This window comes from Amblyraja radiata, chromosome 20, assembly GCF_010909765.2.
Source record: "Amblyraja radiata isolate CabotCenter1 chromosome 20, sAmbRad1.1.pri, whole genome shotgun sequence".
In the NCBI taxonomy this organism is placed as follows: Eukaryota; Metazoa; Chordata; class Chondrichthyes; order Rajiformes; family Rajidae; genus Amblyraja; species Amblyraja radiata.
The window spans coordinates 44026058-44098146 of record NC_045975.1 but is presented as its reverse complement, the minus strand read 5'-3'; the positions used below and the strand labels follow the sequence as shown (position 1 = coordinate 44098146).

Genomic DNA, 72089 nt, shown 5'->3' with positions numbered 1-72089 from the left:
AAAAGCAATATTGGTGCAAAATGTCCCTGATGCAACAGGATGGTTCATAGTCTGTAGTTTGGTTGGTGTTTGTTTCAGATGCCTGAAGAATGTGCAAAGTGGTCCACTCCTGGTCATGCAGCCCAACCACAGTCTGAAGAAGGGTCCTGATCTCAAACATCACCCACCCATGTTCTCCAGAGATACTGCCTGACCCGCTGAGCTTAGTTTAGTTTGGTTTGGAGATATAGCAAGGGAACAGGCCCTTCGGCCCATCGAGTCCGCATCGACCAGCGATCCCTGCACACTAACACTATCCTACACACATTAGGGACAATTTACATTCATACCAAGCCAATCAACCTACAAACCTGTACATCTCTGGAGTGTGGGAGGAAACCGAAGATCTCGGAGAAAACCCACGTAGGTCACAGGGAGAATGTACTATTCCAGCACTTTGTGTCCTTTTATTGGTAAACCGGCATCTGCAGTTGCTTGTATCTGTACCGCTTGCTGGAGTTATGTGGAGACATTTCCAGCCCAGTATTCTGCAAGCGATACCCTGCATGGTGATAGATGATTGCCGTTCTAGGTGCCACGCCATGGAAAATAAAAGATTTCTTGCTGATGAACTTTGTAAGATGTGAAGAAGTGGCACAAAACTGCTGGTGTTTACAGCAAGCATATGTGTTCAACTCAGGAGCAACAACTGCCCATCTGCGCACGTCTTTGTGCCTGAGTCCAGAATCACTGCTGGTACCCGTGGCAAATCTTCTCACCAACATTGAAAGTAAAAGGAGATCTCTGAACGTATGCTGAACCGACAATGAACCATTATTTCATCCATGGGAAATTGATCACTTATTCTGTTGGTGAATTTGTGTGGTATCATTCATATTTCTGTAATCCCAACAACTGCTGGCTTCATGTTATTCAGACAGTCGGCCACAGCACTCTGCTCTGGCAGCAAGTATTCTTAATGTGGATGTTTGAGAGGTAGAGAATATTTTAGAGTTTGTGTCGGATTTGTTTTTTTTGCTGAATGTTCATGGTTTAGATTATTTCAAGTATTTCAATTATGTCAAGAATCTGGTAGTTGCACCTTTAGTTTAGTTTAGAGATACAACGCAGAAACAGGCCCTTTGGCCCACCGGGAACCCCCTATACTGGCACTATCCTACACACCAGAGACAATATTTACATTTTACCTCCTGACCGGGACGTCTTTGGAGTGTGGGAGGAAACCAGAGCACCCGAGGAAAGCCCACACAGCCATGGGCAGGACGTATAAACTCCATAAAATCAAAGTCAAAGTCAAATTTATTCGTCACACAGACAGCACCCGGAGTCAGGATCGAACCCGGGTTTCTGGCGCTGTAAAGACTCAATTCTACCGCTGGGCCACTGTGCCGCCATTGTAGAAACATAGAAACATAGAAATTAGGTGCAGGAGTAGGCCATTCGGCCCTTCGAGCCTGCACCGCCATTCAATATGATCATGGCTGATCATCCAACTCAGTATCCCGTACCTGCCTTCTCTCCATACCCTCTGATCCCCTTAGCCACAAGGGCCACATCTAACTCCCTCTTAAATATAGCCAATGAACTGGCCTCGACTACCCTCTGTGGCAGGGAGTTCCAGAGATTCACCACTCTCTGTGTGAAAAAAGTTCTTCTCATCTCGGTTTTAAAGGATTGTTGTACCTGCCTTCCACTTTGACGTTTGCAAGAGTGGTGATGTCTCCACTGATCTGTCCTCCTCTTGTGACCCGTCCTTCCTCATGTTGCTCCCCAGGTCTCCTGCGTGTTTGGTTCCAGCCAGATTCAGCCTGGTTTTGTACTTTGATTGATGTGCCCATATGCTGCCATCCTGCCCCTCATTTATCTCTGTAACTTTTAGATGCTGGAAGGGGTTTCACACCGATGAATCTATATCTTTTGTTTTTCATAGTCCATATTCTCTCATGGAGTTTTCATCTGTTCCTCGTCGATTGTCCATACTCTTTGCAGAAGTTAACGTGGAATATTCCACGGTAGGGCACGGCATTTGAAAAGATTCATATCTCAGTGAGTTCTCTGCCTGAAGAAGTGTTGCTGAAAGACTCCATTGGTGAAAACCCTTGCTCGTCACCACTCAGTAGTCGTGAACCACATCATACTGCGGCTTATTACTGCGTGACCCTGACCTTCTCCCTGTCATTGCCTCACTATCTCTAAGATACCCTCCACTACAACAGCATTCCATTATTAAATAAGATGTCACAGTGTCTGGACAGTGTTCCTTACATTGGCTCTGTCTCTAAGCTCCAGAACACTGAGCACAACTGCAATAGTACTGACACCTTAAAATTGTCCACCCTTTAAAAACTCTGATTCTTCCCAACCACTGTACATACAGCACATGTTATCCAAATAGTGAAAGGCTTGGACAGAGTGGATGTGGAAAGGATGTTTCCACTAGTGGGAGAGTCTAGGACTAGAGGTTGTAGCCTCAGAATTAAAGGACGTTCCTTTACGAAGGAGATGAGGAGGAATTTCTTTCGTCAGAGGGTGGTGAATCTGTGGAATTCTTCACCACAGAATCTGTGGAGGCAGAGACAGATAGATTCATGATTAGTACCGGTGTCAGGGGTTATGGGGAGAAGGCAGGAGAATGGGGTTAGGAGGGAATGATAGATCAGCCATGATTGAATTCTGCTCCTATCACTTATGACCTTATATAGCTCCTTTAATTAATGTAAACAAAACACTAAAATAACTCTATACCTTGACACAAAGTGTTCCAGGAACTTGGGTCAATTGCTGTCCCTGGGCCAGCTGTGATATCGTCACTCTGTGGCCTTGTGGTCTTCCTTGTTCCTCCCTAAGTGCTGCCCCTTTCCTTCATGACCTGTCTGATTTGGGGTTTGGTGTGGATCCAGCTTCTCTGCCCCCGGGGTCAAGGTGAAAGGTCACAGGTTGTCAATGCAGCAACACCTTGGTGTAGGTGAAACCAATATTACATATTACACCTGGATATGCTGTTGTCTGCTGCTGTTGCTTTGAGCGTTTATTCCAGCCACAAATCTGATGGGTATCTACTGAAAATACACACGCAATGCTGGAGTGACTCAGCAGGTCAGGCAGGATCTCTAGAGAAAAAGGATGGGTGACATTTTGGTTCGAGTTCCTTCTTCAGACGAATAAACCCGGCAATGATCATGCAGGGATGGTTCGCTAGTCCTGGAGTCTGAAGGCAAACCAATTAACCTACAAACCTGCATGTCCTTGGAGTGTGGGAGGAAACCAGAGCACCCAGAGAAAACCCACATGGTCACAGGGAGAACTCCGTACAAACAGCACCCGTAGTCTGGATCGAACCGGGCCTCTGGCGCTCTGAGGCAGCAACATAATTCCTCAGCTTTGTTATTCATGATTGTCACTGAAATGCATGTGTTCCTTCTCTTTATTTCTTCCACACTGGGCGGTTTCTGTGAACTTCCCATCTGGCACTGTGATGAATGGTCGGTGATTCTCTTGCAAATACCTCTGCTTCTCCATCCTGCTCCTGGTGTGGCAAGGTTCATAATCCCTGTCATCTTTCTGCTTTGCTGCAAAAATGATTTTTGTAATGTTTTGTCCAGCTGGCCAGGCAATATTAATACTATTGACCTTTTCCTCCCTGTGAGAGATTGCATGGTATTTACCTGTCACTTTCTAAGTGTTTCTGGGGGGGGTTTTGAGTTAGTAATAGAAAGGCTTCCTTTCTCAGGTCTTGCTTAAACTGTACTTCTTGGTGATCTCAGTCACCTATCTCATTGATCCTTTGAGCATTGTCTGACGGTGAGATCAGTATTCTGCACCTTGAATTCTTTCTGTTACCTCTCAACTTCCGCTCTCCCAGCTGATCCAATAATATTACATTCTCCCTCTGCTGCTGTTTACTACCTTTTCAGTTCTTATTTCTATCCAAAGATGCTTCAAATACTCTATTGTCTGAAGAAGGGTCTCGACCCGAAACGTCACCTATTCCTTCGCTCCATAGATGCTGCCTCACCCGCTGAGTTTCTCCAGCATTTTTATCTACCTTCGATTTTTCCAGCATCTGCAGTTCCTTCTTTAACTATTATCAACCTGGTGTCTTTATGTGTTGGAGATTAAACCATGCATTGTTGTGTGAGGTTCACCTGAACACTGATGTTTTGTTCTCAGAGTGCTTGTTATTTTTCTCCTGTATTGAGTTCACATACGATGTGACAATCTGGTACTGGACATTTTATTCTATGTTACTAGATTAGGACATGGGTGGAGTTTGACTTGCATTTAACATTCAGCTCATATCTAGGAACAGGGATTTTTGTGTGAAAATTTGGATTATACTGTATTTAACAGTCGGCAGGTTCACACACAACCAATTGTGCAAAGTTAGTTGAGTTTTACAGACCAGGTAGATTTCAGTATAAAGTCGCTAAGATCACCCATGTTCAAGTGAGTCCCATTTAGTTTCACTGGGAACTGATGATGAGCACAGCGCTGAGTGAAAAACCTTTGAGAGTCCAAAACATGACCACACTCATAGAACATTAACTCTGCAAAATTTGACATACATCTGCATATGTACAGGCATGTGTATTCATTCAACTAGATTTATCTTTGCAAACATGCACATTTCCCATCTTTCTGTAAGTGCAGATTAGCAAGAGGTTCCAAGCAAAGATATACACTTGTGCTTTTATAAATCTTTAGGGTTGAGATTTTTGATTGGAGAAAGGCTAACTTTGATGAGATGCGAAATGATTTAAAAGGAGTGAACTGGGACATTTTGTTTTATGGGAAGGATGTAGAAGAGAAATGGACGACATTTAAAGGGGAAATTTTAAGAGTACAGAATCTTTATGTTCCTGTTCGGTTGAAAGGAAACAGTAATAATTGGAAAGAGCCCTGATTTTCAAGGGAAATTGGACATCTTGTTCGGAAAAAGAGGGAGATCTACAATAATTATAGGCAGCATGAAGTAAATGAGGTGCTTGAGGAGTATAAGGAATGTATAAAGAATCTTAAGAAAGAAATTAGAAAAGCTAAAAGAAGACATGAGGTTGCTTTGGCAAGTAAGGTGAAAGTAAATCCAAAGGGTTTCTACAGCTATATTAATAGCAAAAGGATAACGAGGGATAAAATTGGTCCATTGGAGAGACAGAGTGGACAGCTATCTGCAGAGCCAAAAGACATGGGGGAGATATTGAACAATTTCTTTTCTTCGGTATTCACCAAGGAGAAGGATATTGAATTATGTGAGGTAAGGGAAACTAGTAGAGTAGCTTTGGATACTATGAGTTTCAAAGTAAAAGAAGTACTGACACTTTTGAAAAATATAAAAGTGGATAAGTCTCCAGGTCCTGACAGGATATTCCCTAGGACATTGAGGGAAGTTAGTGTAGAAATAGCCGGGGCTATGACAGAAATATTTCAAATGTCATTAGAAACGGGAATAGTCCCCGAGGATTGGCGTACTGCGCATGTTGTTCCATTGTTTAAAAAGGGTTCTAAGAGTAAACCTAGCAATTAAAGGCCTGTTAGTTTGACTTCAGTGCTGGGCAAATTAATGGAAAGGATACTTAGAGATAATATATATAAGCATCTGGATAAACAGGGTATGATTAGGAACAGTCAGCATGGATTTGTGCCTGGAAGGTCATGTTTGACTAATCTTCTTGAATTTTTTGAAGAGTTTACCAGGGAAATTGACGAGGGTAAAGCAGTGGATGTTGTCTATATGGACTTTAGTAAGGCCTTTGACAAGGTTCCTCATGGAAGGTTGGTTAAGAAGGTTCAACTGTTGGGTATAAATGCAGGAGTAGCAAGATGGATTCAACAGTGGCTGAATGGGAGAAGCCAGAGGGTAATGGTGGATGGTTGTTTGTCGGGTTGGAGGCAGGTGACTAGTGGGGTGCCTCAGGGTTCAGTGTTGGGTCCTTTGTTGTTTGTCATGTACATCAATGATCTGGATGAAGGTGTGGTAAATTGGATTAGTAAGTATGCAGATGATACCAAGATGGGGATGATGAAGAGGATTTCCAAAGTCTACAGAGTGATTTAGGCCATTTGGAAGAATGGGCTGAAAGATGGCAGATGGAGTTTAATGCTGATAAATGTGAGGTGCTACACCTTGGCAGGACAAATCAAAATAGGACGTACATGGTTAATGGTAGGGAATTGAAGAATACAGTTGAACAGAGGGATCTGGGAATAACCGTGCATAGTTCTTTGAAGGTGGAATCTCATATAGATAGGGTGGTAAAGAAAGCTTTTGGTATGCTAGCCTTTATAAATCAGAGCATTGAGTATAGAAGCTGGGATGTAATGTTAAAATTGTACAAGGCATTGGTGAGACCAAATCTGGAGTATGGTGTACAATTTTGGTCGCCCAATTATAGGAAGGATGTCAACAAAATAGAGAGAGTACAGAGGAGATTTACTAGAATGTTGCCTGGGTTTCAACAACTAAGTTACAGAGAAAGGTTGAATAAGTTAGGTCTTTATTCTCTGGAGCGCAGAAGGTTAAGGGGGGACTTGATAGAGGTCTTTAAAATGATGAGAGGGATAGACAGAGTTGATGTGGATCAGCTTTTCCCTTTGAGAATAGGGAAGATTCAAACAAGAGGACATGACTTCAGAATTAAGGGACAGAAGTTTAGGGGTAACATGAGGGGGAACTTCTTTACTCAGAGAGTGGTAGCGGTGTGGAATGAGCTTCCAGTGGAAGTGGTGGCGGCAGGTTCGTTGGTATCATTTAAAAATAAATTGGATAGGCATATAGATGAGAAGGGAATGGAGGGTTATGGTATGAGTGCAGGCAGGTGGGACTAAGGGAAAAAAGTTGTTCGGCACGGACTTGTAGGGCCGAGATGGCCTGTTTCCGTGCTGTAATTGTTATATGGTTATTATATGGTTATTTAATCTGATTTATTTTGGAACGCTCAATGCAGTTCCTGAGACGAGTCACTACCTGCCGTGGCCATCTGATGACTAGGAGGGAGAAGGAATGTCACACTTTCTCACTGAGTGTTGTCCTGAATGGACAGTTCAGATTCCCGCTTACATCACTAATCATATAACAGTGCCTATAACTCAATTCTGCAAATGTTCACTGGGGACTCACACTTAAAGAAAGATTTGCAACTAATCCCTAAAGATCAGGTAATCCCTGATCAAGAAAAATTCCCTTTTAGTGCATGGTTAATCAATTAAATATCTGAAGTCTGGGTTGGAATATTACAATAATAAAATTGCAAACCTGATAACAAATTGACAATGTATCCTTGAAATTGGTCAGTGAACAGTTACAGCAATAACATGGATCTTTTATTTATCTTTTAGACACTGAATCTGATTGTAATTCTGTAAAGATCGCCTGGGGATAAAATCCTCTTGCAAGGAAGATACGCACATTAAAGATAGCTAGTTCAATGGAGGAGCTCTGACCGCCGGCCCTGCGGTCTGCGGTGCTTCTGGCTGCAGCGCGGCGGGAACTTTAAATCTTCGACCGCGGGCCTGCGGCCTACACCAACCTGAAGCCGCGGTCTCCGGTGGGGAAGCAACGATTCAGGACTTACCTTGTCTGTACATCTGGACGCCCGCAGCGGCGGCTGCGGAGGGTTGTGGTCCCGACCACGGGGGGGAAATGGAGGAGGACTGGCCAAATGATGTGCCTTCCACCACAGTGATGAATGCTGTGGTGGATGTTTGTGTTACATTTTTATTGTGTTTTTGTGTGTTCTTTTTTCATTGTACCGCTGCTGACAAATTCATTTCACTTGCACTTTATGTGCAATGTGACGAATAAAACTGATATTGATATTGATATTGACAGTTTAGTTTATTGTCACGTGTGAACAATAGGTAGAATGAAAAGCTTTTAGTTCCCCACCATTCCCATGATTATTCCCATCAAGGTTTCCTTTTGATGTTGGGGTTTATTTGGAAACATTGCTAATTTGTAGCTGCAACAGGGGTGTCATTAGCCTGACTTTAAGGGCAGTGGGAGTTGCTTCATGTCAGTGTAGAGTTAATGTTTTCAATGTCAAGGAGAGGCAACTGCAGAATCGAGTTCTCCCTCTGATCATCTGGCTCCAAAGATCAAGGTTCACTGGAAAAGGCCGGCTCTTATCCATGAGAATGCAGCTTACGTAGTTTTATTTTGAAAGCCACCCAAGAGGAGATTAATCATGAGTGGGGGAAAAAAACGCAACTTCCCCCTTTGGCTGCAGGTGGCAATTTTGATTTTTATGGAATTAGCTTTTGGAACCCACAAGAGAGCCCGAGGGCAGAGACCTGATATGAGAACAATCTGAGAACAGAGGCAGAGCAGATTGATTAGCCCACTTCATATCCCACACTCCATAAGCACAATCCAACTGTAATATACTGTAACACACTGCTGGGCTGAACAGACAAGAAAAATTGGATTTGTTCCTAATATTTAACCTTCAAGTCAGCTCCAACAGCTGTTGATGTGGTGCGATGTTTTCCCAGGTAGTCGATAGTTAGCTTTTTGAAATGATTATTTTGGACCTAAACATAGTTAGAAAGCACATTAAAATTATATCATCCTGCAAGCTAAAAATAGCCAATTAAATGTAACTATCATTAAATGCTTTCGAGATCCTTCATTGTTCCTTTGGAATCAAGTGCTTCTTTCAAGCAATTTGCTTTCTTTAATTGCAATTTGCTGTCTAGTTTGACATTTACAATGTAATCTGGAGGGGAGTATTTCTGATTTATTATTCTTTGTTATGTCAGGATGTCAGACGACATAAATGAGTTTTTTTTAAATAACAGCACAAATGATGATAGCCTTTGACCATGGTTGCTGGCTGGGAACCTTTAGATTTGTGAAGATTAAGAATTTTGACAACCAATCCAGTGGAACTATAGGAGGCATATGGGAAATATATTTTGTGTTTATCAATTTATGAAATCAAAATCTAGATGTATACACACTTTTCATATTTCCAATTGCTGCATCTGAATCTAATAATACATTCACAATGCATTTAAGATCAGGAAATAAATCTACATTTTAATGTCAACTTTCCATTGAATTAGGAACCTTGAAAATGTCATGCATTCAGAATGCCATGTGGGCCTTGAGTTGCATATAGATATGCCTCATTGGTGTGTGTTTGTGGGTTTCAGTAACGATTAAAATATCACAAGTATTATAACATTATCACCATTCTAACAACTGAACACTGAGAACGTGTCATTGCCACAATGCTGAATTGCTTTCTCATACAGGTGAACACACAAAATTCATCTGGAATTAGACTACAAAGTTAGAGCAATATCAACCCAAGGTATTTCATTTCCCCTACAAATGTTCTCCTGCACAAACTATCAGTGGACGTAATAGTACAAGATTTCTGCTACAACACATAGCAATAACAGGCCGAGACAAAATCACTACAACCACACAATATCAATCCATCTTCAGAGTTAAAACTCACTGCAAGTGCGATGAATGGAAGATGCGATGCCAACATGACAAGTCTCGATATAGTTGCAGTTTCACAGCTTTTCAATCATTTCCCGGTCGTCCCTGCTTGTGAATCAGTGACAATACTCTGCAATGATGCTGTCACGTTAACCTCATCGTCTTCACAATAACCTCATAGTATTCAATCAATGTCATTTCAGAGATGTTTCCAAATGTCATTGCTACTCCTTGCATTTTATTCAGACTCTATTATTTAACCTCATACAGCACAGAAACAGGCGCTGTGGACCAACTTGTCTATGCTGACCAAGATGCCCCACCAAGGCAAGTCCCATTTGTACTAAGTTTGGCCCTTATCCCTCTAAAGCTTTCCTATCCATATACCTGTCCAAACCTCTTTTAAGTGTACTTATTGTACCAACCTCAACTACCTCCTCTGGCAGCTCGTTCCATATACCATCACCCTCTGAGTGAAAATGTTGCCCCTCCGGTTCCTTTGAAATATTTCCCCACTCACCTTAAACCTATGTCCTCTCGTTCTTGATTCCTATATCCTGGGTAAAAGACTCTGTGTATTCACCCTATCTATCCCCCTCTTGATTTTATCTGCCTCTATTACATCACCCCTCAGCCTCTGGCACTCCAAGGAATAAACTCCCCGCCTGCCCTATAGCTCAGGCTCTCGGGGTTCTTGTAACATCCTCGTAAATCTTCTTTGCACTCTTTCCAGCTTAATGGCATCTTTCCTATAAGAGTGTGACCAAAACTGAATTAAATACTCCAAATGCAGCCTCACAAGCGTCTTGTAAAATAACGTCCTGAAACATAACCTCCCTATCCCCTATGCTCAGTACCCTGACTATTGAAACCTAGCCTGCCAAATTCCTTCTTCGCCACCCTATCACCCTGCAACAGTACTTTAAGGGAACAGTGTACCTGCACTCCTAGATCCCTCTGTTCTACAACACTCCCCAGATTCCTGCCATTCATTGTTAAGGGCCTGTCCCACGAGCATGCGACTGCATGTGGCAAGCGCGACCAAACCGGAACCAGCTCCGCACAACTCCATACGGCTCCGGCGATCGAAGTGGGACGGGTCCCGCGAGGCCGAACGGCTCAAGCGAGCACGTAAGCTCACGCTTGCCGCATGCAGTTGCATGCTCGTGGGACAGGCCCTGGTCTGACCTCCCCAAATGCAATCCCTTACACTTATCTGAATTAAACCCCATTACCCATTCCTTGACCCACTTGCCCAGCTGATCAAGGTTGCATTATTTATTGTAGATATTGTGGCATGTAAAGGTATGATTTCATATCATGGGTTCAGATGAGATTTGTAAACTATCCAATCTTCCTTTGTAGTGTATATGGTCATCTAAACTCCCCGTACAAATCATAGATTCAATCTTCATTTCCAAGCACCTGTAACGCTATCTGAAGATATTTTTTGCATGGATTTAGTTTACTTTCAGTTAAGAACATTTGTGATGTCTACATTTGCTTGCCATTTACACTAGTTTGTCTGTTTTCCAGATACCACAGTCTGTAAAATGGGGGCTGGCTTCTATACGGAAATATGTGGCTATTGAAATTCAAGTTCTAGTTTTGTGAACATGTTTATTTTTAGAGATACAGTGCGGAATCAGGCCCTTCTGTCCATCGAATCCACGCACATTAACCGATCCCAGCACATTAACACAATCCTACACACACTAGGGACAACTTACACATGCACCAAGCCAATTAAACTACAAACCTGTACGTCTTTGGAGTTTGGGAGGAAACCGAAGATCTTGGAGAAAACCTACGCGGTCACGGGGAGAACGTGCAAACTCCGTACAGACAGCACCCATAGTCGTGATCGAACCCAGGTCTCTGGTGCTGCAAGCGCTGTAAGGCAGCAACTCTACCGCTGCGCCTCCGTGCCTCTCCAGTTAAGTTGAGAACCTCAAATACACGGACATTTTGTTTCAACAATGTCTTTGTTTAATTATGACATCAGTTCACAGCGCAGGTAAAAGTAAATGGGAGTTGAAAGGTGCAAGAACTGTGTTCACAGTGTCCATAGAAACATAGAAAATAGGTGCAGGAGGAGGCCATTCGGCCCTTCGAGCCAGCACCGCCATTCATTGTGATCATGGCTGATCGTCCCCTATAGGCCCAGTGTCCGATCACTTGATTGTGGCTTCTTCTGATGAATAATCCAATGAAGAGGCTTCACCCCAGGGTTGAGGAGTGAATCTGATGGTGGTGGAAGAGGGGGAGATGCCACAACGAAACACCACTCCTTACCGCAACCTCAAGAGGCACTGACCATAATTGCGACACTATTAATGGTGTGACACCATTAGCTTCCGGGAGACACGGAGACAATACTGAGATGTAAGTAAAAATTACGAGGAAAATATATTTCGTGAGATTACTTTTGAAACTGGCATAGGCTCTGCTGAATCAGGTGAAATTGCTAAAGTCATAATATTATTTCAATTTCCACAGTAATATATGAAGAATTCTATTGCAATTTTGCCACTAAAGTCTCTTCCTCAGGTGCCCCTTTTGCACAAGATGCCCATGGAGTTTAATAACATGTAATTTTAAAAAGTATGATTAATTTTATAACATAGATGAAAGATTCTGAAATGCACACAGGACCACTGCAGGGAGGCCACTGGATTGAACAAGGATACCATAAAGATTTGTTTTCACTGGTAGGATGACCGATACTAAAGATAATTATAAACGTAATGTTGTTAGATATAACCTTCAGGGTGAGGCAAGCGCACTTTAATCCCCAGGCTTTACTTTTTTTTTGTTTCCAAAAACCTTACTTCTATTGTAAAGTTTCATAGGTTGGCAAGAAATAAATTATACTTCCACAGCTTTCTGTTCAAAGTGAAATGCCATCTCTCGGTGATTAGGGTTGAAGTTGTCTACCTGACCAGGTGAGCAAGCATTTAATTCTCTAACCTGAGGCCAGGTTACTGATCTCGGAACAAATCTCTCAGTATCCCTGGAACAAGAATTTATCAGCCAAGATTGCCACTTGCCAAAGACAGTTCACTCCTTCCACAGGAAGTGTGTGTAGATACTGCGTGGATCCACAATGGTGAATAGCACAAAATGCTGGAGTAACTCAGCGGCTCAGGCAGCATCTCTGGATAGAAGGAATGGGTGACGTTTCGGGTCGAGACACTTCTTCAATGGTTGACAGGCTCCAGTTCTCTGAGGTTCAATGGCGTTTGCTGTTCAATCATAATCCAGGAAGTCACCCTAAAATCCAGGTTTCCCTGGAAGCAGTGGGAAATAGTATCTCTGAAGTAAACTAAAATTGGTGTTGACAACTATAGTGTTAACTCATAGGTCAACAATGCTACCGTTGTTTCTCTCTACATCGTTATTCCGAGCTTTGCTGAGTATTTTAAGTAATTTAGCGTTTTTATTGGAGAGCGGTGGAGTAGGAGGGAGGTGAATGATCTTGGGGGAGAGTTGGGCAATGATGGAGGAGAGTGGGGCACTGAGTGACCAGAGAGAGTGGAGCGATTCAGATTGGGAGAGTGGGGCAGTGAGCGACTTCCCGTGTGCTATTGCGGTGGGTGAATGGTGAAGTTGTTAGCAACGTACAAGGAGACAACAGAAATCACACTCTTACTGCTGCCAATTCACAGCGGGCACAGGAATGGCATTCCATCAGCATCACATCAGAAAAGATGAGGCATGGAAGGTCATCAGAAACCATACAGTAAGTGGCCAACCTTCTCTGGGCACCTCCCCCCCCCCCCCCCCCCCCCCCCCCCCCACCACCCTCTGTTAAAAGCTGAGGGCAGTGGGGACAGAGATTATGATTGGATTTTAACTTCAAACTCCAACAATTTATTTGCTCTAAAATGTATTAAGATAATTCAGAGGCTGTCTGAAACACTGTGCTACTCCAGCACTCTATGGCCTCCTTTGTTAACCAACGTCTGCAGGTTCCCTGTTTCTAGATCTCTGTGTTTGTATTCTGCTGTTTGAGGAAAGGTCTTATTGTTATAAAGTTACGGAGGGATCCAGCACATAAACAGGCCCATTGACTCACCGAGGCTGCACCAACTGTTAATAGTAAGATTAAACGAGAACTTACCAGTTTGAAGTTTGATCTGTATTTTATGAGGAGTTACGATGAGGGATTACGTGAAAAACCCGTCCAGCACGCATGCGCGCCATACTTCAAAGCAGCGGTGTGGAATCACAGAAAGATACAATAATTGAAATAAATATAGTAAAGAAAAGGAGAGCTTAGATACCAGTTGATCTCTATTATTGAGGGTGGGAGCGGAGGGCACGTAATCCCTCATCGTAACTCCTCATAAAATACAGATCAAACTTCAAACTGGTATGTTCTCGTTTAATCTTACTATTATATCGTGGCATGGGTGGCTTATGCCAGATACTGGGTGAGTTAGCAATTCTGGGCTACTGGGGAAAGTCATTGGGGTCTCGACGACCATGTTGAGGAGCACTGGGAACCATGGCTGTGTAGGCCAGTCGAGTACTATCAAAATACCTGAAGCAGAGTCCATTTGTATTTTGCGTAGTACCCGACTGATGAGGCAGAAGGGAGGAAATGCATAAAAGAAGAAATTTACCCAGTCCAGCGCGAACGCATCTACCGCTGCTGCCTCAGGGTCTGGTACCAAGCGACATACATAGGAACCTGATGATTTAGTTTGGATGCAAATAGGTCGATATCTGGCGTGCCATATTGCTTGGTAATTTTAGCAAATACTTTGGGATTTAACATCCATTCGGTGTTATCATTGAATTTGCGTGACCTGGTGTCTGCCACTGTATTAGTTTACCTGGTAGGTAAGTTGCTGATAGCCAAATATGTCTGTCGACACACCATAGCCAGATTGTGTTGACCAATTTGTCACATGATATCGATTTTATTCCGCCCATATGGTTAATATAGGCCACCACCGTGGTATTGTCTATTTGCAACCGAACATGCAAGTGATGCATATTTGTTGAATATGCTTTTAAACCATAAAATGCACCCAACATTTCCAGATAATTTATGCCCAGTATAAGTAGTAACGATGACTCTGGGTTAGTCCATCTACCACCTGTGCTGGATATGGAATTAGTTGCTCCCCAGCCTTGAGCACTGGCATCTGTTTGAATAATTAACGTAGGGTTATTGATGATGATAGGGCTGGAACTATGCCGAATGTTCTCTACCCACCACTGTAACTCTGATATTGCTTCAGTGGGTAATTTCATGACCCGGTCAAAGTGACCTGCATGTCGTTTTAATGCCTGCACTTTTGCTCTTTGTAAGTTTTGATAGTGCAGAGGTCCAAATTGTGTAGCTGGGAATGCTGCTACCATCTTTCCAATTACTCTCACCACTTGTCGAATGGTTGGTCGAACGTTGACCATTAAATTGTTACATGTTTGTGCCAATTCTGCTGCTTTGTCTTTTGGCAAGGTTACAGACATGTGGACTGAGTTAATTGTGAATCCCAGATAGTCCATGGTTGTGGATGGCATCAACTTAGATTTATCTGGATGTAAGACAAATCCCAAGGTTTCAAACAATTGTTTGGTAGCTGACACAACTGATTTAGCCAATTCCATGGTTTTGCCTACTATTAAGATATCATCAAGATATGCCATGACAATATGTTTTTGTTTTCTTAATATTGCCAAGGCTGGTTTTAGTATCTTGGTGAATAATCTTGGGGCTGATGTTAACCCATCAGGCAATGCTTTAAACTGCCATTGTTGCCCCATCCAGGTAAATTTCAGGTATCTGCAATGATCCTTTTGAATGGGTACTGCCATGAAGTATCCTTTGGAAATCAGTTGTTTGGCAGTTACAAACGTTTCCATTTTGAAATGTATATACTTAACAAACATATTTAGTGAAGTTAATGATGATGCGACGTCCAACCATCTTTTTTAGTTTTAGTGAATATATTAGAGACAAATTCCAAGGATTCATGTTTGGTTTTTTCAATGATACCCTTTGTAATTAGCCTCACCAGTTCAGCTTGTCCCTCTCGTTTTTCTTTAACTGAGAGGGAAAAGACCCTTTGGGGTGAGTGCTGAACTGGTGGCATGTTTTCTTGAGTAAATTCTATTTTGTATCCACGAATGCTGTTGAGTATATATTTGTCATTCGTGATCGACCTCCATGCTTGCACAAACAGGTGTAATCTCCCCCCTGTTAGTATAGAACCCCCACTTTTTATATGCTGGTAGGAACCAGAGCCACCTACCTCCATGATTACGGGTGTTTCTTCTGTTTCTTTGTCAGACGATGTGTTTTCTGATGTGTTGCCTGATGTGTTGCTGGTTGGGGGTGGCGCATTTTCCATGGGGTCCGCTCTGGGCCTTGGCCTAAAAAAGGCTTCCGGTGGTGATGTGCGGACCCCGAGCTTTCACCATAGGGTTGACATCGACTGTTGGATGCGGTGGGGTACTGCCGCTTGGGTTTTGTAAGTTTGCTCGTCCCGGGGCCTGCCCTCATGAGGCCAAATGTTTTGGACTCCTCCTCCATGTCCTTTACTTTTTTGGAGAGGTCCATGCCGAAGAGCAGGATTTCTGGCTCTGTGGTCGGCGTTTTGCACAAACCCGCGAATTTCGGGTTGAGGGCAAGTCTTATTATTCCTTACGGAAGTTGTTAATTTCGAACTGGGTATTACACAGCAGTGCGAGTGTATCCTGCTGATTCGTGGTCATTTCCACCCCATCCACGGAACGAGCATAGGAAGTGATGGCTGACGTCAGGAGCCAAAGGATCCGCTGTAGTTTGAGTTCTTGGTTGCGGATGTTTGGCCCAACGTGCCCCCAGATTTGGCTATTGACGGCCGGCACGTTGAGCGAGGCGCAATTCTCTGGGGCCGAATACAGCTCTAGGGCCTCATCAACTACCTGCTCTTGTAGGGGCTTGAAGGACAGGTAGTTAATGCTGGCCGCCAGTTTTGGCTCTAATGGCCGTCCTGCTCGTGGAGCTGCCACGTAGCGGTTGACCACACCCAGCAGCTCTTCCTGGTCCTGTACCCCAAGCGTACTCCCGACATCTTCGGCCAGTGACCCCTCTTCTTGACCAGCCCAGCCCTGGTCGCCAAAGCTGCCCTCGGATGAGGGGGAAGCGATGGCCAGTGCGTTGTGAGGCACTGTGGTGTGAGTGCCTGAACTCCCTTTGCGAGACTGCTCCTCTTGAAGCAAGTCTCGCTGGAGCATTTGCTCCACGAGCCGCTCCATGCGGCTCAGGCGGCTGTCTCTGCCCCGCGCGGGCGGTGAGACGTCCCCGTCCGAGGAAACGGATACCACGGGCCGGTTGGTCTTCTGTGCTGCTTTACATCCAGCCCGCTGCTCAGGCTGCGCTAGCGGGACTGGGCTCGGTACAGTGTCGGGGATGGCGGACCGCAGGGTTAGTGGTCCTACCGCCTGTTGTCCCCCACTGATGAAACGCTCCTCCGTTGGAGTCGAACGGGGGGCGGACTTCTTGGCTTGCCTTGTTTTACTCATATTCCTGGTGAGACAAAACAAAACAACTTCTTTTCGGAAAAAACGACCTCAGAATAAACTTACCTGACGGTCCGTCTTTTTTAAGCTGTAGCGGGAGCGCCTGTACTCCCGCTCGTCGCTGTTGCACTGCGTGAACGCTCATGTCGCGCATGCGTGCTGGACGGGTTCTTCACGTAGTCACTCACGTGACTCCGAAGTAAAATCACACGGTTTTACACTAGTACCAAAACCCAATTTAACCTCCCCACATTCCCTTCCATTACTGCTGAGATTCTACCATTCTTCCACATCCCAGGGTGAACCTACAGTGGTCAGTTACCCAGCTAGTCAAGGGGGAAACCAGAGGAACTCCATGCGGTCACAGGGAGGACGTGCAAACTCCACACAGACAGCACCCGAGGTCAGTTTCGAAGCCGGATCAATGGATCTTTGACGCAGCCACTGCAACAGCTCGATCTCAGTGCCTCCTTTGTGTCAAAGCGTTGCCCAATACCTAATGTTAATGCTCTTCTTCACATTAATCTCCCTATTCTTTTCAAATTGAATAACCTAAGAATGGAAGTGAGTAATAAAGCAGTACTTTAATTGAGATGTCCAATTATATCCATTAAAAGCTTCAGTGCAGTTAAATGATCTATTTATGGAGATGACTAGCTTGCCTGAGATTTAAATTACTCCTCTAATGCACTGTGGTGCAGTGGTGCAACAGTTACAGCTGCTGCCTCACAATTGCCACCGTCCGCTATCCATCCTGCCCTCCACAGCTGTACGCATGAACCTTGCACCTTCTCCCTCTAACGAATCTTCCCAGTTGATCCAGCTTCCTTCCAAAGATGCACCGGCAGCTTAATTGGCTGCTGGAAAGTCCAATCAGAAATGTAAGGGAATGGGATGGATGGGATTGCCCTGAGGGTCAGCATTGACTTGATGGGCTGAATACCCTCTCATTTTGTCATAAGGAAAAATGAAAATTGCTACATTTTATTGCTGAGATCTTCAGCTGCATTGCTGTGTGAGCTATTGTAAAACCTTGGGTTTGGATTACATCATGTTTATGGCATTATGTAGAGAGAGACCAACTCACGCAATCCCCCGCTTCTTAAAAAAACGTTTAATCTCTTGGTCTCTGAATCTCCGAGAGCTTGATCGGTGCAAATCTCTCCCTTTGCTCCGAGACCCAGCTAGAACACTGGAACAACATCACCCACCAGGAACGTATCCTAAAGCACTTCTAATGAGAGACTGAAGCCAAGTTTGAGATTCTGATTGGTGGCGTTCAGTAGGTCCTGGTCACAGAGTGATGTGTAGAATATTCACAGTCAAGTCATTGTGAATATTTCTAGCTGAAGGATGATGATGATGATGATGATGATGATGATTTTATTGTCATATGCACCTGTATACCTAGGTACAGTCAATGGCCTGGGATAAGTATAAAAATAACCTTCTATATCGTAATGCAACAAGATGGCATAAGTGGAGGTTGGTTTTGATAATGAGCTCTTGGGGAATAGGTCATTCAGACACTCTTCAGACCTCTCAGTGAGCCGTAAGTTTTATTTACCCATTTTGGCTGCATATCGCCAATTCTAGAAGCAGCAGAAATCCGTTGATCTTAGATTTAGATTCAAAACTTGATTGACTGTGGAGGACAGTTTCTGACGTCAGCATCTTTTGTGTGCATACATGTCTCCTCACCTCTCCCCTGAAGCGGAAGACCCCGAGATGATGGGAATATGATCTCTCTTACTTTTCCTCCACCAGATACCTACCCCATCCATTCCTTACAATCTCCTTAAAACCTAAACTAAAGCACTTCCTAAGTCCCCTAAATCTTCTGAAGATCTTCTGAAACCAATCTGCTAGTGATTCCCAGAGTAAATACAAAACATGGGAAAGCAGGATTTAGTTACTATGCAACAAATAGCTGGAATAAACTTCCTGAAGATTTAAGACTTGTCTCAACTTTGACCACTTTTAAAATAAGACTGAAAACTTTTATGTTTACTTTAGCTTTCAGCTAAATCTTAACTACATTTCACTTTTAACTTTTGCACTTTTTATAATGCATTTTTAATTTTGCTTTTCTTTTCTTTTAGTTCTTCTATTTTATTTCATTTTATTATTTCATTTATTGTATGACATGTTTTTATGTGAAGCACTTTGAGTCTGCCTCGTGTATGAAATGTGCTATATAAATAAAGTTGCCTTGCCTTGCCTTGCCTTGCCTAAATACAGTCCAGTTATTAATTGGTTCTTTAATCCATGGAACCTTTCTAGTGATGCTTCACTGCTCTACCTTCTGTACTCCAAGATACAATGCCCATGGATTCCTTTAAAAACAATGACCAATCCCTTGTACTGAAACATTTTCTCTACATTTGGTTTAGTTTAGTTTAGAAATACAGTGTGGAAACAGGCCCTTCGGCCCACCGAGTCCACGCCGACCATCAATCACCCTACCCCAATCTAGATCCTGAAACCCAATAACCATTGGTGAAAAACAAGTACAGGCATTAAATTTTGCGCTTCAGCCCCATCCTATCCTTTGGGCTTCTACCCCGTCCTAACTTAGTTGTGTGTGTTAGTTGTCTGTGCGTGATGTGTGTGTGTTAGTTGTCTGTGCGTGATGTGTGTGTGGGAGGGAAGGAGGAAATGGAGGGAGGGAGGGAGAGAAGGGAGGAAAGACAGAAGGGAGGGAGGGAGGGGAGAAAGGAGGGGGGAAGGAGAGAAAGAAGCGATGGAGCGAATGAGAGAAGGGAAAAGTGAGAGGAAGGATGGAGGGAAGGAGGGAGGGAAGGAGAGAAGGGAGGGAGGGAAGAAGGGAAGGAGAGAAGGGAGGGAGAGGGCCGGCGGTGTGAGCTGAGGCCGAGGTTTGTAACCGTTGCTCCAATCCCCGGCCCGGCCCTCCCTGTATTGTTCACCGCGTCTCCCCGGGGAGAGAGAGGGGTGGAGCCGGGGCTGTATGCGTGAAGCACGGCGACTGGAGGAGCGGGAGCGCTGTCGTGAGCGAACGACCTACCTCCCCCTCTCCCCATTCTCCATCCCCCCTCACACACCCCTCCCCGTCTACCCCTTTCTTCCCCCTCCTCCCCTCTACTCTCTCTCCGCCCCTCTCTCCCCCCCTACACCCAGTGTAGATCTTCCCGAGCCGAGAGTAGATTACTCTGGCGCGGGGGCCCCCTTTCTGAATTGGGAGCAATCGGTCCAATCGGCTTAAGGCCGTCCCTGCATACACACATAGGAAAGGTTTAGAGGGATATGGGCCAAACATGGGCAAAGAGGACTAGCTAAGATGATGCATCTTGGTCAGCATTGATGAGTTGGGCTGAATAACCCATTTCCTAACTCTATGACTGCTTGAGGATAACTGAAGACTTGCTGTGTGGAGAATACTGACTTTTAATGACACTATATTGAAGCTGAGCTGATTGATTTTTAAATATATCTGATAATTAGGCAGACTAATTGGTGAATATGGTCAACAATTCAGGAAAGGCTGATTGACTTGACAATGCACCTGGCAATTTTGGGGTTGGCTAATTGCAGAATAGAGTGATAATTGCGAGTGGGCTAATTGGAACATGTAGCCAGTAATTGAGCAGAAGCTAATTGGAGAATGCAGTGATAATTGAGAGTAGGCTAATTGGAAAATTCATTTTTGTTCATCTTCAGGGTTTGGGCATTGCAGACAAGATTTATGGGCTATTTAGTGGCTTTTCAGAGTTGATGAAGAGGCAGTAATGGTGGTTTGAGACTGGAGTCACATCTAAAGTTTGCTTTCTAAAGGACATTAGTAATGTAGCTGGGATCATAGAACCAGTCATCAGGGTCACTTTTACTAATTCTGTCTCAACTCAAATTGCCACGATGGGACTTGAAGGGCATTAGTCCTGGCCTTCTGGATTACTTGCCTGGAGCAGAAGCATCATGTTACCAAATCCTCCACAGTGGAGCATGGAGATGGGGCAGGTAAGGAATAAATTGAGTAACAGATTGGAGAATTTAATCAAAAACTAGAGATAGATGACCTGGAGAACATTTCCATTCATTAGGGTAATTGGAGAACACGGCTGTAACTGAAGGTGGACTAAGTAAAGGACAAACACAGAGGATGTGAAGAGGATCATTAACCTGAGAAGAGGATTCATTCGTCTGAAGAAGGGTCTCGTCCTGAAAAGTCAGCCATTCCTTCTCTCCAGAGATGCTGCCTGTCCTGCTGAGTTACTCCAGCATTTTGTGTCTATCCAGCATCTGCAGTTCCTTCCTACACATTAACCTGAGAAGTTTAGAGGTTGGGCTGTTTCTGGGGACGAGAGCCAGAGATGGAGATTTGGGTGATATTGGGTAATTGAAAAAATAAGCTGATTGATTGATGAATAATTGTAATGGAAGATGGGTTAGACAATAGGTGCAGGAGTAGGCCATTTGGCCCTTCGAGCCAGCAGTAATTGGAGTGGGATGATGGTATGTGATTGAAGGTGATCCGATTGACAACCAAATTATCAGGAGACGTCTACTATCTGCAATGTTCCAAAATAATTCAACATTGATTGATTACTTTAAAGTATAATATAGTTTTGAATGGTTTAAATGGTGATTGCAGCCATAATTTAAAGACTGACTGGCTGAAAAATAAAGAAAATAGTCAGGATTAATTGATCACCAGGGGAATGGTTTAACTAAAGGTTTCAAAGGTCTTTTATTGTCATGTGTACCAATTAAGGTACAGTGATATTTGAATTGCCATACAGCCATACTAAAGCAACAAGACACACAACTACATAAAAGTTGACATAAACATCCACCACAGTGGATTTCTTACTGTGATGGAAGCAATAAAGTTTAATCTTCTTCCCTCTTTATTGTCCCGAGGTCGGGGCAGTCGAACCATCTGTCGGGGCAATCAAAGCTCCCGCGTCGGGGTGATCGAACCTCCCGCGTCGGGGCGATCGAGCCTCCTGCTGCTTGGAGCTCCCGAAGTCGGTCTCTAACCAGGAACTGCGAGCTCCACGCTGCAGGTTCCCATGATTGGAGTTCCCGTTCGGTCTCTAGTAGAGGCCGCCAACTCCTCGATGTTAGGCCGAGATACGATAAGGAAAATGTTCCTGTTCCTCTTATTGCCTAAAATACGCATCTCCGTCGAGGTAAGAGATTTTTTTTTAAAGTATCCCCCAACAAGCTAAAGAACACTAAAACATACATTTAACACATACTATGAAACAACAAAGAATGAAGGGGCAGACAGACTGGGCTGATCAGAGGATTAACAGGTTGACGAGCTAATGTGATTGGCAATTAGGGACTGGTAGAATGATGACAGAATGTTGGTTCAGTGAAGAAAATAGCAGATACCAGCATGGACGATAATTGAGAAATGTGAAGGGTGAGCTGAGCACGAGGAGGACAACCAAGCCAACCTTTAATCAACTTGTTAACCTTCAATTTGCAGCAGAGCCATGAAGGCATTTGTTACTTTTGCCTTTTGGCCTCTGAAGACTGTAGGCTATGAAACATAGAAACATAGAAATTAGGTGCAGGAGTAGGCCATTCGGCCCTTCGAGCCTGCACCGCCATTCAATATGATCATGGCTGATCATCCAACTCAGTATCCCATACCTGCCTTCTCTCCATACCCTCTGATCCCCTTAGCCACAAGGGCCACATCTAACTCCCTCTTAAATATAGCCAATGAACTGGCCTCGACTACCCTCTGTGGCAGAGAGTTCCAGAGATTCACCACTCTCTGTGTGAAAAAAGTTCTTCTCATCTCGGTTTTAAAGGATTTCCCCCTTATCCTTAAGCTGTGACCCCTTGTCCTGGACTTCCCCAACATCGGGAGCAATCTTCCTGCATCTAGCCTGTCCAACCCCTTAAGAATTTTATAAGTTTCTATAAGATCCCCTCTCAATCTCCTAAATTCTAGAGAGTATAAACCAAGTCTATCCAGTCTTTCTTCATAAGACAGTCCTGACATCCCAGGAATCAGTCTGGTGAACCTTCTCTGCAATCCCTCTAGGGCAATAATGTCCTTCCTCAGATTTGGAGACCAAAACTGTACGTAATACTCCAGGTGTGGTCTCACCAAGACCCTGTACAACTGCAGTAGAACCTCCCTGCTCCTATACTCAAATCCTTTTGCTATGAAAGCTAACATACCATTCGCTTTCTTCACTGCCTGCTGCACCTGCATGCCTACTTTCAATGACTGGTGTACCATGACACCCAGGTCTCGCTGCATCTCCCCTTTTCCTAGTCGGCCACCATTTAGATAATAGTCTGCTTTCCTGTTTTTGCCACCAAAATGGATAACCTCACATTTATCCACATTATACTGCATCTGCCAAACATTTGCCCACTCACCCAGCCTATCCAAGTCACCTTGCAGTCTCCTAGCATCCTCCTCGCAGCTAACACTGCCCCCCAGCTTAGTGTCATCCGCAAACTTGGAGATATTGCCTTCAATTCCCTCATCCAGATCATTAATATATATTGTAAATAGCTGGGGTCCCAGCACTGAGCCTTGTGGTACCCCACTAGTCACTGCCTGCCATTGTGAAAAGGACCCGTTTACTCCTACTCTTTGCTTCCTGTTTGCCAGCCAGTTCTCTATCCACATCAATACTGAACCCCCAATGCCGTGTGCTTTAAGTTTGTATACTAATCTCTTATGTGGGACCTTGTCGAAAGCCTTCTGGAAGTCCAGATACACCACATCCACTGGTTCTCCCCTATCCACGCTACTAGTTACATCCTCGAAAAATTCTATAAGATTTGTCAGACATGATTTACCTTTTGTAAATCCATGTTGACTTTGTCCAATGATTTCACCACTTTCCAAATGTGCTGCTATCCCATCTTTAATAACTGACTCTAGTAGTTTCCCCACTACCGATGTTAGACTAACTGGTCTGTAATTCCCCGTTTTCTCTCTCCCTCCCTTCTTAAAAAGTGGGGTTACGTTTGCTACCCGCCAATCCTCAGGAACTACTCCAGAATCTAAAGAGTTTTGAAAGATTATTACTAATGCATCCACTATTTCTGGAGGTACTTCCTTAAGTACTCTGGGATGCAGCCTATCTGGCCCTGGGGATTTATCGGCCTTTAATCCATTCAATTTACCCAACACCACTTCCCGGCTAACCTGGATTTCACTCAATTCCTCCAACTCCTTTGACCCGCGGTCCCCTGCTATTTCCGGCAGATTATTTATGTCTTCCTTAGTGAAGACGGAACCAAAGTAGTTATTCAATTGGTCCGCCATATCCTTGTTCCCCATGATCAACTCACCTGTTTCTGACTGCAAGGGACCTACATTTGTTTTAACTAATCTCTTTCTTTTCACATATCTATAAAAACTTTTGCAGTCAGTTTTTATGTTCCCTGCCAGTATGGACTGTAGGCCATTCCCAACACTAACAGAAGATTAGAATGTCCTTTTCATTTTAGACTGTTAAAATCCTTACACTTGTTCCTGTTATGGCCTAAAATTCTCAACATTATTAATTTGCTCACACCATTATTTGGAGAAACATTATGTCATGGAAAGTGAACTTGGTTCTGGGAAACATTAGCCAACGAGCTCATGCAGTGCTAAAGGGAACAGTTGCTCAATTCCTGCTCGTCACAGTAGAATATATTTTACATTTGTACTAAAACATCTGTTTGTACGAACAATTTTCACCAAATTATTTCCCTTGTTAGACTTCATACTTAGACACAGCTCTCACTGCTTGTTTTTTAGTAATTGATTACACTGATGTTCTGCAGAGTATTCAGGCAACTTCTAAACAAATGTCCAGCATTTACATTGCACCTTGTACATCCCTCTCAGTACATTCCAAGGCACTTTGCAATGTGGCCATTGTCATAATGTAAGAAACACTTCGTGTAAAATGAGAAGAATGGTGCACAACTTCCTTTTAAAAGAAAATAAGCAAGGACATGACCTGGGTTCTTAAAGTGCTGAAAGCTGATCTGCTAGAGATAAGCAAATCACTCAACGGCTTAAAGCAATGTGCTGGAGGAATTCAGTGGGTCAGACGGCATCTGTAGAGGGAAATGGACAGGTGGCATTTTGGGTCGTGACCCTTCTTCAGACTGATACCTGAAACGTTGTCTGTCAGAGACGGAAACCGCTGTCAAAACATGGAGGTGACCGAGGGTCAGGGGGTGACACAATTTCTTGGCAGCCACGCGCGCATGCGCACACTCACACACGCGAGGCATCAGAAGCTTCAGCCGTGCGTCCTGAATTAGCTCGGGATTCTTCCAGTTTCCAGGCCCGCGACGTGGATGCTTCTACCACGGGGCCGTTATCGTTAGAATGAATCAATTACTGCAGATCTGTACCACAGATTTAAAGCTTGTAACGTGAGGGGGACCGTCCCCACCTCTGAAAACATGGAGGGGGGACGTCCTCCCTGGCCCCCCCCGGATTTTCCGCCAATGTGTCCATTCCTTCCTTGTGTTTTACTCAAGATTCCAACCTGCAGTTCCTTGTCTTCATGGTAATGCAAGAAGTGAGTTGCATTGTCGAGGTAGGATTAGGGTTTTGTAGGTCAGTTGAAGAGCCTGATGGATGTAGGAAGGTAGCAGTTCCTTAACCTGGTATTAATTACTTGGGGTTTGTTCATACTGATGATTGCTGGCGATAGTACAGCCCCACCTGATGAACTGAATATTTTCCACGCTCGCTTTAAGCAGAAGGCCAATGGGGCAATGTCGCCCATCCCATCAAGTGAGCCTCATCCCGGATTCACTGTTGCAGTTAGATCGGCCTTCCTGAGAGTGAACCCAAGTACAGCAACTGGCCCGGACGGACGGAATCCCTGGCAGCATCTTTAGAAACTGCATGGACCAACTAGCTGGAATGTTCATGGACATCCTTAATCTCTTTCAGCTCCATTCTGAGGTACTCGTCTGCTTCAAGAAGACCACTCTCATCCTGGTGCCAAATAACTCATGCCTTAATGATGACCATCCAGTGGCCCTGACACCTACCATCATGAAATGCTTTAAGAGGCTGGTTATGGAATGCATTAAATGCAGTATACCAAGCAACCTTGACCCACTGCAGTTCACCTACATCTACAACAGGTCCACCACTGATGTCATCTCCCTGAGCCTACACTCATCCCTGGAACACCTGGAGAAGAGAGACACCTACATTGGCCTTCCATTCATAAACTACATGGCTGTCCGAAGGGGGAGGTGCGTTGGGTGCGACCGCACCCCCCTTTTTTTCCTTTAAGAAAAAAGTCACAAAAAAAATAAATTTAAATCAACGTTTCCACTTTGGAAACGGCCAGTTCTCTGTTCTCTCGTCCCCGGGCGGGAGTGGCTGAATCTGAACCCAACGGCTGTAACCCCAGCACCAGTTGCCGCTGCGGTGGAGTCCGCTCCCCTCGCCTCCCCCCGCCACCGGTGACCAAGCCATCTTCCCCCCCACACAACCCCCGCTGACCCCCGCTGGGCCCACGCCCACCCACTGGGCTCATGCCACCCCCGCTGGACTCATGCCACCCCCGCTGAGCCCACGCCACCCCCGCTGAGCCCACGCCACCCTCGCTGACCCCTGATGGGCCCACGCCACCCCCACTGGGTCCACGCCATCCCCGCTGGCTCACTCCACCCCTGCTGGGCCCACGCCACCCCAGCTGACCCCTGCCGGGTCCACTCCACCCCTGCTGACCCCTGCTGGGCCCACGCCACCCCCGCTGGGTCCACGCCAACCCCGCTGGGCTCACTCCACTCCTGCTGGGCCCACGTCACCCCAGCTGACCCCTGCTGGGTCCACTCCACCCTCGCTGACCCCTGCTGGGCCCACGCCACCCCCGCTGGGTCCACGCCACCCCCGCTGACCCCCGCTGGGTCCACGCCACCCCCGCTGACCCCCGCTGGGTCCACGCCACCCTCGCTGACCCCTGCTGGGCCCACACCACCCCCACTGGGTCTACGCCATCCCCGCTGGGCTCACGCCACCTCCACGGGGCCCACGCCACCTTCATCCCCCCCACCCGCCCGCTGGGCCCGCGCCACCTTCATCTTCGCCCCCCCCGCAAGAAAGAGGGGGGATGTGAGAGAGGGGAGGGGGAGAGAGAGAGGGGAAGGGAGAGGAGTGAGTCATGGGGAGGGGAGAGGGAAAGGGGGATTATCTTTAATGAGATTGCAAAATTAAGGTAGGTTTTAGAGCTATTATATTTTCTCCATATGAATAATAAACAATATCAAATAATATCAAATAATTGGAACTGCTTTCTTTTCGATAACAATACTGAAAAATATGAATTCCATAGTTTGTGACATAAATACACATTTTAATGGGATCATTATATACAGATGTAACATTTCCATTTTGAGATCGGGGGGAGGGGGGGGGTGTTGGGGGAAAATATGCGTCAAGTTAATAGCCTAATCGTTAAAGAGTTAAAAGATAGCCTAATCGATAAAGCACTGAGAAGAGGAATCAGAGCTGCCAAGGAAAGATACTCTGAGAAGTTGAGGATCAAGTTCTCAGCTAGTGATTCTTCTTCAGTTTGGAAGGGCATGCAAGAAATCACCAGCTATAAGAGGAAAGCCCCCCGCTCTTTGGACAACCGTCAGCTGACGAACAACCTGAATGAGTTTTACTGCAGGCTTGAAAATCAGAAACGTAACCCTGGTACCCCCTCCCCAACAAACACAGCCGGACCCCAGTCTGCAAAGAATGGACCCTGCACCTTCTCCTTCCCATTCACCACTTCACACCTACTTAAGGCAAGACTCCAGTATGAAAAGAGTGGAACCTTTCCCACCCCACCCAACCACTTCACACCCACTCACAGCCTGACCTCAGTCTGCAAAGGTACACAAAAATGCTGGAGAAACTCAGCGGGTGCAGCAGCATCTATGGAGCGAAGGAAATAGGCGACGTTTCGGGCCGAAACCCTTCTTCAGACTGATATGGGGGTGGGGGGGGGGGGGAAGGAAGGAAAAAGGGGAGGAGGAGGAGCCCGAGGGCGGGGGGATGGGAGGAGACAGCTCGAGGGTTAAGGAAGGGGAGGAGACAGCAAGGGCTAGCAAAACTGGGAGAATTCAATGTTCATGCCATCGGGACGCAAACAACCCAGGCGGAATATGAGGTGCTGTTCCTCCAGTTTCCGGTGTTGCTCACTCTGGCAATGGAGGAGACCCAGGACAGAGAGGTCGGATTGGGAATGGGAGGGGGAGTTGAAGTGCTGAGCCACCGGGAGTTCAGGTAGGTTATTGCGGACTGAGCGGAGGTGTTCGGCGAAACGATCGCCCAACGGATTCCCAATCCGACCTCTCTGTCCTGGGTCTCCTCCATTGCCAGAGTGAGCAACACCGGAAATTGGAGGAACAGCACCTCATATTCCGCCTGGGTTGTTTGCGTCCTGATGGCATGAACGTTGAATTCTCCCAGTTTTGCTAGCCCTTGCTGTCTCCTCCCCTTCCTTAACCCTCGAGCTGTCTCCTCCCATCCCCCCGCCCTCGGGCTCCTCCTCCTCCCCTTTTTCCTTCCTTCTCACCTCCCCCCCCCCCCCACCCCCTATCAGTCTGAAGAAAGGTTTCGGCCCAAAACGTCGCCTATTTCCTTCGCTCCATAGATGCTGCTGCACCCGCTGAGTTTCTCCAGCATTTTTGTGTACCTTCGATCTTCCAGCATCTGCAGTTCCTTCTTGAACGCTCAGTCTGCAAAGACTGGGCCCTTCTACACCCACCCCACTCCAATCACCACTTCACACCCAATGACTGCACCTCCACAGACACCTCTGTCAAGCTTTTCAAGTTTGCCGGACGACACAACCCTGATTGGACTGATCCAGGATGGGGATCTCTGTACTCTTTTCAGTTTGACATCTTTCCTATAACATGATGCCCAGAACTGAACACAATATTCTAAATGCGGTCTCACCAACGTCTTATACAACTGCAACATGACCTCACAACTTCTATACTCAATACTCTGACCGATGAGGACCAAAGTACCAAAATACTTTTTGACCACCTGATATACCTGCGACACGACCTTCAAGGAACCATGCAACCATCAACCATTCCTCTGCCCACCTGGCTAATTGATCCAGATCCTGCTGCAATCTTTCACAACCATCTTCACTATCTGCAAAACCACTCACTTCTGTATCATCAGCAAACTTGCTAATCTTGCCCTGTTCTGTGACGTTTCACAGAGTGCTGGAGTAACTCAGCGGGTCGGGTGAGTATAGAAGTTGGGAGGTCATGTTGCAGTTGCATAAGAAGTTGGTGAGGCCGCATTCAGAGTATTGTGTTCAGAACTGGGCACCATGTTATAGGAAAGATGTCATCAAACTGGAAAGGGTACAATGAAGATTTATGAGGATGTTGCCAGGACTAGAGGGCCAGAGCCATAGGGAGAGGTTGAGTAGGCTGGGACTCTATTTCATGGAGCCCAGGAGGCTGAGGGGTGATCTAATAGAGGTCTATAAAATCATGATTTGAATAGATATGGTTGAGTCTTTTGCCCAGAGTAAGTGAATCGAGGAACAGAGGACATAAGTTTAAGGTGAACGGCCAAAGATAGGAATCTGAGGGGTATGTTTTTCACACAAAGGGTGGTAGGTGTATGGAACAAGCTGCCAGAGGAGGTAGTTGTGGCAGGGACTATCGCAACATTTAAGAAACAGTTAGACAGGTACATGGATAGGACAGGTTCGGAGGGATATGGATCAAACGTGGGCAGGTGGGACTAGTGCAGATGGGACATGCTGGGCCGAAGGGCCTGTTTCCACACTGTATCACTCTATGACTCTATCTATCTTTCCCTCTCATTCTCCTGCCTTCTCCCCATTACCTCTGACACCCGTATCAATCAAGAATCTATCAATCTCCTGAAAAATGTCCATTGACTTGACCTCCACAGCTGTCTGTGGCAATGAATTCCACAGTTCACCACCCTCTGACTTAAGAAATTCCTGCTCATCTCCATCCTAAAGGAATATCTTTTAATTCTGAGGCTGTGGCCACTGGTCCTAGACTCTCCCACTAATGGAAACATCCTCTCCAAATCCACTCCATCCAGGTTTTTACCAGGCTGGGACAGACTGCAACAGCTTCACACCATGTCCCAAAGCTTGTGTCCTGTCCTGCATCACCCAAGGCAGCAGAGACATTATAGGAGAGGGCAAGCACCGTAACAAAGTAGCTCACGATGGTTTGGGTAACATTCAGGAATGTCTATGCATGGCATATCATGAATATTACTGAAGAACGGTCTTGACCCGAACTATAATCTATACCTTTTCTCCAGAGATGCTGCCTGACCCACTGAGTTACTCCAGCATTCTGTGAAACGTCGCCTATTCATATTCTCCGCAGATGCTGCCTGACCCACTGAGTTACTCCAGCACTTTGTGTCTATTTTCCCTTCACCCATCTGCCCAAGCCCACTCTCCCCCCTCCTTTCCTATGTTCCTTTCCACCCATAAACCTCTCTCTGCCTTTACATTTCACTCCTCTTTCAAATCTGCTCTACTTATCTACATTCATTTTTCTTCTTCACTTTTTAGTCATAGAATGATGCAGTGTGGAAACAGGCCCTTCAGCCCAACTTGCCCACACCGACCGACATGTCCCACTCACACTCGTTTGGCCCATATCCATCTAAATATGTCCTATCCGTGTACGTGTCCAAATGGCTCTTAAACATTAGGATAGTCTCTGGCAGCTCGTTACATACACCCAGTACCCTTTGTGTGAAAAAGCTACTTCAGATTCCTGTTAATTTCTGAAATATTGGTCATATATTTGGTGCAAAAATGCTCCAAAACAAGGCTCAGAATGGATCAGAGAGCATCTAAAACCCCTGGGCTTCCAGGGCCCTGGACCCCGGCATCGAGGGACTTCACATGATGTGTGCAGCGCACACATTATTTCACATTAAGTTTTTTGTAATCCTGTCATGCCACCCCCCTTTTTGAAAAGCTTCGTACGGGCCTGAACTACAGCTCTGCTTTCAATATCATTATCCCATCCAAGCTCATCTCCAAACTCGTGGAACTTGGAGTCAGCATTCATCTCTGCAACGGGATCCTCGCCTTCCTGACCAACAGACCCCAATCAGTGAGGATAGGTGACAAATCAACCTCTACAATAATCCTCCACAGAGGCCTGCAGACTATCTTTAATCAGACTTCACTGGACGTTATCTTACGTTGAGCATTATTCCCTTTATCCTGTATCTGTACAGTGTGGATGCCTTGATTGTAATCATGTATAGTCTTTCTGTTGACTGGATAGTAAGCAACAAAAATGCTTTTCATGTACCTTGGTACACGTGACAATAAACTAAACTAAACTAGATCTTTGAAGATCAGTGCATCTTGCAGCATTACCTTGAGGAAGAATTGCCTTTCTGATTGCATCTGATTGTGGAAGGAATGGGCTTGTAGAGTCACAACCACTTTTGCCTTCATTGCCCGCCTGCCTCAAAAAGAAATACTGTGGAAAAAGATCAAATGTAGCAAAAAGGATTGATCTAAAAGATTTTTAGTTTTAGAGATACAGCACGGAAACGGGCCCTTCGGCCCACCGAGTCCGCACCAACCAGCGATCCCCGCACATTAACACTATCCTACACACACTAGGGACACTTTACATTTATACCAAGCCAATTAACCTACAAACCTGTACGTGTTTGGAGTGTGGGAGGAAACCGAAGATCTCAGAGAAAACCTCCCCAGGTCACAGGGAAAACGTACAAACTGCGTACAGACAGCACCCGTAGTCAGGATCGACCGCGGATCTCTGGCGCTGCAAGCACTGTAAGGCAACAACTCTACCGCTGCACCACCGTGCTGCACAAGTATATAACTTAACTTGCTGTACTTTAAAATCACACATAATTGTAATCAATATTCTGTTATAGTTTCTCTTGAATTTACATTGGATGACAGCAGTGAGGTAAATGACTTGGAGGAGACTCTTGGAGTTCCAGATCAACATCTGAAATAATGCATCACATTGAAGCTGCCTCTCCAGTAATCCATCATCATCTTGCTACTTCCACCAGTAACTTCTCCCAAGCCCCATTTCTGTAAATGCTAATCTATAACTCATTATTGATGCATAAAATGTTACCACAGAAGGATGTTACGGTTTAGAAATGTTTCATATTTATTGTATTTTTTAAACTCTGACTTTTGTCAGAGATGGTCTTTTGTTATTTTCCATTTGTTCCAGTTCTCCAGTGGTCAACGTGTGATCAATGTGTTCTTTGTGGTGTTGTGTAACGACTGAGGATGAATAATAAATGGCCAGTGTGGGCAACCACAGGAATTGGATAATTACATTTAAATTTCACAGATAATTGCACAATTGGAAAAAAAGTAGTGGGAGACTGTTGTATATAAAAAATATTATCTTCTGGTAGACTTAGTCATCCACTTAAAATAAATCTTTAAAGGTTGAACATTCCTCTGTGGATTTTAATTTATTTCTGGGCTTCGTATTGCAAGCTATGCTAGTTTGCAGGTAAGTGCGCCTTGCCTGCCTATTGTGCTATTCAAAATAGAAAAGGAAAATACCAGAAAGACTGCAGACAGTATCTGCATGAGGAACTGCAGATGCTGCAATTGAGCAAAATAAAATGTGCTGGAGGAACCCGGCGGCTCAGGCAGCATCTGTTGAGGGAATGGACAGAGGACGTTTCTGGTCAGGACTCTTCTTCAGACTCGACTTGAGAAGGGTCTTGACCAGAAACGGCGCCTTTACAGATGCTGCCTGATCCGCTGAGTTCCTCCAGCACTCTGTGTTTCACTCAACCATTGGATGTTGATGCTTACCATTTGATAAACTGGTTGAAGTGTTTTACAGCATGAGTATCCTGTATTTAAAAACATTCTGGTGGGGGATCCAATGTTTGCCTAGAACCATAGAAAGAATACCCAGGAAAAGCCATTCTGCTGGTCTGGACTCTGAAGAAGGGTCTCGACCCGAAACATCACCCATTCCTGCTCTCCAGAGATGCTGCCTGTCCCGCTGACTTACTCCAGCATTTTGTGTCTATCTTCGGTCTGGACTCAGAACATTTAACATTATATCCTTTGGTTATATCCCTGTTGATTTGAAATTCCTCACTCTAAAAACCTGACTACAAGGGAGTGTTATGTACATTCAATTTTTAATCCTTTCAGTTCAAACAAAAGTGTTATTACCTCTTTAATGTAAAATCAGATTAACTGGTCTCCCCTGTAATGAAAACCCCATAATGATACTAAGCTTTTGATCAGATGCACACATCTTTTTAAACTGTAAAAGACCTGATTTATTCTCAGATTGCACAGCCTGTTCTTTCTGATATTCTTTTTAAATAATGTTAACTCCACCAATAATGGACTGCCTGTTCACATCAGAAAATCATTTTGCCCACATCATTTTGAATCAGAGCAAGAAATAGCTCTCCACAATGTTAACAAAAGTCTCTGAGCATATCGAGCCCTTTTCTTTAAGTAGAAAGAACAACTTAGATTAGAATTTTGTGCTTCACTGGATATTGAAAGATGAGGCAATAACCTGCTAAAGCTGAGTAATCACACACTCCCAGAGGAGTGCCTGAAATAGGGACAGTCTAAAACCTTGAAATTCTATCCTTCCACACATGCCCGTGCTTTAACATTTGATGAGATTCATTATTGTCGGAGCTGAATACAAGCGTATTCTGATTACAGACCTTCCATTAAAAGTTCCCACCAGTATGCCTGTCCATTCAGAAACATCAGTGGGATTAAAACCCTCGGTTCACCCCTGCCCCTTCCCCAGTCAATGCTCCCACAACAGAATTTCATCAGAGGTTGTCTGTAAAGAAATGGCCTAAAAAACATACAGAGATAACTGTAGCAACAGCTGGTGTATACATTTTATAAAGCCCACTCTCTACAAACCAAGCACACCTTAGGCTGGCCTGCATTATATTTTAATCATCAAAACTTAAAGTGGATGATTTTACATAATTCAAATTGTCCTTTCGGTCCATGGAGGATTGGCTTCACATTTGAAATGAAGACTGCAAACCAATTAACTCATTGAAACACCAGTTCATATTTTCAACAAACTCTTTCGAATGACCCACTTGTACACTGATATCTTGAGCTTGTGTTAGAGGAAGCATTTGCAGAACGCATTGCAACGTGCTTCTGACTTAGCACCACAAGTTAGTTTACTCTGCAATCAACCAGTGAAGGGCTCGAGATCAAGTTTGGCAATATGTCTTTGGTAGTTCATCAGCACTGTGCCCTCAGGAACACAATAGTATGTCATGTACACTGATAAATACAGGCTGTAAAACATTACAAAATTCCTTGCATAGTTTTTTAACTTGCAATGCATGCATTACCAAACCTTTACGCATAGCTACTGAATTCCCCCTGACATGAAATAGCAACTATTCTTATATTCTACTCTTTTTTTCACTCATTTGTATGCCTGTCCATTGTATGTTTTGCCTGGCCATTCTTCGCGAAGCTGGTGGGTGACATTTCTCCAACCTCCTCTGGTGAGGTACATTGATCCATCCTCCTCATACGCCCTCCTTTCAATGTCATGCCTTGGAGTGACAAGACTGCACTGAGTTCCACCTGCCCATTGGGGAAGTGTTGTCACCCAATCTGGCAAGTCATGGTACATCCAATGACCACTAGGTGCAGTGTCAGGAGATGTGTGGCATGGCCCTACACGGTTAAGATGATCGCATTAAGTGTCATGCAACCACTTTCATCATTTGATAAATGTGGAATGCAGTTTCGGTGGTTTCTGAGTGGAGTCAATATGGATGATAAAGTCACCGTACTCATTAGTAAATGGACAAACGACACTGAGTATGCAGACACTGCTGCTGTTTGTTCTGCACCTCCAGCAGTGGTTGTTCTCAGGACAGATGCCAATAACAACTGTCTAAACATCCCGCCCTGCTCTCTCAACTAAAGTGGTTTTGTGATTGACAGCAAGGCCTGTGCATTACCTTCAATGAATATAATCTGTTAGTCATCAGGACTATTCCTTGAACTCTAGAAGCTCCCCATTACATGGGTGGGCTAGTTATTGAACTCCATCCATCTCAAATTAATTTGCACATGTCAACCCTTGTGCCATACAAACTAATTCAGTGTCAGTGGGTGAAGTTCACTGATCACTTGGCCCTTGCAGGGCAGAGTTTAAGGCGTTTAAAATGAAAGCCTTGTCGCCTCAAGTTACATAAAACTCAAACAAGTTCCATCCCGTGACACGTCAGATAAAGGGCTGGTCCTCAAACCTAACTGTGAAAAGTTTATTGCAGTTTATGAGAAACTATATCTTACTTTGTCATTAAGATAATATGATAAAGGGATTTATTGCATGAAAACATCTATTCAAGTTCTCAACTTCATAAAATGATATTAAGATAATAAATTGGCAGTAATTTCTAAGAGCTTTATTAAGAATATTTTTTTATAATTTTATACTTGAATTGAAACATTCTGGCCTAGCAATTTTAAAGAAACCTATCACTTAACTAAACCAACCTCAACAACTGGTTTCACATACATCCATTTTGGCTCAGATTGGTTTATCTTTCAGGATTCATAGTTTCCTTCACAATTCTCCCTCAAGACATCCTTAATGGCTTTGTGAGTAGATGCTACATCCACTGGGGAGTGTGTCATTCAGATCAAGCTGTGTCAGGTTAGCAACCCTTTCTGAGCTGTGCCAGACCTGCGCCAGTCTATGAATGTGGCTGCTTCCATGAAAGAAATGTGAATGAAAGGAAAAACTCCGCCCCTCTCCTGATCAATAATTTGTTTTTTTACTGGGAATGAGCAAAAATAGAGAAGAGGATCGAAGAGGGTCGAAGAAGATCAAAGAGGCTTGAAGAGGCAGCAGTAATGACAACCTTGCTTAACGGGCTGATGACACAAGTGTCCAGTTTCATACGGTTAAAGCAGCCTCTCAGGCCAGATGCTGGCACATTACTGCTTCTGGGGACCATCCACAGTGATGGCACGGTCATTGAATGGGGTAGGAAATCTTCCTTCTGTCCTTGCCACTTGTATCCTCTGGGCAAACTTGTGGAAATTTAAAATCAATCCTTCCATTCCATCAAACTACCATTCGGCAAGCAATGGAGACACTAGGAACTGCAGATGCCATTTTACAAAAGAAAAATACATAAAGTGCTGGAGTAACTCAGCAGGGCAGGCAAATATCTCTGGAGAACATGGATACGTGATGTTTTGGGTCAGGGCCCTTCTTCAGAGTCTGAACAAGGGTCCCAATCTGAAATGTCCCTTATGCATGGCCAAGCGATGGGGGAGGTGCTACAGATTGGAAACCTCTGCTTAAACAGAAACACGCCTTATATGTAGTAGGATGTGTTCTCTGATCCGTGATTGGAGGTTTGAGGGGGGAGGGGGAGAAGAGGTACAGAGGTACAGGCCTGAGGAGGGGTTCAGACATAGGGCTGGTCACAGACTGGTGGAGGGCCACTAGTATTATCTGATCTGTTTGGAAAGTGTACAAAACAAAGCTTTTCATTGTACCTCGGTACATGTTACAATAATAAACCTAAACCTACGCCTTAAGTAATAAACCATTGCAATATTGTTTCTGACAATTGTTAAAAAAATTGCCTCCCCCCTTTTCCAGCCCCGCCGCCCCTCCACCCGTACAATCAGTCAAAACAAGGGTCACCTATCCTATACATATATCTATATATATATCCTATCCTACACCGCACCTGCCATTACAGTGTAATGAAGTATTGTATCCTGGAGAAGCAGTTTTCACAGCTGGTCAAAGTATGTCCATTCCTCTCTAAGACCTGTGTGCAAATTCAGACCAGACCGATGAAATTATAGTCTTTCTTTCAAAGCTAACTGTCCTGTGTAAACAGTTTTGGCTCTTTCACTCCAGCTGTCCAATATAACACACCGCTAAAATTAATTAATGGCGTTAAAAGAATTAGCTGCTGTTCTGTGACTGAGATGCAATTATGTGGTCAGAATAACATGAAATATTTCAGTGCATCTATCAATCCATCATGTACTCTCTCTGGCGACAGTATGAATGAAAATATATTCATTGGTAGTTTGACAAAAAAAACTGGAGTAACTCAGCAGGTCAGGCAGCATCTCCGGAGTAAAGGAATAGGTGACGTTTCGGGTTGAGCCCCTTCTTCAGGCTTAGAGTCAGGGGAAAGGGAAATGATAGTTCTAGACGGTGATGTAGGGAAATATTGAAGAGATGAATGAAAGATATGCAAACAAGTAGTTATATGCTTTAAGATGATGAAATCACTCCAATTGTACTGTTTAATTACCACTTTACTCTTCCTTGTTTTTGAGGTTCCTGACAGATAAAAGGCAATCTCTGGCAAACCTCTCTAATTAGTTTTATATTTGCTGCAGAGAATTCCAAGTTAGCTGATTGAACAAGTCTTCGCACAGAGAATAAAACAGATCCTGTTCATCATGTGATACTTCTTTGCACCCGAAAGAAAACTAAAAGTAAAACTACATATTCACGTTGTCCTCAGGGAATTCAATAACTGCAGACATGAAAAATACACAACCAGATGTTCTTGATACTCTTTGGCATTCTGGAAAATAAGCATCAAATAATTGAGTTATTGTACAAGATCATGAGAGGAATGGATCGGGTAGATGCACAGAGTCTCTTGCCCAGAGTAGGTGAATCCAGGAGCAGAAGACATAGGTTTAAAGTGAAGGGGAAAAGATTTAATAGGAATCTGAGTGGTAACTTTTTCACACAAAAGGTGGAGGGTGTATGGAACAAGCTGCCAGAGGAAGTGGTTGAGGCTGTGACTATCCTAACATTTAAGAAACAGTTAGACAAGTACATGGATAGGACCGGTTTGGTGGGATATGGACCAAATGCAGGCAGGTGGGACATGTTGGCCCGTGTGGGCATATTGGGCCGAAATGCCGGCTTCCACACTGTACCACTCTATGAAACTATCATATCTATCTATATACTTAAAAGTCTGATCTTGGATGTCTATGTGTATTAGTGTGTGTGTGTTTGTGTGTTTGTCTTGTGTATAATCTTCGCGAAAAAACGACGCGGTAACGGTAAAATGTTTACATATTCCGGTAGAGATTTTTCCCATGGAATCCAAAATCGCCTTATCTGAAAATGTCATGGTTTATTTCTCGAGTTATTACTGAAAATATTCAAAAATATGACATAACTGAATTTAAAAACAGCTGCCTTTCGTGATGATGTCACAATGGGTCTGCGTCGCGTGCCATCTTCTTCGTGCTGCGAGTGATGGCACACCCCCCCGGGGGTGCAGAAAGAACGAGCAAGTCGGGCCCTGTACTCGCCCCCGGGTCGGCGCATGGTGGGGAGGTTGCTGGAGCCTGGAGCCGGAGTGAGGGAGTATTGCGTTCACGAACCAGCCTTCCCCTGTGACATCGCACACCCCCCCCCCCCCCCACCCCTCAAACTCTACCCCCCTCCCTCTCTGCTCCCTCCTGCTCCCTCTCTCAGGAAGAGGATCTCAGGAAGTGTAAGGTGTGAAAACGAGACAAAGGGGGTGGAGATCAAGGAACATGTAGAATAGATCATTGATAGCTAGGCGAAGGTAACAACAAAGCAAACAGAGATAAAATGTAAATGAGAACAATCAGACTAGTCGGACAACTGGGAAGGGGGGAGGGATGGAGAGAGAGGGGAGGCAAGGGTTACAAAGTTAGAAAAGTCAATATTCATACCACTGGGATGAATGCTACCCAAGAGAAATATGAGGTGTTGTTCCTCCAATTTGCACTGCACCTCACTCTTACAATGGAGGAGACTCACAATGATCTATTCTACATTTTCCTTGATCTCCACCCCCCTTTGTCTCATTTTCACACCTTACACTTCCTGATCTCTGTAACCCCCTCATCCCTGACCCAGTCTGAAGAAAGGTCTCGACCCGAAACGTCACCCATTCCTTCTCTCCAGAAATGCTGCCTGGCCCACTGAGTTACTCCAGCTATTTGTGTCTATCTTCGGTTTAAACCAGCATCTGCTGTTCCTCCCTACAACAAGTAGTTTATTCGACGTGTCCAGGAGTTAGAATCATTCACATAGAAATATTTGTTCTGAATAACTTTCAGCAGGGTCACATTGTGAAATCTGCTCAGATCGCTACAAATCATGCGCGTTTTGTTGAGTTTCACTTAAAAGATGATATATGTAGAATAACCATTATTTTACCATTATGTTGACATGACAGGCTTTTATATTGAAAATGTACCTCGTTAGGCATGGGCACAATCTATACTTTCATCATGAGGAGATGGAAATATTTAAATCTATGACTTAATATGATGACCAAAAACATTTCAATATTTGTAATTGAAATCTATGTAAAAATTAAATTATATATAACCAACCAGCATATGATTCATGAATATATCAGTCAGAGATAAGTTCTTCCAATTAAATCATAGCTTTGAATTTATATAACATGTGATCATCTCTCTCAGTACTTCATAAAATAATGAATAACTTAACGTTCTTTCAAAAATGCTTTATTCATTATATATACAGTAAAATGCCACCAGGAAGTGTCATTATCTTCATTCACTGTTCAAGCAATTCCTTCCTAATAATGAATTACTTACAAACACCATTGTCAGGTTATTCTCAGCTGTTCAATAAACAGAAACTGTATTTATCATTTCTGCTGGCAAAATCACTAACAACGCGAATGACCAATTAGTCGGTATTCATCTTGCCTGCTGAGGAAGGGATGTCGACCAATGCAACTTGACCAGCTTCAAACCATGTTGTGAATCTTTATCACATCCAGTGAGCTATTGGGACAGGACATGTAACTCTGTGAGCATCATACAATGGACAATACATGTACTTCCATCACAGGCTCACATGATGGACTGGACATGTCCCTCCATGACAGTCTCATACAATGGACAGCTAAGTCTTGAATTGGAAAAGGCTCGTACTGCCAACCATCTGTCTCAATGGCAAAACTAGCATCAATCAAACCAAGCTGAGTGGCCTCTTGGATAGTTTATGCCAAGGCCCCATTGGAGCAAGTAAATTCAGTTATAATATGAAACATTCATGTTTTTCAAATGCCATTTATCTGCCAAAATCTGTCCATTTTGATATGCAGGGTGGGGTGAAATTCACATTTACTCAGATTTCAGGGTAATGGTTTAAATGGAAAGGAATGAGAACCAGTAAGCAAAGATGACATGCCAGGTTTCATTGGTGAAGTCGGAAAAAACAGTTCCACATTTTCTATTGTTGAAACAAAGATGTACAGGTTTGTAAGTTAATTGGCTTGGTATAAATGTAAATTGTCCCTAGTGTGTGTAGGATAGTGTTAGTGTGCGGGGAGCCAAAGGCCCTTTCAGCCCTGATTCTCTCAACTCTAAACTAAACTACTGCAGATGCTGGTTACCACAGGGTCCCAAACCAAAACATTACCCATCCATGGTACACAAAATTGCTGGAGAAACTCAGCGGGTGCAGCAGCATCTATGGAGCCCATCCATGTTCTCCAGGGATGCCGCCTGACCTGATGAGTTACGCCAGCACTTTGTGTCTTTCCACATCCTCCATTTATCATCTGATGTGATTATTTTGCCCACAATTTTTATTTACTTTTTCTTTCGATGGAATATTTTAAACGAACACATAAAACACATTTACAGTCAATATCCTGAGGAGCATAATTATTTTCCTGAAATCACTGCTATCTGAAATAAACTTAAAATGTACAGGATTAATTCAAGCTGAACTATTGGCAATTTCATGAGTGAGTTGTGGAGACATATTTATTTACTGGTGGACCATACCATTAGTCCTGGTGGAACACAAGAGGAAATTGGTGAATGCATTGCAAACTCTGCAAGATCTGCAGTGCAAGTGCTTTGCTCTCCCAATTCCATCTGGATACTGAGCGATATAACACTCGCAATGTACCTGTTCTGTAAAGATAATGTTTTTAATCAAGCTAATTAATAATACATATTGTTATCAAAATAGGACGTTAACAAAACACCGGGGTACGAGGGACATTTATTACAAGGTAGTTGTCAGTTAATTATTAGCAGGGCCGTGCTTGCAGTATCTTCGGCAGTCCAGCTGGGTATGTTGCTGGTTTCTGGGCTGAGGAGGGTTTAACCAGGATTTGATTTGCAGACCATCTATCTCCATGCGAGTGAAACGAGAACCCGGACATCCCAACGAAGCGGGCAGTGTGAACACTGACTGAAAACGTAACTGTCTACGGGTCAAGATCACGTCAAGGTTTTTCGACACAAGGAACTGCAGGTGCTGGTCTACAAGTAAAAAGACACAATGTGCTGGAGTATCTCAGCGGGTGTGGCAGCATCTCTCGAGGACATGCACTCCACAGGTGCTGACTGACCCGCTGAGTTACTCCAGCACTTTGTGCTTTTGTTTGAGGAATGTTAACTATCAGCTATTCACTGTCCAGCCCATTCTGTTGGGAGATGGTGGTCCAGTGAGGTCCCACACAAGGGCCAAGGTCGCACCATTCAACGGGGAGAGGGTGGTGAGTGAAGGGTGGGGAGAGGCAGACAGGAGCAGTCACAGTTGACGCACGCCTTCCAAAGACGGGCCCTGGGCCTATTTAAACAGAATCTCCTTAATACAGGCAACACTTTGGGTCGGCACTCGAGTAAATACCGCTAGACTTTAAACATTCGCACAGCAAAGTCCCCTCGGATAGTCACCCAACAGGGAAACAGGCCCTTAAGCCCTACTTGCACGTTCCAACCAAGATGTCCTATCTACACTAGTCCCACGTTTGGCCCAGATCCCTCTAAAGCTTTGCGATCCGTGTACCGGTCAAAGTGTCTTAAATGTTGTTATAATCAGTGATATCTCCTGGGGTAGATGGCAGAGTCTATCCGGGTAGTCAGTTTACGTTCACAAGCGCCTGTTATCATTTTTGTTTTGGTTAACGCTGCGCCGCCGCTGTGCAGTTTCGCATCAAAGATACACCAGGTCGGAAAGGAAGAGCAATCATCTCATCACACAACCGTTTCTGGCCACCCCTCTCTCTCTCTCTCCCCCTCCCCTCCCCTCCCCTCCCCTCTCTCTCCCCCTCTCTCTCTCCCCCTCCCCTCCCCTCCCCGGCCAGAGAGCTGGAATCTGGTTTAATTATCCCGTTTGGAAGTGGGCCGAAGCTTGCCACGACGCGTACAGATCGGGTTGCTGGCATCTATTAGACAGAGGCACAAAGAGGCCCCTGTATCTCGAACTGCGAGCTGTCACATTAGGCGGCGAATTGCTGGATCCTCTTCGTCTCCAAGAGCTTTCATTCCCCGTGTAAATTGTTGGCGGGGTGGCTCGACTCATACAGATCAGAATGTTTAGGGAACACAGAAGAAGGGTGCGTAGTTAAGAGTAAAAGAGTTTGCGAATTAAGGCCATTAATTTCCTAATTTCAAGGCTGCCACACTGACCAAGATAAAGTCAGCATAAATATTCTGCCAGAGTTTCTCTCTTTCCTTCACTCTTTTTTCATCGGCTGCCCATTTATCTCCATCCTGTCAATTAGAGGAAAAAGCAAAGAACTAATTAGGAACTGTGCAATTTTAATTAGCTGTTTTGATAATTAAACTAATTGGTTCCCCTGTGTTTCCGCAATGTGCACAGAGCACTTTTTGATATCTGGGCCGCAGATTTCCCATCCGTTGGTTAATTAGTCACTTTTGCATTAAAAAAGGCTTTCTTAATAGCCTTAATTTGCAGTTGAAAAGGGAATCTGCCGTCAATAATTTGTGTAATTGGTAACCGTTTGATTGTAATTTAGAACTGTGGTTGGCCGGTTTTGCATGCCCGGCTCCTAATGGTTGGGATTAAAGTTGGGCTCAATGTTGAAAAGGGGGAAAGGGTCTGTGTGTTGGGGCTGGGGGGGGTGAGAGGGTGGGGCTGGGGCTGGGGCTGGGGGGCTGGGGAGGAAGGAATCTGATTAGCATGTTATCATTTCATGAGAAGATCGCTTTGAATCCAATGTCCCCTCCCCACAAAAAAAAAACAAATCTCACATCCTCAAGGTTTAATAAATGATTGGGGGGGTTATTATTGCGTCGTATCTGAAATTAGGTTAACCATTTATAAATTAACATCATGTGGACCCCCGCCCACCTCTTCCCTTCACCCCCTCTCTCACTCCCATTCCTCTCTCACTCACTCCCCCCCCCCCCCTCATCACCTCCCTTTCCTCACTCACCCCCCCCCCTCCTCATCACCTCCCCCTCCTCATCACCTCCCCCCTCCTCATCACCTCCCCCCTCCTCATCACCTCCCCCCCTCCTCCTCCTCATCACCTCCCCCCCTCCTCATCACCTCCCCCCCTCCTCCTCCTCATCACCTCCGTCTCTCACTCCCGCCTTTCTCACTCCCCTTTTTTTTTCTTCTCTCCCTCCCTCCCTCCCCCCTCTCGATCTCCATTGCTGAATGCACGTGTGTTACAGAATGATCCCTTTGTGAACCGACCACGCACACTCCTTAAATGGGCTTTTGTATTTGTCAGAATTAATGAGAAAAGTTCCCTTGCCCTAGGGGTAATTAGTGTCCTTGGAGTTAAATAAGCTAAAACTTAGACACCTCTGGCACAAGCAATTATGTTTGTGTATTGAATAATTGATTCGGGGACTGCTAATCAGATATGAGCATAATGAATTGATTTAATTAACCAGGGAACCTGAGGAATACTGGGAAATGTGTGCATTTATTCACCAGCCAGGGACCCTAAAGGGGAGAGAACCACATAAATTGGAAGGGAAAGCTGAGCCTCGCCGTTTGCCGGCTTTTCACAGCGGCTTCGTGCAATTTTTGAGCTAGCAGCCGCGGAAGGTGTGCGATCATTGTAGAAGCCCGCAACGCCGAGAGGTCGGTTGTCGCCGTTCCCCCGTCTTCGGGAGGCGAGAGAGATCGCGGATCCGCACCGACTCTCGCTGGCCGCCGAGGAGGGAGCGCCGAGCCCGGGTCTCCGCTAGACCATGGTGTTGGACAAGGAGGAAGGTGAGTCGGGCATTACTCCGCCCGCTCGCTGCCAGCGGCTCCCCACACCGCCACCACCACCACCACGGGCCCCGGCACACGGTGCCTGCTCCTCCCGGCTCCGTGCATGCAATCGCCCCGTCTTTCCCACTCCGTAAACACCGCGTCTCCTCCCCGTCCCCGGCGTTGGAGCTTCCTCTCCCCGCCACCGACGCTCCTTCTCCCCGCCACCGACGCTCCTTCTCCCCGCCACCGATGCTCCTTCTCCCCGCCTTTGAAGCTCCCTCTCCCCGCCGTTGAAGCTCCCTCTCCCCGCTCTTGCACCGACCGATGCCGCCCGCTCCCCCAGCAAGGAGGGGACGGGACAGGACTGCAGACTCGTGTCGGTGAGCGGGCTGGTTCAATATCACGGCTTGTCCCGCTCGCCCCCTGCTGAAGTTGGCAGCCGATTGCCGGGCAGTTGCTGTGAGATAGATGTGAAACATTATCGGGGGCTGCCGGCGCTGCCTGCCCTCCTCTCACGGCCGAGCCCTTGTCTCTCCCACATCCCACGCCGCTTGCCCTGTTGCTACGGAGATGGAGTTGACAATTAACACGATTACTTCAACCCGTCCCTGACACTCCTCTCCACACGTACCCTTCCCGTCCGTCCGCCCGCGCAACACGCCGCGACCTGCCACGATTTAGCCCGCAATCTCTCTGAAGTGCTGAATGAATGTATTACAAACGACACTACATGGCAACGTTTCATCTGCGGTGTCTGTTTTCCAACTGATTTCAGGGAAGCTAACCCCACACGTAACAATTTGTAGACTGGACAACTGGAGAGGAGGTGTTGGGGTAATGTTTTGGATTATTACCCACCCTCTCTCAAGCCACCTTTCCTCTGAATCTCAAGGAGCAGGGAGGAGGGATAGAGCGGGCTATTGGTGACATACTCCAAGCTGGGTGCCTTGCAGTGTGTCGGTGGGAGTAGAGGGCGAGTGCTTTGTCTGGGTAAGTGGTAATTAATGAAAACCATAACACATGACAAGTTGAGTCGGTAACATTAAACCCGGATTCTCTAAATGGGCCGTGCACCAAGTCAACTGTGAATGCCTTGCTCTGCATGTCTCTTGTTAAAAGTTTTCTGTATGATTCATGATTTGGATTGCTTTTAACAGATATTGGCTAAGCAATATGGTAAATGTACAAAGGCGATACAAATGGCATTAGTAAAAGAGGAGAGACAGGGCCATATAATGCAGTCAATACCACATTAACTACTGAAGCCCAATTACACTGCACCAGAGTGGCTTTTAGTAGCATTAGGACTTCCAGGAGAGTGTGATCACCTGCTGTTTATTGCCTAAAAGCTTCACCCTTTGTGTGCTGGTCTGGTCTGGTCGACTGAGTATAACTTGCCTTATTCCTCTCCAACCCCAGCACCAAATAGCCTTGGTTTATTCACTTTGTTCATTTTTTTTTGCACGCCATCTATACTTGCAAGCTTTATTGACATTTCCATCTTCACATTTGATGCTCCTTTTGTCTGTAATATGCTGCATTTGTATAATCTGATCTAACTGACCAGACACAGAATCTACTGTCGAGGAGAAATTGTAGCTGTGAAACTGCCCTCCGACTAATTTGCCACAATCTGCCCCCTTTCATGGATGAGTTGGTGAAAACAAGTAGAATTTAATAAATCTGGGTTACGGTGACATTTGGACAGTGAGCTTTCCACAAGGCTGAAAAGTAACTGATGCAAATATTGCATTTTAAAATGTACCTCAGTCCTTATTGGATTTGAGCCTGGTTTGAAATGAAGGATTGCATGAATGATTGCGGGGAAGACTTGAAGGAATGTTTGCGCTTCACTACTTTTGACAATGGCAATTTATAGATGGGGAAATCTGAGGGCTGTTCTGTTTCGATAATGTGCGGTACTTTATAATGTACAGTATTTAGATTTTGTGATTTGGCAAGCTGAGGACATGGGCAAGTGTTGTCTGGCTGTAGTCCTGTTGTATCTTTCCCCACTTGATTCAGCGATTGAATAAGCAGTTGGTGTGTATGTTATTTTCCAGTACACGTTCCTGCATCTTCCAACTGTACTTGTACCTAGAACCAGAAACCAATCCTTGGTTTATTGAAGCAGGAGTTTCTTTTGAATGTGTTACACTAGTTCGAAGTCCTAAAGTGAGAGGATGTTGCAGGCGATCTCTTTAACATGGGGAGCTCCCGTTATATCGTGTGATGGGTGCTGTCTCTGACAGGATCGTTCTGTCGCACGCACCTGGTAGTGTATGGTGTAATTGTGACAATGCTGTTTTTTATTAAAAGAGCTCGAGTAAGGTGAATAGTTCTTGTCTATGTTGGGGTTGATGTATCTGGTACATTGCCACACAGTTGAGGGCGAAATGGATTTCACATCTGATTCCACAAACTGCACCTACATCCTGTGCATCAATGTTCCGCTGGTCCTTATGTTCAGCCTTTCTCCTTCAATTGGGTTTTGAAGTTGAGACTATCGAGTGGTGTAGGTCTTTGACTGTTCCGTTCTGTTGACTTCAAAATAAAATTCTGCACAAATTTTCACAATTTGTCTTATTTGGTCAAGATGTTATTTGGTGCCATCGGGTAGCTTTAATTAATCTCAGTTCAGTACCGATGAGATAATCGTCGCCTCTAAACTTGGATACCTTTTTCATTTTACCCAGTCTGTCGTAAGCTTCACTTTTTCCTAATTACCAGATTGTTTCTGAACATTGCCTTTGGAAAGTTTAAACACAATATGCACTTGTTCCGAGAGCTCGTTATGAGTTGTGTTGTGATGTTCATAAAGTAACCTGCCTGCAACATTTGCAAATATTAATTTACTAGTCTGCTGATGCAGCAAACAATGGGCTTCAGCATTTTGTATATTTAGAAATTTTGAAGTATTGTGTGTTTTTGCCTTATCGTGGTTTGTCTGTTCACACACCACTGCTAGAAAAGTAGTCGGCAATGTTCCTGTCAATTATACCAGAACTCCTAGTTTGTTCAAAATTCCTGGTATGAATCCATCTGTAGTTTGGAATTCTAACGGCCATTCCCCTTCCCTCCTCCCCTTTGCCCCAATATTTTAAAGTGTCAATGACTTGCGGTTGCTCATTTGAAATATATTCTTGATGACAGCCAATATTTCACCATTCCTTGGTAACGGATGCTAAGTCATTCTTGAAAGATTGTGCTGGATAAATTATTGCTATCTCCTACATTGCCATACAAGTAACACCTTAAAATGTCACAAAGGAGGATTTTGGTTCTTAAAGGGCAAAATGCTTAAATGGTTTTTTTGATATCGCTTCACAAACTTGGTCAAAGATCCGTTTCGAAGCAAGTTTAATTTTTCCAATAGATTATAATATCTTAAATACCCAAATCCTTGGAGATGATCTTTGTAGAACTAGGTTCGTTAGTGAATCGCTGAATTCTGCATTATATAATCTGAATTCAATATGCTGTTTTTCCCTATAAGTTCCCACAAATTTGGATTGGCATCGAGGCCAATGAAGTGCCTGTGCTTGGTCGGAAATAGTGAACATGGGCACACGCAGCTGTAGATTGTGCACAGCTGATCTTCAGATTATAATGCCAGACAGAGCGCTATTAAATGCTGAGAAATTGTGGCAATGCTGTGTGACAGGTATGGACCTGGTTTATTTTTAACTCTATGCAAAACTGCTTTCCTACTCTGAACTGAGCTTTTTAGAGTAAATTGTCGGTAAGAAATGTTTGCTTCGACCTGGTTCTTCACCGTAGGGAGGATAGTGAAACGGTGGCTTGGGAAATGATATGGAGGTTAAGGGGGAAATATTTGTCAATATTTTGAGCTATGGACTGTCCATCTGTAATATTTGGATGTGAAGGTACAAATGTAATTACTGGGTGTATGTAGTTAGGAGTTGTTTGGATAAATGGTGGTTTGAATATAACTTGCTATTGGTGTGGTTGGTTAATGATAGCACCTATACATCTAGTGATCTTTCAAACTGGAGGATTTTGATTATGGAATTCTTGTGCATCTCTCAGATGAGGAAAATTCTGGTTGGATGGCATCAAAGTCACAGTGACTAGCTGTGTGGGATTGTATTTTGATTGATGCACAGTGGCCTAATTGAATGTGAGTTTGGGACCTCCCTGATTCCTGTTCAGGATGTGATCTGTGCAGCCACAGAAACATTAAAAAATAGGTGCAGGAGGGGGCCATTTGGTGCTTTGTGCCAGCTCTGCCATTCATTGTGATCATGGCTGTTCATCCACAATCAGTAACCCATGCCTGCCTTCTCCCCATATCCCTTGATTCCGCTAGCCCCTAGAGCTCTATCTAACTCTCTCTTAAATTCATCCAGTGTCTTCTGTGTCAGAGAATTCCACAAATTAACAACTCTGGATGAAAATGTTTTTTCTCATCTCAGTTTTAAATGACCTCCCCTTCATTCTTAGACTGTGGCCCCTGGTTCTGGACTCTCCCAACATTGGGCACATTTTTCCTGCATCCATCTTGTTCGGTCCTTTTATAATTTTATACATTTCTATAAGATATCCTCTCATCCTTCTAAATTCCAGTGAATACAAGCCCAGTTTTTCCAATCTTTCCCCATATGACAGTCCAACCTCGTGAACCTACGCAGCACTGCCTCAATAGCAAAGATGTCCTTCCTCAAATTAGGAGATCAATACTACACACAACACACCAGATGTGGTCTTACCACGGCACTGTACAACTGCAGAAGGACCTCTTTACTCCTATACTCGAATCCTCTTGTTATGAAGGCCAACATGCCATTAGCTTTCTTTACTGCCTGCTGTACCTGCATGTTTACTTTCAGTAATCCTTCCTTCTCCCTGCCACCCCTATCAGTCTGAAGAAGGGTTTCGGCCCGAAACTTTACCTATTTCCTTCGCTCCATAGATGCTGCTGCACCTGCTGAGTTTCTCCAGCATTTTTGTGTACCTTCTGTTTACTTTCAGTGACTGGTGTACAAGGACACCCAGGTCTCATTGCACTTCACTTTTTCCTAATCTGACACCATTGAGATAATAATCTGCCTCCTTGTTCTTGCCGTCAAAGTGGATAACCTCACATTTATCTACATTATACTGCACCTGCCATGCATCTGCCCACTCACTCAACCTGTCCAAGTCACCCTGCAATCTCCTAGCATCCTCTTCGCAGTTCACACTGCCACCCAGCTTTGTGTCATCTGCAAATTTGCTAGTGTTACTTTTAATTCCATCATCTAAATCATTAATATATATTGTAAATAGTTGCGGCCCCAACACCGAGCCTTGCGACACTCCACTCGCCACTGCCTGCCATTCTGACAGGGACACCTTTGCTCACCTTTGTGTTGGCCCTGAATGTACCATGTTCACATTCATATATGATGTAAGCAACTTCCCTGTGTAACTGTTGGCCAGTAACCTTCATGTAGTGTTCTTTCGTGTATAAATAAATTGGATCCATTTAGATCATCTTGTGGATTTTCTACTGATAATGTGAAAATGCACTGCTGTCTTGATGGTTCTGTTTTAACCTGCCCATGAACTATTGTGCAGTGGTGTAGGTCGACTTGCCGTGCGTGCTATCCTTGATGTAAATGCATTATCCTTGTTATGTTAGTTTATTCTGAAAATGCTGGAGTATGAAGTTTAAGATTTTGCAGAATATATTTCTTGCTGTATTCCAATATTTTTGTCACCTTGAGGACTAAAAATATTGCAAAATGTCAACATTTTATTGGGCTAGTCCTTGTTCCTGTTGGAGAACTAAAGGATGGGGCCATGTTTTGGTAGCAGAGAGTTTCAATTGTCACATTGTTTGCAGTGACCCTCAATGTTCAAGGGTACTTTATTGTCATGAGTACCTAAGTACAGTGAATTATTTTTTTGGCAAACTGTTGAATACAATCCTACTGTACATTGGGCATTAGACCGTGAATCCCATATAGTTCACATCTATCTTTACTGCCATTCTGCAATAAACCGCTGCATATTCACCACCTGAACACTCAATTTGTTTTGGATATTGTGCTTTAATTCATTTTGCTTGGAATTAAGCCTCTTGTGCAAAAGCATTAATAATGGATCAGAATTTTCATTCTCCATCTGGCATGTGTAAATCTAGCTCTTGTTTTGGCAATAATGGCGGGAGGACACCCTGTCCATGTGCCAGCCCTGCGGTTCAATGAGATGGTGATGTGTCGTATCTCAGCAGTACCTTCCTATCCTGCCCCCAGTTTCCTCCAAGTTCTCACCCTAAATATAGACTCATTGTTTCTCCTCTCCAACATGAGAGTTGGCATCTCAGGAGCTATTTTTAATTTCATGCCCCCCTTCGATATTTGGTCCTTGGATTGGGAAAGCAGACCACTGCAGTGACCCAGGTGTTGAGTCACCAAGAACTCCAATAAAGAGCCCCTCGTTTCTGCCTTGCAAGGCGGACGAGGAACATTTGTCTTCCTAGTCAGAGGCAGCGGGTCTAGTGTGGATTTACAAGAGCACCAGGCCCTCTGAACACAAACACAGCATCGTTCAATTTTGCCACTCTTGTTTCCGTACCCCAGTGAGACATCACTCTTCCACATACTGAATGACTCTCTATGATGCATCATTCCATTGCCCATTGAACATGTCAGTCCTTCTACATTTTTCTCACAGTCCACACTGCTGCCCAGCTCTGTACAGTTATGCCCCTGTCCCACTTAGGAAACCTGAACGAAACCTCTGGAGACTTTGCGCCCCACCCAAGGTTTCCGTGCAGTTCCCAGAGGTTTTTGTCAGTCTCCCTACCTGCTTCCACTACCTGCAACCTCCGACAACCACCTGCAACCTCTGGGAACCGCACGGAAACCTTGGGTGGGGCACAAAGTCTCCAGAGGTTTCCGTTCAGGTTTCCTAAGTGGGACAGAGGCATTAGCAAACTTGGATATATTCCACTTGATCCCATGAACTAAATCATGTAGATTGTGGACACTGGGGCCCAGCATGGTCCTTGCAAAAACCCATTATTTCTTATACATTTTGTTCATTAACTTTCTATGTTAGTATAGTGCTCACTTCCATTTGATAACTGTCCATGTAGCATTTTATTGAAGGCCTTCTGCAAGTTAAATACAGCAGCTTGTTCATCCTTAACTAATTAAACTCAGCTGAACATAAATCCATGTTGTCTCTGGCAGTCCTATTTCTAAATGGAGGCACAAGAAACTGCAAATGCTGGAATCTTGAGCAGTCTGAAGATGGATCCTGACCCAAAACATCATCTGTCCATTCCCTCTGGATGCTGTCTGACCCAATGAGTTCATCAAACACTTTTTCTAAATGCTGCATAAGCTAGTGATTCTGGCAGATTTGTTAACGCCAAGCTTACTGGTTTGTGGTCCTGTTTTCTCCACGCTCCCAAGTACTCTCACTACTTTATCCACCCTGGAATTGATTTGTTGGATGGTGACTGCTGCATGCACCTTTGTTTACAAGGAGATGATGCTGGTCATAAAATCCATGGGGCTTTCTCCCCTTTAGTCTCGCCAACTCTTTATTTCTGAATGTGAATTCCTTTGCTCACTTTGCCCTTTAGTTCTCCACAATTCCCAGGAGGAAATTTATGTTCAGTTAACACAATTAATCTACAAGTTCCTTGTTTCCAATAAACATCCTTCAATCTACGGGACCCAGATTTGTTCATTACTGGAACCTTTCCATTTTTCGTCCTACTTTTCAACATCAATGGCTTGGTCTTTTGACTTCTAATTTCCTTCTCAAACACAAGGCCTTCTGCTTGGTATTAAATGTTTTTTAGAGTTATACAGTGTGGAAACGGGCCCTTTGGCCCAACTTGCCCACACCGATCTAATACTATCCTTCCTGATATCTACATTAGTGATATTGGTGCAAGAAGATTGGTTACATGTAGGTTAGACAGCTGACACCCTGACCCATGAAGTGTTCTTTGGTGCAGCTAGTAGAGCTGCTGCCTCGTGTTCCAACGTCCTGGATTCAGTCCTGCCTTTGAGTCCTGTTTGTGTGGAGTTTGCATGCGATTGTCTCCCATGGATGCACCAGTTATTTCCCACATCCCAAAGAGCTGTGGGTTGGTTAATGGGCTGCTATAATTTGTTTCTAGACTGGGTGAGGGGTAAAATCTAAACCATTGTGTGTGGGGTGAATGAAACAAGATTGGTGTAGATGATCTCTGGTTGGCATGAGCGGGCCAGGGTGCCCTTTCCCTACTGGATGACATCTGCCTGGAGTTCCTGTATTTACCATAAAGATGAATTTACCTCCTACAATGGGAATGGTTAAAAGTCAGTTACCAACGTTAAATCTGAAGAAGGGTCTCAATCCAAAATGTCACCCATGCCTTCCATCTGGAGATGCTTCCTGTACCGCTGAGTTACTCTAGCACCTTGTCTATCTTCAGTGTAAACCAGCATCTGCAGTTCCTTCCTACACTAAACTGTATTAACAGTTTGATTTTTAGGCTGCAGGAATGGGTGTTGGATTCTTCAGCTGGTCTTGGTGTTTCATGCAGTAAGATTGCTCTATACAATGTCTGTAAAGTATATGAGGTGATTGCAACCTTCAATGTGGAAGTTTATGAACTGCAACTAAACTGAATACTTGGTCAGTCCTTCATTGTGGTGAATTGACAACATTTTGTATTTCATTCTCTGGGGAACTGCTGTTCCAATGATCAGGGACTGATGCATGTAGGGTCAGACGGCTGACTGCAGGAACAGGTTCTCTCGCACATTGCTGGAGAATCTCGTCGCATTCTAGCTACTCGTACCCACTGTATCGAGTATGACAACTGCCCATCCACCTTGTCCTGTACAGACTGGGCATCTGTCAGAGAGGTGTGTGTTTGAGTCTAGTTTATTGCACGTGCAGCACATGTGTAGGCAGGAACTGCAGATGCTGGTTTGCAGCTTGAAGATTGGCATCAAACACTGGAGTAACTCTGTGGGACAGGCAGCATCTCTGGAGAGCAGGAATGGGTGACGTATCGGGACCAGACCCTTCTTCAGACTGAGGGGGAGACTCGAGATATGGTAGGATAAGGTGTGAAAATGGCATATCAAAGTGGACGATGATCAAGGAAATGTAGTATGGCACATTATGCGCTATGGGGAAGGTGATAACCAGGCAAAATATCAGTAACATTAATCAGGACAGTGAAACTAGTCCGAGGACTAGGGGAAAGCTTTTAGTGCATTCTAACCAGTCAACGGAAAGACTATACATGATTACAATCGAGCTGTCACAGTGTACAGATACATGATAAAGGGTATAATGTTAGGGCTGAATGGTCCTCATTGCAATCCTGGCCACGGCTGTTTTGGGTCAGTGGTTGACTGAAGCTTCTCCAGGGCAGGCTGCCTCTTGCACTAATGCACGATGTTACGTAATTTGCACGCACCCCTTGTGTTGCAAGGCCAGTTACATCTGCTGCCACTTCCGTTTCTCACTGGCCCAGGTTGTCCTGTCCTGTCCAAACCTGCTGCTCGAACTCTCGACTTGTCCCCGGTCTCCCCCTCTGTGGTGGGGGTAAATGTGTTCCGAATCTACGGGCAGCTGGTGACATATGCTGGAGCCTGGCCAGTGTGGATGGTCAATCCCTGAATGCCTTGGCCACCATTGACAGTACAGTGTACAAGGCTTTGGCTGACTAGTTTAGAGAAGCAGCATGGAAACCATATCCGAATGTGTGTGGCTGCATAGTCTGGTTACACAAATGTCATTTCCTGTGAGGTTCTGCCTGTCCCCATTGTTGAAAGAGATGAGACGAGGTCATCGTAACTGCAGAACTCAGTTGGGCCGTGCCATGTTGTCCATGGTAAAGGTTGATGCAGGAAGAGTGCCGTTGGGCAGTGGTTGGCATGGAACGGCCTGTAGTGGCCTGAGACCTCGGCTACTTTTGCAAATCTCTTCACTGGAGCTGGAACAAGCACATGGCTCGGCTGGGCCAGTGGTGAGAAGTCCTCTCTGGGTCAATCCTGCCTCATAACGGAGGTCTCAGTCACATTGCACCATCTGCTGAGTGGATGAGGCGGCTGTTCAATGAGGACTGCATCTGTAGTGAATGAAAATGACACATCCTAGTGGAGTTACTGCATTTTACAAAGTGTGTTTTTGAAAACATTTAACTTGGATTAAACCAATTTAGTATAAACTAAACAAGTGATCTTATCAACTCCAGTGGTTGATAGGTGGCTTCTTGGCATCCGATTCATGTACACAACTTTGGCAATGCTGTTCACTTCCCAGTAACTTCACAAACTGCCCATGAATGTAGAATTGGAAGTACAATGTGATCCGGCTGTATTTCAAACCCCACTTTCCAGGTACGTCCCGTAAATCTTCATTATTTCGATCTGTCTCTGATTACACCCCAGATAGACACAAAATACTGGAGTAACTCAGTGGGACAGGCAGCATCTATGGAGAGAAGGAATGGTGAAAGCAGAGAGGGGTGGAGATGGGAAGATGTGTCTACTTGTGGGATCCCGTTGGTGGCAAAAATGTTGTAGGATCATGTGCTGTACGCAAGGCTGATGGTGTGGATTCTGTCCCTATTGCAACATATCCCAATTTGTTATTCGAGCACTTTTTGACAATCAAATTGAAAGTCTTCAGTTAAGGAAGCTTTCATCTGCAATCCCTGTGTAACTGTGACATGTGGCACCTGGTCAGAATGCAGCAGGAAACTGCTGTGGTCTCTCCAACTTGACCAATTGGGCTTGGCTGGTGGGGACATCTGTCTGGAGAGCTGCAGCAGTAATGGGAAACTTTGAAAGGCATATTAGTGCGATCTTAAGCGCGAGTGTGACAACCTCTATCTAAAACAAACAATTTGCAAACATGCAGTGAACAATTTAAACATGGTTTGGTTATAAAACTCTGAGGTTGAATGGGCCAGCTGATTGAGAGTTGAGTGTGACCAGGATGCCTCTAGATTGCTGTCAGCAACTCTTCCACATAATGCAGTTACTGTCAGCCTGGGTGGGGAGGGGGGGGGTGGGTCAGTTGGGGTGGAGGAGGGGTGCAGTCTGGTGGGGGTGGGTGACTGGCATTGGGAGCACCTGACTCTAAGGGCCACTTTGCTGATCCCACCGTGACGGCACAATCTCTGCCCGGTTTGTTTGCCTTGCACCAGATTAACAATAGGAGATTTGGGTCAAGTCGTTCACTTTAACTCCATTAGTAAGGGAGTGTGCTTAATGCAGAACTGATTAATTTGATGTAAAATAAGCCCTGAAGATTTGAGATGGATGAACCTTCCCTTACTCTCATTGCCACATGATGGGCAAACTGCTTCAGTTACTGGTTCACTAAGATGTTGCCAGGACTGGCCTGAGAGGTGGGGCAGGCTAGGACTTTATTATTTGGAGCACAGAAGGTTGAGGGGTGGTCATATAGAAGTGTATAGAATCATGAGGGGAATAGATAGGGTGAATCTTTTAGGGGAATCAAGAACTAGAGGACATGGGTTTAAGGTAAGAATGGAAAGATATAATAGCCTCCTAAAGTGGGTATATGGAACAAGCTGCCACAGGAGGTAGTTGAGGCGGGCACAGTATCACTTAAAAGACATTGGACAGGTACATGGATATGAAAGTTTAGAGGGATATTGGCTAAATGCTTAGATGGGGCAACTTGGTTGGCATGGGCAAGTTGGGCTGAAGGGCCTGTTTCCATGATGTATGGCTCTGACTGACTCTCTGTGTACTTGTTAAGCAGCTGAACATTATACTGTCTACCCTCTAGCCCACGAATCATCTACAGACAGTAAACATGGTTCATGGTGTGCTTGGGTATCACTTGTTCACTTGAAAGGTGTTGCCACAATAAACATGGTTTGACTTCAGTTGTAACTGGGAACAATGTTATTCAGTGACTGAACAACTATGTATCATGGTAGTGATATTTAAAACCGTATGTATATACTTGAGGATGGTGAGCAAAGAATGGGCCTAAATTGTTTCATTCAATTGCAGATACAATTGTCAATTTATCTTCTGTTAATTAATTTTTAGATCGACTAATTTGTTTAGGTCAACCCTCAATCCCAATTCACCTGTAGTGAAGAAATTGTTCAGAATGGTATATAGACAGCACCATTATTGGATGCAAATAAGTTTTATTTGACAGGTTCCTTGGTTAGCCGATGGGTATCGGGCCAATGATGTGTGGTTTCCTCAATGGCGGGGCTGCAACTCCAAGCGAAAGTTCAGTTTGGCAGATATTTTCACCAAGTCGTTCACTTTGAATCTTGCACAATGCGGGGAGTTTTGGAGCCAGAAGCCAGATCGAGGCATCTGCAAACAATGTTATAAAAGGCATTTTATTGACCCTTGACCCAATGTGAAAGCTTTCATGAGCACTTATGAAAAGGGAATGCATTAGTGTGGAAACGAGAGTAAACGATTCAGTATGGGTTCAGCCCTCTTTATTAATGGGTCGCCATCTTCCCAGAGATGATCTGAGCTGAGCAAACGCGGTTAGATACTGCAAATTTGAGAATTGTGTGTCCCCTTTACAAATACAATGATGCATTGTAGAAAAGTACAGTTGTATCTTTATGAAAAGTTATGTAGTGAATTTTGAGTCTCTCTTTCCAACTCCTGCACATGAAACATTCGCTGTCCATTCCCTGCCACATCCTGTTTAATGAAGTTTCTCTGGTGCTGGGAGACGGGGCAACTCCAATTTCCTCCCTGGATCTAAAGTTTTGATGTTAAAGTTGAACAGTAACACGAGCCCACTGTTTGAAATGCCATTGGCTGCCCATTGGAGGTTCCCTGCTGTGGAGCGTGCAACATTTGCCACGGTGATTCTTCTCCTGCCCAATTTATAACCCTGACTCCTGCATTCTTCAGATTGTAAACTAATGGATTATCTGGCTGCAACTTTGGTTTCCATTTCATGTAATTGAAAACATTTAATGGAAGTGGTCTATGTAACATTAGTCCCACAAATGTCTTTATTGTAGCTGGCTTGCATCAAGTTGGTTCAGTTTCCTTGAGATTTGAGCTGATTTCAGGATTGGAACCTTGGCACATTGTGGGAACGTTTCCATAAGAGAATCTGGGGATGTGGAAATCAATCTCGCTGTTTCTATCCTGAGCCAAAAGGAATGTGCAGTTAAAGGTGTTTTAATATTAGTAAGTTCTTATTTTACATTGCTATTTGATTAAATCGGCTACTGAAATGGCAAGTTAATGTTTTGGTGTCTGGCATTAAAGGAGTCTTCATGATTTATGCTTCAAGTCTTTTTAGTTTGATCGCATTCCTTCAAACTTTGAAAATGTGGTTTGTTTGTTTTAAACACTACAGACAAGCCAAACAGAATCTATCCAGTTGAGTGTTGTGGCCAAAGAATTAAATTGAGTTGTAGAATTAAACATGTGCTTAAATAGTTCACGTTGTATGTCAGGACCACACTACAGTTCGGCAAATGGATCACTGAACATAGAAACTGACTTAAACCACAAACAGTACAAATGTTCTGAATATATTCATGCAGATTTTAGATGGTTCAGGGAGATTTAAAATAGGATTTTATTTGATTAGCACCTCTGATTCTGAAGGGTCTTCAACGTGAAACAGTACCTGATTGTGCTTGCCCGAGTTCCAGTGACTTTTCTGCTTAATATTCCAGCATCTTCAGTTTTAGTTTACTAATAGTGCCTTTTGTAGAATTGATTTTGTATCATTTTTGGCAAAACCAAACCAGGATGACAAATTTAGACTCAAACTGAACTCTTCTCCAGTTGGATAGCGTACTTGGATCCTGGCCTGAAATTAGACCCAGAGGTGACATTGCCTCTGCATTTGACAGATTGATTTTGTTGCTGTTTCCTTAGACTTTGCAGATGTATAATAATACAATACATTGCCCTCTGCACCAAGAGATAATTTTACTTGCATTGTGCATATTATTAATATTGCCTTTAGAGTGCTCTGGGATATACAGTCCCAGGGTTGGCAATGCCCAGATCATTTAAAATGGTGGAAAGGCTTTAAACTGGCCATTCCCCATCAGTCCTTCTGTGGCAAGTTCAAGTCTGTCTGTCAGATGGTCTAGGCCTTGGATAGACCCAATATGCAGCATCCAACATTGCTTGTGCTCACAATGGAAGCCATGGTTAAGGTGGACTGGAAGGTGTCTTGAGTTGAGCATCAGCTGTTGCTGGGAAGGCCACAAAGTGCTGGAGTTCTTCAAACTGTCTCGACCCAAAATGCCACCCATCCATGTTCTCCAGAGATGCTGCCTGACCTGCCTGAGTTACTCCAGCACTCTGTGTCCTTTTGCATATTAACCAGCTTCTGCTGTTCCCAGTCTTACTGCTGCTAGAAGATTGTCCCAAGTCCACCAGGTAGATCTTCATGAATGTTTGCAAATAATGAAACGGCATCAGTTTTCGAACTACATTGGTGTCTGATGAAGGGTTTCGGCCCGAAACCTTGCCTATTTCCTTCGCTCCATAGATGCTGCTGCACCCGCTGAGTTTCTCCAGCACTTTTGTCTGCCTTCGATTCTCCAACATCTGCAGGTCCTTCTTAAACACTTCAGCCTGCACCCTTGCATTAACAATTGCAGTGTCTCTGTGCTCCTGGAGAAGGAAGGCCACAAACCTTGACCTCAGTCTCCAGGACTATGACTACCTGTAGCAGTTGGAAGATCAACAATCCTTGCTCACATGGCTTCCACTCTGATTTTACAGCCAATTATCTGCACAAACTACAAAATTACATTATTATTTTGTAGTAGAATAAACATGAGGCATAGTCATAGAGCATGGAAACAGGCCCTTCGGCCCAATATGTCCCAACTGCACAAGTTCCACCTGCCTGCGTTTGGCCCATACTCCTCCAAACCTATCCTATCCATATACTTGTATTATCACAACATTTCTCAAATGTTGTGATAATACCTGCCTCAACTACCTCCTCTGGCAGCTCGTTTCATACATCCACCAACCTTTATGTAAATCTACACTTATGTTTACAGATATTTTAAATAGTTGCTAATTTCTTCCTTCAATTGAGTCCCCAATCCTGTGAAAGCATTATATAAATGTATTTCTAAGTTTGGCCATTTTACCATCTTAACTACTTTACTAGTACCCTAGTAAAATCTGATTCTGATTCTGAAGCTGGAGTAAATCAGCGGGACAGTCAGCATCTCTAGATCGAAGATGCTTCAGGTCGAGATCCTTCTTCAAGACTCTCAACCCGAAACACCACCCATACCTTCTGTCTAGAAATGTTGCTTGTCCCCCGCTGAGTTACTCCAGCATTTTGTGTCTATCTTATAGATGGTGAACCGGCGTCTGCAGTTCCTTCCTACACACTTAGAATTACTTATTTTGTGTTCCTTGTTAATCCTGTTAATCCTTGAAGGGATGCTTTCCTTGAATGTTAATCTCAAATGAGTCTCCTCTTGAATTGCAGGTGTCCCAATGCTTTCTGTCCAACCGAAAGGAAAGCAGAAGGGCTGTGCAGGCTGCAATCGCAAGATCAAGGATCGCTACCTGCTGAAGGCACTGGACAAATACTGGCATGAAGACTGTCTAAAATGTGCCTGTTGTGACTGTCGTCTTGGAGAGGTCGGGTCTACGCTCTACACAAAAGCAAACCTAATTCTCTGCCGTCGAGACTACTTGAGGTAAATGTAGTTGGGAGAAAGCGCAAAAAATCTAAAGTCGGAAACACTCATTTGAAGATTGATGCAAGTTCTGTATTGGTTACTCTGTGGGTAATGTGTTCAAGGAATCACTGTTCCACACCCCATAGATAACAAACATGGGGAAAGCTGCATTTGTGTTGAAGGTAGTGCCTGGGGAAAAGTTAATAGACTTTTAAAGACTGCTGGAGTAACTCAGCAGGTCAGGCAGCATTTCTGGATAACTTGGAGAGGTGATGTTTCAGGTCAGGACCCTGCCTTCCATACACGAGTCAATATCAAACATGTACAAAATCTAGAAACCACGTCCTGTTACCTGTAATTCGAATTGAAGGGCCCAATTGGACATCTGGTTCTACGGATTTCAGTGTGTCCCATTTCCATTGTGCATTGTAGAATAAATAAATATCCAGCAGTGGTGTGGGATTAACATTCCAAAATAGCCAAGAACTGAACTTGAGGTGAGACTTGCCTTCCACCAAGCTTGTTGTTTGACAAGGGAGCAAATGGCAAAGACAGGCATGGGTTTCCAATACACATTTATTAAATACATTAAATTCCTTCAACTGTGGTATACTTCCAATTAAAGCTTTAGTCAGTTCTCATCTGGACAATTGGGGGAAAAGGGAGTTGAATGCCAAAGTGCCAGTTTACTAAATTGATATGCGGAGTTTGTAAGGTTACATGAAAAAGGACAGACCTCTGATGTTGAATTTGGATAATCGAGTGTTTCCATAACCTCAGTTAACAAATGCTACTTCCTCAGCTCCAAGCATCCTGATCTCCAGCCCGTTCAAATATGAATGGATCATTAGCTACACTAAATTCTTCCACATTTCTTTGTATCCAAACTTTAATGCAAGCATTAGACTTGGAAACATAGAAACATAGAAGAATAAGTGCAGGATTAGGCCATTTCGCCCCTCGACTTGAACATTGCAGACATGATTCTTACAACTAAAACTGCTGGAGGAACTCGGTGGGTCAGGCAGCATCTGGTGAGAAATGGGTTGTTCTGAAGCCACTCTGTCCATTTCCTACCACAGATGCTGCCTGATTCACAGAGTGGCTTCAGAACTTTGTTATGGTCCCGATCCCAGCAGTCGCTTGTCCTGACTTTATGTGTGTAGTCCAGGACTTTGTTCTGTTTGGGGAACGTGATAAATGTAAAGCTTGCAGAAAGAGGAAGAACTGATTTAGTATTGGCCATGTGAGGTCAGATGGTGAAGATCTCTGCATTGATTTCTGTCCTATTTGAGCAATGAATAGTCAAATGACAGGGATGTTTGAGTTAGTTTGGGTAAAGAGCACATTGTTAAAATGGGGGAGACATCACTGGAAGGCATTTAAAGAAAAATACTTCGGCCTCCAACTGTTTGGAATAATTTGTCGTAAAATTAGCATAATGTTTGAATATAGGTTCTTTATCAATGAGATGCAAATTGCCTATCAATTCTGAAGTTTCAATTTAAAACAGAGCACTATAGAAATGCAAGGGACCTTGTCTCGATTTGTTTATTGCAGAGGTATCTAGCAAGCAACCTATGAAGGGTCCTGACCTGAAACATCGTCTGTCCATTGCCTCCCCAGATGCTGCCTGACCTGAGTTCCTCCAGCATTTTGTGTTGAGACCAGCCTGCATGTTATGCAATACTAGAATGGATCAATCCCTGATGGAGTTCAGAATTGGTACTTTGTATAATTGCTATGCAGTGTAGAAGGTGCAAGTTGAAACTCATTACCATTGGAATGTAAGTAATGCATTCTTCATGTTACGTGGGAGAGATCCTGCAAACGTTAAACTCTATTCCTTGCAGTTCTTTTCACAGCACAACTGATTTCATTATGGGCGTGAGGGGAAGCATTTTAATGAGCATTGATTCGTCTGTAAAAGTGCAAGTTCTGAGAAAGTGTAACATTTTTTAACTAGTTTGCTGAAACCTGGGCTCAGTAAACTGGCTCCGCTCAATCGAGCCGGCTGATCTGTTACACAATTGTGCCCTGTCCGTGGTGTAAATGGTGCGTTAGATGCAGAATACAGAGTATAATATTTTTACTTTTTAGTTAAATGAGGAAAATGTAGGGCATTGGGATTCTAAGTTTTAAGCAGTAGGATTTGTTTTGATATGTTCCCAAAACCCTCCACTAAACAAAACCCAGCGGTTCTGCTGTGGGGATTGGAGAATGTTATTAACTGACTTTGTTAATCAATGACCTCAAATATTCACAGGGCATTAAAATTATGTGCAGCTCACATCAATTGAGCACTTGTGTACCTCATTTGTATGACTAAGCTTGTGTTGAACTAGTCTGCAATTAAACGTTGAGCATTAGCTATGTTTCACAGGGATCCTTGGCTGCTGTAACTGGTTTACTGTAAGGGCTGGTCAAACTAGGCAGGGTTTGCACATCTCTGTAATACACATGGTATTGTCAGAAGATTTTGGAGGTTGAATTGATTTTTTTCCCAGTTTTAATCCTTTCCATGACTAAGCTAGATCTGTTCTAGATTTGCTTATTTTGAGGCATCCGTTCTATGTTTAGCTAGTTTTTTGGAGGAAATGATCTCATCTTAGCCTGTAATCTAACCATCGACTAAAAATAAACCCAGTTCACTTCCTCTGAGCCCATTCCAGAGCTATGCATCTTCTGTAATTGAGTGTGATTTGTTCTGTCATGCCATGGACTTCCAGAGATTTTTGTGCTTTGCAGTTTTCATTCCATGATATTAATGGCGGCTTTTATCCAGCGTGTAAACTAAGTTTATTAGCTAATCTTTAAGCGCCACGGAACTACATAGTAGTCTAATTTCCACGTGTCCACCAGTGAAATCTCTCTGCAAATTGCAAAGCCAGCTTCTGAAGTGACTTTCATTTCAAATTGGCAGCCGTCAATTTGATTAGTTGGAAGAAGTCGGCCATGTGTACTTTAGAGGTTGTCAGAGCCATTCATATCACAAGGCTGTTCAAAAGGGAACTGCAGATGCTGGAACATATCACAAGGCTGCTCTGTATACAGTTGCAACCATTTTTTTATCTTCCATTAGTTGCACAAATGTGGTAAACTTTACGATAAATTTGTAAATATTGGGACTTGAGGCTGAAGTTTAAGAATGCGAGGGGAATAGATAGGGTGTACACAAAAATGCTGGAGAAACTCAGCGGGTGCAGCGGGATCTATGGAGCGAAGGAAATAGGCAATGTTTCGGGCCGAAACCCTCCCTCAGACTGATGGGGGGTCCCTATTGAATAGATAGGGTGGATGCACAGCATTTTTACCCAGTGTTAGGGAAAAGACCATTCTGAGTCAAAGTTACGAATGCTGCATCCCATACCTAGTGCTGGTTCAATGGCCATATTTGTTCATTTAAGACTGAGGTGAGAAAAACCTTTTTCACCCAGAGATTTGTGAATTTATGGAATTCCCTGCCACAGAGGGCAGTGGAGGCCAGGTCACTGGATGGATTTAAGAGAGAGCTAGATAGAGCTCTAGGGGCTAGTGGAGTCGAGGGATATGGGGAGAAGGCAGGCACGGGTTATTGACAGGGGACGATCAGCCATGATCACAATGAATGGCGGTGCTGGCTCGAAGGGCTGAATTGTCGTCTCCTGCACCTATTTTCTATGTTTCTGAAACTGGGCAGGTGGACTTTGTCAGTGTGGCTTCAACAGGTTTTGCTGTGCTCACAATCCTTTCACCTCAAGTTACTAGGAAGAGAGCAAATCTCTATGTGATTAAGGGTAGCAGTAAGGAAACGTTCTACACAGAATAGAGCACAAGAACAGTCCCTTCAGCCCACAATGTCTGTTCCCGAATGTGATGCTAAGACCTTGTCTTATCTACCTGCACATGATCCATATCCCTACGTATACATGTGCCTATCCAATAGTTTCAAATGCTACTATCATATCTGCCTCAACCGTTACCCCAGCTGTGTGTTCCAGACACTTGCCACCTTGTGCATCATATTTAGAACTTAACCCATCTCACCTTAAAGCTATGCCCTCTCATTTTATATTTTGAAACTTGGAACATTAATTCAGAATGCAAACCACAAACTCAAAATGGTTTAAAGGCTCCGACTGAGCACAGATCTGCCCTTGTGCTTCTGCCTGGAATGTGTGGATGTTACTGCAATGTTTCCTTGCAGAAGGAAGTTTTGATTGGACACAGATTGTGTTTGTCTGCTGTTTCTCTATTGCAGTTCAATAAACTAGGAAATAGACATTTGTGAAGTGACCAGTTTTGAATAACTTCAGAAACTCGTGGAATAATATGAGCTCCTTGTAACGTATGTGAAATGGCTGGCTGGCAGGCAGTAGATAAAGGATGATGGATGGGCAGGTTTTGGCATGGCATGATTTCAGGGCCCACAGCATCTTGCTCATTAAAGGACTTGGATGATAGAATAAAGTGATTTAAGTTTGATGCATTGAATAATTAAGGTAACGTTGTTTGATTCATGAAGTGATGGTATTGTCAATGGGACTGGTGAACTACAAAATCTGAACGTTTCAATGAGATGTACTAATTTACAGTGGAGGTAAACTGAGGAAAGAAAGCTCCCAATGGTAAAGCTACGGAATGGTACAGATCCTGTGGGTGTGAGACTTCAGAAATTCTGGTTTATGGAATTCTGGCCTTAACACTTGTGGTACAATCGGGTATGTGGTGAGGGAAAGGACATACATTGCTGCATTGATCCAGATTTGGGGACAGTTCCTTCCCAGCTGTTATCAGGCAAATGAACTATCCTCTCGCCAACTAGAGTGTGGTCCTGACCTACTTTGGAGACCTTTGGACAATGTTTAATCTGATTTTATCAGACTTTATGTTGCATTAAATGTTGTACCCTTTATCCAGTATCTGTACACTGTGGACAGCTTGATTGTGCTTGTGTATAGTCTTTCCATTATAGACAATAGGTGCAGGAGTAGGCTATTCGGCCCTTCGAGCTAGCACCGCCATTCACTGTGATCATGGCTGATCATCCACATTCAATACCCCATTCCTGCCTTCTCCCCATATCCCCTGACTCTAGATAACAACAAATCTTTTCACTGTACCTCAGTACATGTGACAATAATAAAATAAAATAATCCTGAAGTCGAGGTTTTATATTCCAACATGGAAGCAAGTTTGAATTGTTGACAATGGCAAATGATAGGGTCAATGATCAAAAATCAACATTTTAAAAATGACTATTTTGAGTAGAAAGGGTTTATGAAAATGGGATGTGTTGGAAGGAACAGCAGATGCTGGTTTAAACTGAAGATAGACACTGCTGGAGTAACTCAGTGGGACAGGCAGCATCTCTGGAAAGGAATGGGTAACATTTCGGGTCAAGACCCTTCCTCAGAATGTTGGTCAACTGAAATTTTATTGAAATGATCTTGAAGCCTATTCCAATAATGGGCAGCAAAGAATAGTAGAGGCACCAGGAGAGGTTCTATAATAAGATGATAAAGCTACAGGTTGGATGTCAAACATGCAGCAGAGGTTTTTTTCGGAGGAGGCGAGGCCATATTGGTTGACTTTACAAATGGAGTCCTCCAGTGTCCCTCACTTGTGGTATTAGTGCTGAGCATTGTTTAATTGGGTGAAAGCAAGATCTTTTACATCTTAGAAGCTTGACCAGATGAGCCGAGACGAGGAGGGGACACCAAGGAAGCTGAATCGGTGTTCGGAACTAAGTATTGCACTAACTCCATGCATGTCAGTGAATGTAAGGAGAGGCCAGCTAGGATGGCTGGGAACTAAATTGAAAAGCAGAACTAAAAAAGGTAATAATCTCAGGATTGCTACCTGAGCCACGTGCAAATTGGCATAGAGTTGAGAAGATTAAGGAGAAGAAGGAAGAAGTGGGTTTGAATTAGTGGGACATTGGCGCCAGTATTGGGGAAGGAGGGAGCTGTTCCGAAGGGACGGACTCCACTTGGACCCAGCTGGGACCAGGGTCCTGGCAAACCACATGACCAGGGCGGTAGATAGGGCTTTAAACTAAATAGAGGGGGGTGGGGTCAACAAATTGTAAATGTATGGATGAAGATAAACTAAAGCAGAGTGCAGGAGAGGTTACGGAAGCCTCTAGAAGTAATTGGACAGGGAGGTTAAGAAGGGATGGGATACAAAGGTCAGGTAGAGTCGGGACCTATGTGAGAATGGGGGAGGTGAACACCAATTAAAGGTGTTATATTTTAATGCATGTAGTATACGGATCAAAGTAGATGAGCATCAAGTGCAGTTAGAAATTGGTAGGTACAACATTGTGGGCATTACGGAGATGGAATTGAGAGAGGATCTGAGTTAGGAAGTGTAACCTTGGATATTCAGCTCCTATCAAAAAGACAGATGGGTGGGCAGAGCGGGTGGGGTTGCTCTTCTAGTAAGGAATGGAGTCCTTAGCAAGGGGTGATGTAGGATCAGAAGGTGTAGGATCCTTGTGGGTAGTGCTGAGAAACTGCAAGGGTAAAAAGACCCTGATGGGAGTTATTTACAGGCCTTCAAACAGTAGCCAGGAAGTAGGGTACAAATTACATCAGAAGATACAATTGACATGTAATCTCATAGCTGAAGAAATGGTTAGTTTCATTCAATCAAAGAATAACAAATAGATTAGATGTTTAAGAAGGACCTGCAGATGCTGGAAAAATCAAAGGTAGACAAAAATGCTGGAGAAACTCAGCGGGTGAGGCAGCATCTATGGAGTGAAGGAAATGCGGGGGGTGGGGGGGGGGGGAGAAGAAAGGAAGAGGAGCCAGTGGGCTGAGGGAGAGCTGAGAAGGGGAGGAGAAAGTAAGGATTACCTGAAATTAGAGAAGTCAATGTTCATACCGCTGGGGTGTAAACTGCCCATGCGAAATATGAGGTGTTGCTCCTCCATTTACGGTGGTCCTCACTGGCCATGGAGGAGGCCGAGAACAAAAAGGTTGGATTAGGAATGGGAGGGGGAGTTGAAGTGCTGCGCCACAGGGAGATCAGGTTGGTTATTGCGAACCGAGCGGAGGTGTTCGGCGAAGCGATCGCCAAACCTACGTTTGGTCTCACTGATGTAGAGCAGCTGACACCTAGAGCAGCGGATGCAATAGATGAGGTTGGAGGAGATGCAGGTGAACCTCTGCCGCACCTGGAAATACTGCTTGGGTCCTTGAATGGTCAAGGGGGGGGAGGTAAAACGACAAGTGTAGTGCCCGGAGAGAGGGTGGTTCGGGGTGGGAAGGGACAAATTGACCAGGGAGTTACGGAGGTAACGGTCTCAGTGGAAAGCAGACAGGGGAGGAGATGGGAAGATGTGGCCAGTGGTGGGGTCACGTTGGAGGTGGCGAAAATGTCTGAGGATTATTTGTTGTACGTGACGGCTGGTAGGATGGAAGGTGAGGACAAGGGAGACTCTGCCCTTGTTACGAGTGGGGGGGATGGGGAGTGAATGTAGAGTCACGGGGTATTGAAGAGACCCTGGTGAGAGCCTCATCTATAGTAGAAGAGGGGAACCCCCATTCCCTGAAGAATGAGGACAGCTCCGATGCCTTGGTGTGGAACACCTCAACCTGGGAGCAAATGCGGCGTAGACGGAAGAATTGGGAGTAGGGGATGGAGTCCTTACAGGAGGCAGGGTGGGAAGAAGTATAGTCCAGATAGCCATGGGAGTCAGTGGGTTTATAGTGGATGTCGGTCAGGAGTCTTATCTGCAATGGAGATAGCGAGATCAAGAAATGGTAGGGAAATGTCGGAAATGGTCCAGGTGTATTTGAGTGCCGGATGGAAGCTAGTGGTGAAATGGATGAAGTCAGTGAGTTGTGTGTGGGTGCAGGAGGTAGCACCAATGCAGTTGTTGATGTTGAGGAGGTAGAGTTCGGGGATGGGGCCATGGTACGTCTCAAACAAGGATAGTTCGACGTACCCGACAAAGAGGCAGGCATAGCTGGGGTCCATGCGCGTGCCCATAGCTACGCCTTGTATTGGGAGGAAATGGGAGGAGTCAACCAAAAAGTTATTAAGGGTAAGGACCAGGTCCGCTAGGCAGAGGAGAGTATCAATAGACGGGGATTGGTTGGTTCAAATTGATTGGTAGACTGCTGGAATGTGGACTGACCCAGAGCTCCCTCATTATTGGATCTAGGTTGAGTAGTGCTGCCAGCTGCAAAATCTGACTGGTGGTTATTTGGGGCCAATCAGCGGTAAGCCGTTTGTACTGTGGAGTGGCGTGTGCTGTTTTAAACATCAGAGTAAAGTTCAAAATGGGATGCTTTACTGAGAGATTAATCTGCCCAGCCTCACTCACCCCCTCCCTCCCCAAATAACATCAGGGAATTTAATGTATAAATAGTTCTAAATAACAAACAAAATTGTAAAAAATGGATGTGACAATTGCCACCTGCACCATTATTATTCAATTATTATTCAATTATTATTCAATCTAATTAGCTGACAAATGACACCAATTTTCTGACCATTGGGAACGGCAGCAAACTAACCTGCAAGTTTGAACCAATTTCTCCTTTTGGGGTTGGGTGTGTTATTATTAACAGTAGGTTGGTATTCACAGATACGCTGGTGTAGTTTGTTTGAAATGCAGCTTGAGCTGCTTATGTGTTTGAACATGGCAATGCTATTAATGAGTCGGTGGACAAAGATGGTGTGTGTTCTCTTGCAAGTGTCCAGAGATATGCTCTTTATAATTAGTCCAAAGTTGGAGATGGTAACGCGTGGCACACTCCCTTTGGGAGAATGGGACGGGAGTTGCAAGGGAAAGTGTACAAATGTCACATTGGGACGGGGAATATAGGTGGACGGAATCGACGGACTTGAGTGGATGGTAGTGAACAAATGGAGCACCCTGACCAAGTATTTTAGAAATGGGGTAGTGTGTCTTAGAGAAATGAAAGTTGTAATGTGCATCCAGATAGCATCTGAGATTGAGTGTGTTCTTAGGTTTTGAAATGTCTGCGGTGATAAAGTGCTATTCTGGCATTGCACCTTCATCCTTGATGTTGAATTCCATACTGTGACATTCTGCTCTCCCTCGCCTTTTCTGAAGGTCTGACCTAAAATGTGTTTCTCCACAGATGCTGCTGGATGCTCTGGGGAAACAAGATTTCTAATTCTTGTGTCAAATACTTCACACTAAGCAGCATTCTATATCAAATGCTTGTCGGCTAAACTTTTAGATTCCCAAGAGAAGACACCAATCTGCCAAATTGCATATTGTCTTAAAATGACGATATAATAATTGTCACTATCTTCTGTACGGCCACGTATCTGCAATTTGTACCATTTGCCTTGCTCTTTTGTTCATTGCATTTTATCGCTGATTTGTCCAGGCTCTTTGGTACCACTGGGAATTGTGCAGCTTGCAGTAAACTGATCCCTGCCTTTGAGATGGTGATGAGAGCTCGTGATAACGTCTACCATTTGGACTGCTTTGCCTGTCAACTTTGCAATCAGAGGTAAGTTGGAGAGAAATGAATTTCATTGTCAATGGTTAACAAAAGCACAGCCTTCCTCAATTTTTCCAAAGGTTAGATGCTCTTGTTCCAGTTTAAGTCAATGTTTTAGAGCCTTTCTATTCAACCTCTAAATGTAGAAAGGTTGGAACTTGAGCTTTCTTATTACATGAATTAAATATTATGACAACAGCTGAAGGTGCCTTTTGAGTCGATACTTTTTGAGAAGAAAATTTTGCAGAATAAACAATTGTCTTTGTTTTACACCACTTTACCGATCCAATGCATCTTAAACCTGTCACTAGTAATATGGAGGGAGGAGGTGGTGTCTGCCTAGTTTCCCAGACTGCCCTTGACTGACAGGAAGCCAGGAATTTTGACCCACGATCTTCCAGAGCCCTCTTGGGATTGGACAGTTAGGTCAATTTGGACAGACCCACAAGGAAGTGCAGTTGCTGGTTTACTTTCTGGGGTCTGTTCCTACACCATCACCTATCCATGTTCTCCAGAGATACCGCCTGACCTGCTGAGTTAATCCAGCACCTTGATTTTTGGGCGGTCGAGTTCTGGAAAAAATCTGAAGCAACTCTGAATGATATTACTGGGCTGGATCCTACAAACCTGGTGCCCAGTTAGACCTTTCAAATTTAAACCATCTTTGCTCATTTGATCATCCAAACTTTCATTGCCATAAAGCTCAGCATTCCTGTCTCTCAGCCCTGTTCACTGCAAATGGATAATATCCAACCTCCTATATTTGGGATGAGGTGACATCAGTTTGTGAACAGGACAGCAACCTATAGGTTTAAGACCATAGAAACATAGAAATTAGGTGCAGGAGTAGGCCATTCGGCCCTTCGAGCCTGCACCGCCATTCAATATGATCATGGCTGATCATCCAACTCGGTATCCCGTACTTGCCTTCTCTCCATACCCTCTGATCCCCTTAGCCACAAGAGCCACATCTAACTCCCTCTTAAATATAGCCAATGAACTGGCCTCAACTACCCTCTGTGGCAGAGAGTTCCAGAGATTCACCACTCTCTGTGTGATAAAAGTTTTTCTCATCTCGGTTTTAAAGGATTTCCCCCTTATCCTTAAGCTGTGACCCCTTGTCCTGGACTTCCCCAACATCGGGAACAATCTTCCTGCATCTAGCCTGTCCAACCCCTTAAGAATTTTGTAAGTTTCTATAAGATCCCCTCTCAATCTCCTAAATTCTAGAGAGTATAAACCAAGTCTATCCAGTCTTTCTTCATAAGGCAGTCCTGACATCCCAGGAATCAGTCTGGTGAACCTTCTCTGCACTCCCTCTATGGCAATAATGTCCTTCCTTCAGATTTGGAGACCAAAACTGTACGCAATACTCCAGGTGTGGTCTCACCAAGACCCTGTACAACTGCAGTAGAACCTCCCTGCTCCTATACTCAAATCCTTTTGCTATGAAAGCTAACATACCATTCGCTTTCTTCCCTGCCTGCTGCACCTGCACCATTATAGCCATATTCTCACAGCATGGAAACAGGCCCTTGTTAACTGTTGCCTCCCCTCACCTCCCACTCTTTGAAACTGGCTCCGTCCCTTCACTCTGACCTGGGATATCTTCTGTCCATTTCCCTCCATATATGCTGCCTGACCTGCTGAGTTCCTCCAGTAACTCTCCTCTCTGGTTATGTGATCTGCCTCTTGGTCTAACGCCGTTTTCACGGGATGCCAAACTCAGTCTAGCTTGTGGTTTGTTCTCCAGGTTTTGTGTGGGAGACAAATTTTTTCTGAAGAATAACATGATCCTCTGCCAAATGGACTATGAGGAAGGTGCAATGAACGGAAGCTTCTCATCGCAGGTTCAGTGACTGCCCATGGCCTTCTAGAGCATTGTGGGGTGAAGTGCAATGCTTGCTTGCAACTCTTCAAATAGTCCAGGATGGATTAAGTAACAATCTCCAACACTGAGCAGTTAAGATTTTAGATGCACAGCTCTGCTTTAGCTGGGCATCGCTTTGCCTGTACGTTTTGTGATGTTGGGTTGGGGAGGGCAATGTACAGTCCGTTTCTGTATATATAAACTGGAACATTTATTTTACATAAATGTATTGCAATTTTATTATTACTTGTGTGCATTAAAGGAGATGAAATGTTCTGCCTGTGAAGTGACTTTTTGTAGACTATTTGGGGACATAATTGGGGGGAAATGCCAAGGTGATATTGAAACTCTCCTGAGAAGCTGCCTCAGTTTAACGGCTCAAGGCTGCAGAGCTTCCCACTCACATGTGCAGCTTGGGGAAGGGGGGAGCTCTCCGGTTAGACGAGTACAACGCTGCAACACTTTGCAAAATGCCTTTCAATGCCATTGCTTTGGAAAAGATCCATTTACCTGCCCTCAAAAGATGAATGTATTGGAGAACTAGGATCCAGGGAATCATTGCTCCTGTAATCAGCATGACTGTTGGGAGGTAATGCAATGATACTGACAGCCCATACTCGGCATTCCTGTTCAAGTTACATCACACTTGGTCATGGTGAGATATGCCCCGTTTCCATCCTGAGAAACCACCTGATGGTTTCCACTTTGCTGCAAATACTTGGAGCAGTGGTTTGCAAGCTGAGTGAGAAATATTCAGCTGGTCTGGCAGCATCTGGGGAGAGTGCTGGAGGTAGCAGTGAGGCTGAGACCCTGAACAAAACTGGAAAGAGACCAAGTTTTCAATTGTGGAGAAGGTGGGGGAGAAATGGGTGGACAGAAGGGTGAGGCCAGGGTCAGATGTTCCCTTTCATGGGGTCCAATCCTCCACCTTTGCTGCTGGAAACTAGTTTCTTTCACACTTCTGATGAATGGTCTTTGACCCGAAACGTTGCCGCATCCTCTTTCCACAGATGCTGCCTGACCTGAGTGTTTCAAGCTGCCTGACCTGAGTGTTTCAAG

The 72089-nt window shown here is 44.4% G+C and overlaps 1 protein-coding gene across 2 annotated transcripts; it reads left to right on the top strand.

Moving 5' to 3' along the window:
- Positions 1 to 43452: 43452 nt before the first annotated feature.
- Positions 43453 to 71305, top strand: lmo1 (LIM domain only 1). Of its 2 annotated transcripts, none has more exons than XM_033038514.1 (4): positions 43453 to 44026; positions 59492 to 59705; positions 69044 to 69169; positions 70914 to 71305. In XM_033038514.1, the coding sequence occupies exons 1-4, from the start codon at positions 44005 to 44007 to the stop codon at positions 71017 to 71019; spliced, it is 468 nt and encodes a 155-aa protein (XP_032894405.1). In that variant the 5' UTR covers positions 43453 to 44004; the 3' UTR covers positions 71020 to 71305. The 2 variants fall into 2 exon arrangements, with proteins under 2 accessions (XP_032894405.1, XP_032894406.1); XM_033038515.1 differs by lacking the exon at positions 43453 to 44026 and adding an exon at positions 44659 to 45001.
- Positions 71306 to 72089: the final 784 nt, after the last annotated feature.

What these genes read in the sequence shown, in the direction of transcription:
- lmo1 (XM_033038514.1), top strand. Translation starts at nt 44,005, where the DNA reads ATGGTGTTGGACAAGGAGGAAG. An exon ending in GGTGTTGGACAAGGAGGAAG is followed by an intron (nt 44,027 to 59,491) that starts GTGAGTCGGGCA and finishes CTTGAATTGCAG; the next exon opens with GTGTCCCAATGCTTTCTGTC. An exon ending in TGCCGTCGAGACTACTTGAG is followed by an intron (nt 59,706 to 69,043) that starts GTAAATGTAGTT and finishes TGATTTGTCCAG; the next exon opens with GCTCTTTGGTACCACTGGGA.